At 33.2% G+C, this 72,089-nt stretch overlaps 4 protein-coding genes across 9 annotated transcripts in view; 2 read left to right on the plus strand and 2 right to left on the minus strand.

The window, feature by feature from the left end:
• Positions 1 to 4,975: 4,975 nt before the first annotated feature.
• On the plus strand, positions 4,976 to 20,494 carry DAW1 (Transducin/WD40 repeat-like superfamily protein). 3 transcript variants are annotated; one of them, XM_028253820.2, is made up of 24 exons: positions 4,976 to 5,234; positions 10,412 to 10,542; positions 10,915 to 10,999; positions 11,165 to 11,218; positions 11,429 to 11,520; positions 11,606 to 11,709; positions 12,085 to 12,157; positions 13,019 to 13,421; positions 13,818 to 14,141; positions 14,235 to 14,432; positions 14,757 to 14,852; positions 14,959 to 15,022; positions 15,277 to 15,404; positions 16,001 to 16,247; positions 16,391 to 16,545; positions 16,635 to 16,759; positions 17,468 to 17,591; positions 17,682 to 17,740; positions 17,931 to 18,024; positions 18,111 to 18,285; positions 18,532 to 18,633; positions 19,405 to 19,523; positions 19,976 to 20,035; positions 20,266 to 20,494. In XM_028253820.2, the coding sequence occupies exons 1-24, from the start codon at positions 5,196 to 5,198 to the stop codon at positions 20,368 to 20,370; spliced, it is 3,156 nt and encodes a 1,051-aa protein (XP_028109621.2). In that variant the 5' UTR covers positions 4,976 to 5,195; the 3' UTR covers positions 20,371 to 20,494. The 3 variants fall into 3 exon arrangements, with proteins under 3 accessions (XP_028109621.2, XP_082779890.1, XP_082779893.1); XM_082923764.1 differs by lacking the exon at positions 4,976 to 5,234 and adding an exon at positions 9,470 to 10,167; XM_082923767.1 differs by lacking the exon at positions 4,976 to 5,234 and adding an exon at positions 9,470 to 9,768.
• Positions 20,495 to 21,073: 579 nt separating this feature from the next.
• LOC114308266 (uncharacterized) lies at positions 21,074 to 26,379 on the minus strand. 4 transcript variants are annotated; one of them, XM_028253822.2, is made up of 6 exons: positions 26,065 to 26,250; positions 25,887 to 25,974; positions 25,412 to 25,502; positions 22,073 to 22,157; positions 21,561 to 21,717; positions 21,074 to 21,355 (listed from the first exon to the last, which is right to left on the minus strand). In XM_028253822.2, the coding sequence occupies exons 1-6, from the start codon at positions 26,104 to 26,106 to the stop codon at positions 21,240 to 21,242; spliced, it is 579 nt and encodes a 192-aa protein (XP_028109623.1). In that variant the 5' UTR covers positions 26,107 to 26,250; the 3' UTR covers positions 21,074 to 21,239. The 4 variants fall into 4 exon arrangements, with proteins under 4 accessions (XP_028109623.1, XP_028109625.1, XP_028109622.1 ...); XM_028253821.2 differs by lacking the exons at positions 21,074 to 21,355; positions 21,561 to 21,717; positions 22,073 to 22,157 and adding exons at positions 22,659 to 23,068; positions 23,275 to 23,431; positions 23,792 to 23,876 and having other exon boundaries at positions 26,065 to 26,379; XM_028253824.2 differs by lacking the exon at positions 25,887 to 25,974 and having other exon boundaries at positions 26,065 to 26,258.
• Positions 26,380 to 44,198: 17,819 nt separating this feature from the next.
• Positions 44,199 to 45,976, minus strand: LOC114308269 (high mobility group B protein 3). The gene is made up of 8 exons (XM_028253826.2): positions 45,715 to 45,976; positions 45,564 to 45,618; positions 45,334 to 45,453; positions 45,174 to 45,231; positions 45,033 to 45,077; positions 44,834 to 44,914; positions 44,595 to 44,675; positions 44,199 to 44,483 (listed from the first exon to the last, which is right to left on the minus strand). Exons 1-8 carry the CDS (start codon positions 45,887 to 45,889, stop codon positions 44,463 to 44,465), a joined length of 636 nt encoding a protein of 211 aa, XP_028109627.1. The 5' UTR covers positions 45,890 to 45,976; the 3' UTR covers positions 44,199 to 44,462.
• Positions 45,977 to 60,307: 14,331 nt separating this feature from the next.
• Positions 60,308 to 72,089, plus strand: part of LOC114308270 (tail-anchored protein insertion receptor WRB-like protein) — a 13,365-nt gene continuing 1,583 nt past the window's right edge. The window contains exons 1-4 of the mRNA XM_028253827.2: positions 60,308 to 60,657; positions 67,196 to 67,275; positions 67,829 to 67,899; positions 71,985 to 72,055. Coding sequence (XP_028109628.1) covers positions 60,550 to 60,657; positions 67,196 to 67,275; positions 67,829 to 67,899; positions 71,985 to 72,055 — 330 coding nt within the window. The 5' untranslated portion in view covers positions 60,308 to 60,549. The remainder of the gene's footprint in view (positions 60,658 to 67,195; positions 67,276 to 67,828; positions 67,900 to 71,984; positions 72,056 to 72,089) is intronic.

Genomic DNA, 72,089 nt, shown 5'->3' on the forward strand with positions numbered 1-72,089 from the left:
ATAAATCTTATTTGTATTTCTAACACTGTTTTACTCCTCTAATTATCACTCTTGCAAGATCATGTGTTATATAAAACACTTGTACAGACTGAACTCACAAAAGTACTTAGGTCATCAAATGGGGACCAAGGTTAGTTTGGACGACTTTGAACTTGGCCACCTACTACTGTGAAGAGATTTTTACGACTGCTACCTAATTGTCACAGGTAGGAGATTAAATTCAAGGCTTGTATATCTTTAGATAATTATTTCTTATCTTTGGATGCAGAACGAAAAGATAATTAGAAGGGGTATTATTCATTCTCAAAAATATTTAAGAGCACTAAAAGTAGAGTTCTAATGAGAGTTCTACTTATGTGACAGTAGGCTGCACTCATAAATGATTTGATATATGTGTCTTGTTTTTTTTTTGTTTTTTGTTTTTTGTTCCATGCCACATCATTACTACCATTGTTAGAGTTTCAAATTTAGAGTTATGAATCATTGCTCTATTCATACCAAAGGGGTTGGCATGGACGAGGGGAGGTGTTGTCACATCACCCCATTGTGATGGCTTGGTTGAGGTTTATATTCAGCTTGCTTGGTTGTGTTTTTCCAAAAATACTTTTTAAAAAATTCTACTTTCTTATTTTTCGTATTTTTTTTGTTTTTATTAAATTTTTTTAATATTTTAAGCAATTTTTTTTACTTTTTAGACATACCTAACATAAATATACTTAAAAAATAAAAAATTTGTGAAAAAAATCTTTTAAAAATTCACTAAATATCAAAAATATAAAAAAAAATACGACAATTCAATACATTTTTTGTATTTTTATGTATTTATTAAATTTTTAAAATATTTTTTCACAATTTTTTTACTTTTTAGATACATCTAAGTAAAGCGCATTTAAAAAGGTAAAAAAAAATATTTAAAATTTTAAGAATATTCACTAAAAACAAAAAAAACACAAAAATCAAAAAATGAGTTTTCAAAAAATTTAATCCAAAAAACTCAAACCAAACACACTGATTAATTTTATTTTGATAATTTAAACCATTCATATTATAATGTTCGTCAAGTTACAAGTATATTATCCCTATAAAAAATGAGATTAACCAGACATATGTAGCCCCATGATCGGGCTGTAATTGTTTTAAAAAATTTATCAAAATTATGCTAACTGATTTTTTGTTTTTTTTTTTAAAAAAAAATATGATCTTGTTATAGGTTATAGATGCTTAATTGACTTGAATTTTTTTCATAAATAATCTAGTTGACGAACGTTACTATATAAACGATTTGGATTATCAGAATAAATTCAAAAAATATCTCCACAAGATCACGACACAATGCTATGAAGGCACAACATCCTCCCAAGTTTCGATCGGCATGTTTTTGGAAATTAAAAATCTGGCCAAATATCTAATACCCCTTATTCAGCTAACCAAAGGTGAGATGAGAAAAGATATTTGGGAACTTAGGAAAAAAAAGAAAAAAAATAATTGTTTAAATTATAAGAAAAAAGAAAAAAAAAATGATTATGATTTCTTTCATTGTTTGGATAAGCAAGAAATAAAATAAAATAAATAATTAAGATTCTTTACCTTTTTGTTTGGGTAAATTTCATAAGAGAAAAGAAAATAAACTGTTTTATGTTATATTACCAAAATAATCTTTTATATTTTGTCAATCATTTTATTTCTTTTATTTTTATAGGAACAAATTTGGTATTATAAAAAGATAAGAAACTGTTGGTTTCTTTTCTCTCCGATTCTTTTCACTTTTAGAAAGATTGAAAATAAGAGTTATAAGATAAATGAGATTTTCTCCATTTCTCCTCATTTATCTTCACTTAAATTATTCAAACAAATAAAAAAAATACATATCCATTTATTTCTTTCATTTTTTTTCTGAATCACTCAATTCAAATATAATGTAAGGGATATGTTGTAAATATAATATTGACAAGTTTTTAAGGCCAATCTCTCTCTAATCTCCCGAAATAAATATAAGAAGTAAGCTGAATAAGTAATTTTGTTAAGCCCCATTATTGAGTAATTGGGCTATCAAATCAAATGGAGACCACTCTGAGTTAACCCAGTTGGTGAGCCTAGAAAGATAGTGCCAAGTGGTTAATGCTCTACATGCAGTGGTGGAGCCACATGAGGCCGGGGGTCTCCTTGGGTTTTGGATTTATTTATTTATTTATTGTAATATGTATATAAATAAAATTTTAAACAAAAATTTATATTAGAATAAAATGTTAATGGCATTTTTAAATTTATAAAAATAATAATAATTGTTTTATTAAAAATGAAGGGATTATTACAAATTATATTCTTATGTATAAAAAATTTATGAAAAAAATCTCAATATAAATGTAATATCAACCATTATTGACATGCAAATATAATTAATCTCGCTATATATATATATGTAAAAGTTACTAGAGTGTTAGTTATATTTGTATGTGTAGTTCACTTTTCTTATGTTGTTTTACTATTAATTGATGATATTTTATGTCAATGATAACGTGATATCGCTATTATACAAAAAATTTACTCAAATTTTGTAAAAATTTAATTTATCTTAACATTATATAATTTATTTTAAGACTTAAATATATGAATTTTTTACATTATCCGTGATATACTAATTATACGTAGTACTTTCTTTTCTATTTTACTCGAAATTAATTGTAAAATTTTATGTGAAATATTTTTGTAATAAATTATTTAAATTTTTATACTTAATATTAATTTAATTTTTTTTTTATTATTGATTATAAAAAAAATTAAAATTATAATTAATAAGTCTCTCCCCTGATTGACTGTCAGCATGGTATGTAAAGCCCCACATTTGACTGCTACGTCAAAGGCTCACAACAATATTGATCCAACTTTAAAGAACCCTCTGGGCCCATTATCAATGCGGCAACTAGCCTATGAGTTACTCTCATACAAATGTGTTGGGTCGTAATATGAATAAGCCCAAACTTTGTAGATTTTCCATAGCCTAAACGTGCCGTGTTCAAGTTACATGTACATTTTTTATTTATTTGTGTAACGAATTTTTAATAAAAGATTTACATGGATACAAATTGAAGGTTTAAGTGATAAAGTGTAACATTTTTTTTTAGTTAAAGAGAGATATTAAGTGATAGTTCAAGGTTACATATTTTAGTTATTAAAGTTCAGATTAAAAATAATAATAATAATAGACGAAGTGATTAATTTTATAATTTTTAGTAACACGGTACAATAATTATTTTTAAATTTTTAAAAATTATTCGAACTTCAAAAGGAGAAACTTATATAAAAACTAGAGCAAATTACATATATCCCGCTTGAGGTTTAGCAAAATTACAAATATTTCATTGAGGTTTGAGAAATTACAGATACTCCCTGAAGGTACTATTTGCATAATAAATTAGGAGACAAATTGCTATGAAAATATAAACCTCATGAGGCAATTTGTTATGAAAATATAAACTTCAGAAATGTATCTGTAATTTTTGAAACTTCAGGAGTATCTGTAATTTAGCTAAATCTCGAGGGAGGTATATGTAATTTGCTCAAAAACTATGTATATTTTTATTTTTATTTTTATTTCATCAAATTAATTTATATATTTTTTTTATAAAAGAACAAATTTAAAGAAAAAAATCAAAAATAACCCCCAAAAAAAAAGAAAGAAAGATGAAGAAAGCAAAATCAATTTGGAAAGAAAAATGTTATAGGTCCCAAATGTTCTAACAAATAAATGATCAAATGTTTCACGTGTGGATCCTACACCCATGTGAGACTTGTTTATTTGGTAGAAAATTTAGTGTATGTAGCATTATCCATTTGGAAAGAACAATACTATAACCACATCTATGTAAGACATTTGATTATTTGATAAAAAATTTAGTACATGTAGCATTATCTATTGGGAAAAAAATACTATAACCTCTAAATTTTCTATTAAATAAATAATCAAAGATCCCACGTAATCAAGACATTTGATAATTTATTTTGGTAAATTTACTAGCATAACATTACTTAGTTTGGAAATAGTGACGTGAACGTTTCAAAAATATCCGCGTGTGATTGTCGAATTTGATGAAGCAAAGTCGTCGCTTGTGGACTAAGATCAAGTGGTCCCGACAACACCTTAGTCAGTTCAGGCTAAAGTCTTGTTTGAAAATAAGTTATTTTAATAATTTTTTGATATTTTATAAAAAAAATAAAGAGAATAATGTGTTTATTTATAATAATTTTTTAACTTTTTAATTAAAATAAAAAGTTGATAAACAAGGCTTAAGCTCTTGTTTAGAATGATGATTTGGATTAAGTTAGTTTTAAAAAATAAAATAAAATAATAAAATAAAATATCACATTTAAATTATAATTATTTTACTTTTGTTTTCATAAAATTATAAATAAAAAAAATTATTCTAAACAAAAAAATAATAATCAAATTAAAATAATTTAAAAAACATTACTAAAAAAATTGTTCCAACACCAACCCAACCAAACCTAATCGTAACACTCAACTGGCTCACCTCCCTTGTTATTTTTCCATGCCTTTTGTTCTTTATTTATGTATGGGAAAGTCTTAGACCTGTGACCTGTCCACCTAAAATTTTTTGGGTACTGATTGTGCAATATAGATTAATTTATCTATTGTGAAATTCTATAATCCATATAGAATGGAATGGAGATTAATTTTCTGAATAATTTATGAGTTGGTAGAGATAAATTTGTAATATTTCTCTTTATTTATATTTATTATTTATGTATTATCTTAATCTGTATTTTTAGCCAATTAATTATCTGATCTGTCTATTGTCGTTTTCCAAACAGTTGGTATCAAATCAGACCGTCAAAATATTCTCTCTCTCTCTCCCTCACAATCTTCGCATCATATCCAAATTGACCGCCACGTATACCTACCCTTCAATCCCAACCGTCCAACCCTCCTTTAAAAAGCATACAAAACCGCTCATGTGTCCGCCTCTATTAAACCAAAAATACACAAACAAAGATACAAAAATAAAACTGTAATCAACCGTTCCACTCTCTCACTAAAACCCCTCTCTTTCCCCGGCGATTTTCTCCAAGCAGAGTTTCTTTCTTCTTCTTATTTTTCATCATCGTGATCGCCATTTCTGATCTCTTCGATCGCTTCGAAGCTTCTCTCGCTGCAGATCCGAAGATCTTCACTCTCCATGTTCGTCAAAAAGCTAGTTGAGAAGGCTTCCAAGAAGGTACTCATTAATTTACTCATCTCGCCATCTTCTCTCTTCTTCTTCTTTGATCTTTTTTTTTTTTTTTAATCGAACACTTCGAATCGCGTGATTTGGAAAATCTAATTTCTAGTTGTTTAGAAAATTAGAATACCCGTCAGTGAAACCGTTAAATTAATTTCCTCTGCCACTTTAGTCTTATATATATTCATATATATTTTTTAATTTTATTTTCTCTCATTGTGTTTTTTGGTTTGTGATCCGTCCATAGATTTTGATTTTTGCAATGTAGTAGTACTATCATTTTATATATTTTCGGGAGATATTTTCATAAATTATTATTTTATTCCATTACATTATCCTAGTTGCTTGGAAAGAAGCAAAGGAGGAAAGTATTTAAGACATAAATTTGGATTGTGAATTTACATTAATTTGATTGATTGGTGGGATAAGATTGATTTTCCATTTGATGACTTTATTTTGTTCTATCTATATATGTAGCAAGAATAATGTGCCTCTTCACATAATGCAAGAGGGGTTCTCTACAATATTTGAAGTTAATGACTTGGTACCTAAAGAGTGTAAGAGAAGATCATATATAATGCTAAGATCAACCAATTGAGTATAACCAAAAATTCGAATTGAGAACTATGTGGTGATAGTTTGGGGAAACTCGAAAAAATAGAGCTTTGTATTTTGAGATATTATTTTAAAAATAATTTTTTATAGAGGGTTTAGACAATTAGAAAATTTGTTTAGTTATATATTTTGAAAATAGTTTTGGAGTTTGGGATAATTTGATTTTTGTTATATGGGTGCGAGAGAAAAAGTAATTGAGAATGAGAGATGAAAGAGAAAAAAAGATTAATTGATTTTTAATAGAGAGAAAAGTGATTTTAGAATTTTGTTTTAAAATTTTTTTAACCAAACATATTTTTGAATTTTTTTTTTTTCTAAAAATATATTTTGAGAGACAAATCAAATATGCCTTTAATGTCTTGTATGTTCGAAGAAGAACCATAAAATTTTAAAATAAATAGATTTGAGATTCTCTGTCTTCAAAAGGTTCATATCCTCTGTCCTATGCACTTGCGTAGGTGCATGAGACAGTGAGGCAGGAACCTTTTGGAATAGAGCATCTAATCCAAAATGTGTAGTATGAACGTGGTACAGGATTGCTTAGAGAGAATTACGTGATGCTTTGTGCTAAAAAAACGTGAAAAATGGAGGAGTTGGTATAAGTATAGTAAATGGCATTGCATACTAGAATGTTGTCTGGAATTTTTGGTAAGTTGATATAATGGGTAATACTTGGGAGAAAATTGGCTGTTGGCCAGGTCATACAGAGGGTAGTGCGATGGTGGAATTTTTTCACAAAGATAAGCTAGAGGCAAGCAGAAAATTAATATATATATATATATATATATTGAAAAATTGAGGTTAATGTCGGTGAGTAAGAGCATCTTCAATGGTAGTAGGCATTTTACCTATCTAAATATTACTATAAAATATATATTTTATTTTGTCTATCAATTGTTTTATGTTTTTACTCCAACCATGCTCTTTATTTTAGCTATTAATCCAAATACTATTAATTTTATAGAATGCCACGTCAACAACAAAGATGGAGGGAAATGATCTTAATGATTGAATACATTTTGCCTAGCGTTGAAGGCTAGCTACATGTAGCTAGTGAATATGAGTTGAGCCAAAATGCCTAATCATATGCCTAGTGCGTTGGAATTGAAAAAAATGAATCACACTAGGTATTTTAACTAACAAATATTATATGCCTAGTGCATTAGAGATGCTCTAATAAGGAGTAAATTCAACTGTGAAACTGGGGTTGGGTGCACTTTTCGAAAAATTAGCGGTATGGTGTTTTGGGTAATTAGTAAAGGGATGTAATTAACTAATGTATATGTTTGGACGAAGATGGAATCAGAAAGTATAATCATGTTTCCTTTTCTCTTCATTTTTTTTTATTTATAAAATTTGATTGGTGAAAGAAAAAGTCGTTATCAATGTATGAATTGGCTTTACTCATGATTTTGACTCACCTAACCAAGCATATTAGTATCCTAAGGATTTCTAACAACTCTTTAATCTTTCTTCATTCATCCTCTTTAACTTTAATAAATGTTTGTAAAGATCACCTTCATAGCCTAGTTACCTGCCACGTGGTCTGAATAGTCAAAGCAATAGCTTTGATTAGTTTCTTTAAATTTTTTGTTTTTTTAGTTTGAAAAAACAAAGGAAAAAAAAAGTAATGTTAAAAGATTTCAAGTATATTATCAAGGAAAATGTTAGAGGTCCCAAATTTTCTATCAAATAAATGACTAAATATCTCACATGGGTGTGTGGTCTACAAAATTGCGGACCCCACACCCATGTGAGACATTTGGTCATTTGTTTGGTAGAAAATTTGGTGTTCCTAACATTACCCTATTATCAAATGTAGATTCACATGGTGTAGGTCTCACATGAGTGTGGGGTCCGCATTTTTTAAAGGTTAATCCGCCAATTAGATAGCTTGGACGGTGCGGTTGTTATGACCCAAGGGAGGAGGGACCATCTCAAAGGGCCCAGTATAATATTGGAACTTCTAAACAAAGATACACTTTAGGGGTAAAACTGTAATAAAATATAATTTTAAAATGAAAAATACAGTTTAGGGGTCAAACTATAATAAAACAATTTTAAAATGAATGTAAAGAGGTGAAAAAGAGATTTGGAAATAAAAGCTCCAAGTAGTATATATATAGTTTCCCACTTGGGTTATGATTGTTGTTTTTAATAGTAAATTTATTCGGAGGTAAAACTGTAATAAAATAATTTTAAAATGAATGAGTGTAAAGAGTTAAAAAAGAGATTTGTAAATAAAGGCTCCAAATAAGTTTCCCACTTCACTGATATTCCAAGATTACTCTGAGGATTTTTTATTTTTAAAATTTTGAATCCTTCTCTCTCAATATATTCTCAACAATTATAAGGGTTGTGTCAATGTTCTTCTTTTATCTTAAAATTCTTTTATAATTTGACAACTCGATATATTGAGATAAATAAATAAATAAAGAGAAAATAGATGACCTGAGCGATATGGTATCCATCATTAAATACTGTCCTTACCTATTTGAATTTGATTTTTTTTAAGAAAAATAATATTGCTTCCTTCTTAAAATAATGGTCCCTGTTGACGAATTTAACTTTTTTTTATAGTATAATTATTATATTTTAAAAATATTTATTTTTTAAAATTATCCTTTGATAGTATATATTTTTGAGAATATTAATTGTCATAATTGTACTTTTTGTATTATTAATCAATTTAAAAGGAGGACAAAATAGTAAATTCATATTATTTTATTCTTTGATTTTTGAAAAGGGACTGATATTTTGGGACAATAAAAAATAAAATAAGAGACTAATATTTTGAGACAAAATGAGTATATTAATTCACTTTTTAGACTCAATGATGTGTAAATAATATAATTGGTTAATGATTAGAAAAATATGAGAGGAAATGTTATCTTTAATACCCTAATCGATTGTTATCTTGAAACTTAGGTCTAATTTTTTTATCTTGAATAACATTACTCTTTTGTTTAAAGGAGAAGGATCCCTTTAGTCCAGATTTTAGATGGAAGGGCATTATTTGGGCCTATGGGGCTTACCATAATTTTTGTTTCAATAATCTGAATCATTCATTTTATCGAATGTTTTATATATTTTATCTACACAAAAAATTAAATCAATCTAATTATTGTATTTTACTCAATTTATCGTGGTTTTAACCAAAAAGAATGTATTTTTAAAATCACAATTTTTTTTTATTAAAAAATAAATTATACTTATAAAATTGATTTAATTTTTTATATGAATAAAATATATAATACTTGACAAAATAAATTATTTAAATTATTAAAACAGTAACCATAATAACTCTCATAAATCCAACCATCACTTTTCAATTCCAAATTTGGACTGAAAGAAGTCTTCTTCCGTTTTTAAATAACATGGACATGTGTTTAACCCAAAAAGGAAAACAACTTGTCCATGTGATGGGCGGTGATATCCACAACACAACCACCCACAATGAAAGACTTTGCAAATGACACGGCGTGGACCTAGGTGGCACCATGTCAGGGGAGGTGCCATCTGCCCAGGGATGGCCGGCCTTTGTCTGTGATGGGCCCTCTGGCCAGTGCGAAAGAAAGCAATAATGCTATAACTGAAGCTACTAGGTGAAATACCTTATAAAAATACATATATATATATATATATATATTCTTTTTATTTTACTTAATTATTTTAGTTAATGTTTACTCTGCTTATATATTTTATTTTAATTATTAATTAAATTAATAATTTTTACAAATTTATTTTAATTAATATAAAATATAAATATATTTTATTCACTTTACATTTTTTTTTTCTTTTTTCAAATTCATAAATCTTTTTTTTCTTTTCTTTTTTTTCTTTTTTAATCTATAAACCAAACACACGTAGTAGTGGCCTCGCAGTTTTACCATCGGAACCATCCTAGATCTTACAGGTTTGTTAATAGAGGTGTCATGCTTCGTTTTATGTGTTGACGGCGTCATCTTTTCCTTTGCAATGCGATCATGTCCTTGCTTCGCTCTAAGAATTATACACGTCGTGAAGATAAAAATTTCTCCCTCCAAAGACCTGACTTTTGTGACCGTGACCTTTGATTTTGCCATCGAACGCTGATAAACCCTCAAAACTTGTCAAAATTTCTAAAATCCCAAGTACTTTTGTTCTTCATTTTACTTGTAAAAATAAAAATGGCTTTTTTTTAATCTTCTTGTTTATATCGCACATTCTTCTCCTCTTTTTTTTTTTCGTTGGTCAGTGAAGCTATAAGCATTTGGTGAGAAGCCATACTTTTGGGTGGTGCGAATAGAATTAGAATTTTACTGTTGTTCTCAAGGTGGGTGACTTAATAGAGACTATAAACCTCATTACCCTTACTGTTAATTGATGGGTTATGATTTAGCCGCTTTGGTAATACCCTGTTGCCAATTTGTGATTGAAGTACTCTGCTTATCAAAAAAAATTTTTTTAAAAAAATAGTGATAGAAGTACCTAATCTTTTCTAGTTGCCCGCAATGGTATACATATATCGTCTCTATCTGGGTTTTTAATGATAACTATGGAATGCTTTTCTGTTGCAGCCTGGAGGAAATTCTGATGGTTTAAAATCTGAAGACATAGATCCACGTCTGGTTTTCCATTATGGCCTCCCGTCAGGATCCATCTTGCTGTCTTATGACTCCATTCAGCAGATTCTGGCCATCCCTACAAAGTAAGTTTCTGTCGCTACTGGAATAATTGCAATGTGCCTCTTCAATTTGGGGGAAGCTTCATGTCTTGCAATGTGATATTTAAGATTTATGTATGCTTACAAATACATAAATGATCTTCTTTCGGTACAATGTAATGGCTAGTGATACTATTTTTCTGTGAATTTGAACATTGTTATGGTTGGTTAAAAATTAAAATAAAATAAAAATCCTACCTCGGTCTTCTAATGTATTATATATTCTGATAATCAATGAGTTTAATCAAATTTGATATAAATGACACCACACTCCAAATTAAACACCCGGAGTTTGTTTGGTAAGTTTGGTGACTTAAAGTGTGGATTTTTGTTTCTGACACATGTTTATGTTCTCAGAGATGGCCAAGTTAAATTATATGGAAAAGATTCCACTCAAGCTATATTGGAATCTACCGAGACAGTACCAAGCAAGTTTTTGAAGGTATGTGTTTTGTGGTGTTTCCCATCCTTCTTTTAGATTCTGGTGCATGATGTGATTCTTAGTGATACATTGCATTGATAATTTCTGTTGGCATCTCCACGTAACATTTCTTCTTGCTTAAAATTGATTGATGAACTGATGCAATTCATGATTTTATTCTTACAGTTTTTCGAGAACCAAGGCATCCTTCTAAATGTAAATGCCAATAACCACATTGAGGCAAGTTATTCCATTGGCTAATTGCCGAAGGTCTTCCTTTTTATTAAGTTTTGGCTCTATTTCTTCTGATATTCAATGTGCGATAAGAGTTTTCTGTGGTATTGCATTGATTAATTTTAACTGTCACATTGTATTTGTTTTATATATATAATTATATATTTGCATCATCCTTTGAATTGAGTTCGTAAAGGAAATCATAGTGTAGTGTAGGTCTGGGACATGGACAAGAAGCTTTTATCTCATGTACATGTCTTTAAGGAAGAAATCACCTCTTTCACGGTCATGCAACTTAGTCTGTACATGTAAGTTTCTTATTTTCAAATGCATTGAAAATAAAACACAAGCATGCACTGCATTTATTAATGGGTATTTTGTATCCATCTACAGGTATGTTGGAGATTATGCCGGTAATGTTTCAGTTTTGAAACTTGATAAAGAATCATGTAATATAGTGCAAATGAAATACTGCATCCCTCTTTCAGCATCTCATGGTGAGAAATATTCGTAGCTTGTAAATTTTTGCTCCTGCTTATCCTATATTATTAGATGTTTGTGATTGTGAAGCGGAACCGAGTTGTACCAGTATTCTTTTGTCTAGTTTTTTTGTCGGTGTAATGACATCTTAACTTATTTTGTGACTCAGTATATTTTTTCACATGTATATCCAAACTGTGCATTATTACTTTTAACATTGAATACATATCATCTGTATCCGTGTGGGCTATAACAGTTCCTTCTCTTACTTGCAAGATGCAGTGATTATGAATGATTAGTTTTTAAGTATTTTCATACTGAGCAACGTTTATTTCTTCCATAATTTGTACTTCAATTTTTCACAAGCTCATGCAACTTGATCTTCAATTTAGGGAATACAGCGGAAATAGCAGGTGATACTTCTGTTACACACATACTGCCTCAACCAACAGCTGAAAGTAAGAGGTAGTATGTCTTCATTTTTTTCACTTTTCATTAGTCTTCAGATATTCCAAATTCAGTGCTTATTGGTTGTGATGATCTTTCGTGATGTTGACCCACCAAATCGGATGCACTTGTTTAATAGATTCATTTTTTTAGGTGTGCGTGCCCATTTCTCATGAGAGAAAGAGAGATGGACCTTGTAAAAATCAGAAGTTATCTTTAGTTGAATATACTGTTTGCCTTCTAAAAGGAAATCCTTTTCATTTTTTCAAGGATGTTAAACGTCATCTTGCCTAGATTACTTGATTTGCCTGTCAATTTTGGACTCCAATTGGCACAGACAATTTTAGGTGCATGGCCTTTTTTGGCAGGTCAAGTAAACCACTATCCTAGCTTAGTCCTTACACTAATCAAAACCATTATTTGCTTCCATGTTAAATTCTTGAAGTGATCACTTAATAAGGTACTGCCAGGGGTATGGACCATGCATCAGAAGTATATAATTTAATATGATGGGATCAACATCTCCTTCCTACTTCATTCATTTGATTTCTGGCCCATCAGCCAGTGAAGACATCACAGCTAGATCAGATAGGTCATTTTGCTCGAATGGAGCCATACTAATAGAATCTGGTTAGCCCGGACCAGTGGCTCAGATAAGAGTTACTGATGCCAGCAGAAATTTTCTGAAACAGCACTTGCTGGCCTTATTGCTCTCATTTTCTGAACAACTATGTTGGTGTAGTGTAATCTGCATTCTCATCTTGTTAAATAGCTCTTATGATTCAAGCACATATCAAGTTAGCCTTGCTATTACCTAGTCCATTAAATGTGTTCGTTTATGAATTCATACACTTTCTTGTGATTTTTGTTTGGATGCAGGGTCCTTATAATTTATAGAGACGGCTTTATTACATTATGGGAAATTCAAGAAAGCAAAGCCATTTTTACTACTGGTGGAACCATGTTGCCAACAGCGTCTCATGAGACAAAGAAAGTGACAGCGGCATGTTGGGCATGCCCCTTTGGAAGCAAAGTAGTTGTTGGATACAGCAATGGAGAGATTTTCATCTGGAGTGTTCCTCCTGCCTCAGCTTCTAAAACTGAACCACCACTAGATAAAGACTTGTGTGTCACTCAAAGTGCACCCATTTGTAAACTGAATCTGGGATATAAATTGGACAAAATCCCTATAGCATCTCTAAAATGGGCTTATGCAGATGGGAAAGCAAGTCGATTGTATGTTCTGGGCATATCGGATATTGTATCTGCAAACTTGTTGCAGGTATTTGGATGTTTTATTATCATTATACCATAAAGCTTAGATTCTTAGTTTTCAGTTTTCTACTTCTGGTGCAACAAATGGTTCTGCATCACAAACTTCACTCCTATTAAAACTCATTGCTTCGTGACTTTCTTGATAATGACCTAGTCTCTTCTCTTGGCTTGTCAGTTATAAATTGTCACCCAATTAATCTTCCTCTTTTGACAGTATGTCTTAGTCAATCAGGGGATAGGGATATTCAAAATACAACTATGACCTTTGATACTTCTCAAAATAAACAAATAAACCTTTATATAAATCATTCAATATCACGACCTTTGGAGACTAGAATTTTTTAGTCACAGTTCTAATTATTTGTTCATTTGTTTCATAAAAAATCTGTCTGTTACGTGACAGGTAGTTGTATTGAATGAGCATACTGAATCTCGTACAATTAAGTTGGGGCTTCATTTGCCAGAACCTTGTGTTGATATGGAAATCATTTCAAGCTCCAATGAGAAAAGCAAGCATAAACAAGATGCTTTCCTTCTGCTTGGGAAATCAGGTCATGTTTATGCCTATGATGATTGTGCAATTGAAAAATATTTATTACAGTGCCAATCTAGGAGCCCGCCATCACTCCCAAAAGAGATAATGGTAAAGCTTCCATTTGCTGATTCAAGCATCACTGTTGCAAAATTCATAACAGACAATCCATATTCATTATGTTCAAGTGATGAGGTAAAAGAGAAGTTTCATTATACATCACATTGGTGTCTCATTATATGATAATTCTTAAGAGTAATGATCTCTATGATATTTCTTGTCATGTAGGGCAATATTATGCTGGAAAAACTTATTCCACCACTATTTCCATTTGACATGAGGCAGAAAGATGCAACTCACTCAACGCACTTTAGTGGGTTTTCGAAGAGTAAGAACTTGTACATAACTGGACACAATAATGGAGCCATAAAATTTTGGGACGCATCATGTCCGGTTATGCTCCCTGTTGTATCAATATTTCAACAGGTAATCTTCTAGATTGCATTATTTAGTTTTTATTTACAAGTGGGATTGTATTTGGACAGAAATTAGCAAAATGATACTTTTCTCTTCTTTCTTTCTTTATTATTATTATATCTATTATTATTGTTGTTGTTTCCAAAAAAGTTGTTATGACCAAAATTTAGTTTTTGTTCATGGGATTGTATTTGGACAGAAATGACCAAAATGGCACTTCTCTCTTTTATTACTATTGTTGTTAATATGGTTGTTATTTTCAGTTTATTGTAAATAAGATTCAGTAGTTCATTTCGTGCTTGTGCTTATTCTATGGTACCTTTAATCTCGCAGAGTGAGGATGATATCTCTTTAAGTGGTGTACCGCTGACAGCATTGTATTTTGATAGCAACTCACGGCTCCTTATTTCTGGAGACCAAAGTGGGATGGTGAAGTTTCCTCTGTTGATTGATCTTGACCAAAAAAAATTTTGATAAAATGTTTTTGTGTACAGTTCTGGAAATGGAACAGTGAATTATTTTTAATGCTGTGCAGATTCGCATTTTTAGGATTAAACCTGAGTCATTCATGCCAGCGAGCAGTTTTATGTCTCTACAAGGTATTACTCATATAATTTAACCACTTTTTTTTTTTTTTTTCAGCTGAATGTAGCCTTGCACAACAGAATAGATTTTTTAATTATTGTAACTAAGAGTTTGAGGGTCTTATGGAGTATGACCTTAAAATGCATGACACTTAGCCCTGTCATTGTGTCAATTTTTGTACGTCTAGTGTAGAAATATAAATACTGCATAGGATACTATGATACTTCTACCACATTGAAATTTCTAATGGGAAAATTGTTATTGACAGGAAGTTTAAAGAAAGGAAGCAATCACATTGTCCAGAGTCTTAAACTTATGAAAGTTAATGGAGCTGTACTTTCTATTGACATACACTCCGTCTCAAGACATCTTGCTGTTGGGTCTGATCAAGGATATGTAAGCTTGTCTTCTTCCTTTTCTTGTGTGTTCTTCGCTCAGTTGCAATTCAATAGCGCTATATGGCTCTGATACTAAGTTTAATTTGTATAAAGAAGAAAAGAGAATGATGAAGATAAAAAGAAGAGAGAGAGAGAGAGATAGAGAGTATATGATATGAAAAGAGGGAAGAGACATTCGGGTCTCTCCCTTGTATTCTATTATTTATACTATTCCTAACAATATTCCAAAAATAACCTTCCGTTGTATAAAGACGTAAAGACATAAATAGAAGGAAGTTCATTCCAACATTAATTAACTAGCCAAGAGAAGCAATCCAAGTTTCTTTCAAACTACATATTTATCAACCTTTTAGACTATCTTCTTCCTTTTTTTTCCTTTCGTTTTTCACCCAGCTGGAACTTGGAAGGGATATAAGTTATAACACTATATTTTATCACTTAGTTAAAACATGGCAGCTTATCAGACTAAATTGTCTTTTCTTAATTAGAATAATGTTGGTTTTGACATTAATGTTAACAAGTTAATTGATTTAGGTCATATGAAGGCCATTAAATAAGAAAATACTGTATGTTAAACACTTTTTTGGCATACAGGTTTCATTGATTGATATGGAGGGGCCAATTCTGTTATATCAGAAGCATATTGCAAGTGAACTTTGCACAGGAATCATTTCTCTGCAGTTTGAAACCTGCAGCATCCATGGTTTTCAGAAGAATATTTTAGTCGTGGCAACAAAGGATTCATCAGTTTTGGCTGTTGAGAGTGATACAGGAAATACTCTCAGCTCTGCCTTGGTCCATCCTAAGAAACCCTCAAGAGCTTTATACATGCAGATTTTGGGTAATACACTGCTCATTTACTCGAGGTTTCTGTGCTGTCCTTTACTTGACTGGACAACTTCTGATGTATGACTTTTCATACATGTGGATAACATTGAAACATCTAATAATCAACTGAAGAAACTATACATTAATGTTGTACAGATGGGCAGGATGCTTCAGGTAGAGGATTGAATAAATTGGAGGGTCAAGATTTGAGTAAAGGGAACTCTATTGATGATGCAATACCAAAGCAATTATCAGTATTGCTATGTTCTGAGAAAGCCACTTATGTATATTCCTTAGTGCATGTAGTCCAGGTAATTGTGCATCACTTATGCAGGCACCTGTGATATGCAGAATCGCTATAGCTGTTACTTATTGTGTGTTTTCCTTTCTTTTCTCTCAGGGCATTAAGAAGGTTCTTTACAAAAAGAAGTTTAATTCTTCTTCTTGTTGCTGGGCATCAACATTTTACACTTCTGATGCTGCTGGCCTTATACTTCTCTTCTCCAACGGAAAAATTGAAATAAGGTGATAACCTTATTTTATGTATTTTCTGAATTTAATTCAATCAAGCTAACAATGTAAGTGAGAAAACAAAATATGTACCAGGAATTGGCTCATTTTTGCAGACCAATAGGGACTCCTCTTCCATTGCTGGAATTATTTTTTTTCCAGCAGAGAATTTAGATATGAAATGTAATTTTGCAAACTACGATATAGGACTCTGCCTCGTTGAAATTCTTTTATTTTGGGCAGAATGGGGTCGCCAAGTTACCCTGTCGGTGATCTTCTCATCATCACCCTTACCATCCTTTCTAGCATGTTTTACAATATGATTTTGTTACATAATGCTGTCATCCCCATATGAAGTGCATATGTTCAGCATGAGAGATGCAGTTTTTCACTTCCAGAAAGTAAGATGAAGCCTTGAATACATAAACAATTCCCAAAAAATAATTTTCTTCCATTTCATGTATTTTGGCTGAAGGAATCTAGTTATTTGAAATTGCTTTGTTTTAATCTCAAGTTGAATCAGTTGTGCAGTCATTCAGCCTTGTGCAAGATTGTTCCCAATATTCAATGAGAAAAATAAGGAAATTTAGGACAAGTGTCCTCCCTAATTCAATGATTAAAGCAAATAATGGAACTAGTCCTGCAGAATTTTCATTTTCAGTATTGCATCACAAAATTGATTTAGTGCATATCCACCTGAATGCTGCTTTTTTGAAATTATAGGTCCCTACCAGAACTGTCCCTTTTGAAGGAAACTTCGATTAGGGGTCTCTCATTATCTACTCCAAAGCTAAATTCAGTTTCTGAGAATGCAGTATGCTGTTCGTGGGATGGAGAACTTATAATCGTAAGAGAGTATATCTTAAATAAGTATATTTCTTGTTTAGATTTCTGCTTGGAATATTTACATGAACTTCTAGTTCTCACCCTTGTACAGGTGAATGGTGATCAGGAAATGTTTGTTGTCTCAGTTTTGCTCCAAAAGAAGATATATCGGTATGCACATTTGATGATGTTCCTTTTATTTTATGCATCAGGAGAACTATAGCATGTTGGCAGAACTATACTTTTCTGAATTTGAGATTCTTTTCGTTTGACATTTTTTTAAGGAATTCAGGATTTACTAATAAATGATTAAGTTGTATACTTAACTGTTATATCATTGTTACTGTACCCTTGATTATAGGCATCTGGACTCTGTTTCCCAAGTTTACAAGAAAGATCTTATAGTTGCACAAGGAGTTATTTCTGCACCTGTCATCCATAAAGAAAAGAAAAAGGTAAATATTGTGCTTACATTGTTTGAAGTTTCCCCCAACCTGGTATATGTGGCACAAAAGGATTCTAATGAACTGGAGCTATATAGGGTATATTTAGCTTGACAGGAAGTAAACCAAAGCATGTTCCTGAGGAAGATACTCAAGGCGCAAGAGAAGATATTGAAGAACTCTCAACAATCTTTTCAGTTGACAACTTTCCATCTATTGCTGAAAGCAGAGGAAACCTGGCCATGGATGAAAATGAAGTCGACTTGGACATAGGTATCCCCGTTCTGCATATCATGTTACCAAATATTTCCTCTCAGAATAAAAAAAAATAATAAGTTAAGAGTTTGTTTAATGCCTGCTTCAGAAGTAGAAAGCTTTGTCCCGTTTTGAGTCATGGATGGTGAAGAATCTAGTCATGAAACTTGATTAGTTATCATTTGGCTTTTCATTCTATTAAGCAGTTTTATGCTAGATTCTTTAGTTTCCAACCACATTACTCTCATGCTTTTGTTTTTTCAGACGACATTGACATTGAAGATCCAGCACAAAAACCAAAAGGACACCCAATAATGGCAGCACTAAACAAACAGAAATTCACAAGCAAATTCCAGGCAATTAAAGGTCAGTTGAAGATTATAATCACTATTGTCTGCAACCATGTGAAATTTCATTTATTTTCTTCTAAATCAACCTTAGCTCTTTGGTTTATGACTTTGTTTCTGATTCTACTCATTGCAATTAAATGTTTGTTGAAGATGATAGATCACCATTGTTTTCAACCTTGTGCAAGTTCATCTATCTTCTTTTTAATCAACCTTTGTTGTTTTGTTTTTTGTGTTTTTATTTTTGTGATTTTTTTTTCTTTCTCTTTTCATCATTTTGGCATAAATGTGTCTGACTGTTGTAGATGGAGATTATTAACTGTAATACTTCATCTGGATCCTAGAAGAAAGAAAATTTGATTTGTAATGCTTTTTTGAGATTTTTCTCCTTACCCTACTTTCCGAAATCCAAACGGAGTCTTAGCATAGATACTTCTTCAGAGGATCAGATACCAAAATTTCTTTGGCACTCCATGGACACATACACGATGAACCTTTGTTGTTTCCATAATAGCACCAATATAGACACCATCATTTTTGTGAAATTGATTTATCCTGACGACATGTAAATTTCCACTTCCTATTTGTCCCACTTTTTCAATGAAGTGTCCATGTGTTGGATGTTCCATATATTTGTACAGATATGTAAAGTTCTTGGATTACATAATTTCTTACATGGGCTTCCTCTAGCCAAGCTTTGCTGACTGAACCTTTTTCTCTTAATTGTTGCATAAGTTCTTTAATTACAATTTACATTGATAAATGTGGGTTGAATACTTTCACACAACAGGTAAACTGAAAGAGATGAAGGTCAAAAATGAAAAAGTGCTGTCAAAGGAAGAGCCACAAGAAGAGAAGGCTGGTGCAGTTGATCAAATTAAGAAAAAATATGGATTTACTATGTCTGGTGTAAGTATGCATCCAATAGATTTATGTCTTATCATCTGTTGTGCACTCCATCACGCAACATGTTGTTTGAGCTGGTTAATTAGTTATATATTTGAATGGGTTTAATACTGATCTGAACATTCAAAATCTGACCAAGACATCACCTTTTGTTTTGAACATTTAAAAAAATGAATTACAGTGAATAATTTTGGTCATGATTGTGGAAATGTGAGCCATATTGATTGTCATATGTTTAAGATGGTTGTAATGCATTGTGCTCCCCTCTTGCATTTTGTATCAGATACATGTTAACAAAAACATCATGAAAACTATTATTATGATTATGAAGTAATGAAAGGACTGGAATTCTTATTGGATATAAGATAAGATCCACTACTTTTAAGCTTTATATTTAGGTTTAATTTCACATATAATGTTCCAGTAGGAGGCATTATTTCCATCTTTGGGTGCAGGATCCTAGTGCTGCAAAGATGGCACAAAGCAAATTGGGCGAAAATGTGAAGAAGTTGCAGGTATCCATGAACATTTTAAGTTTCAAATTCCTACATCTAGTTTGTGAAAAAATTAATAATGAAAGAAAATAATAAATTTGAATACAACAGTGCATCGATAATATCACGTCACGCATGGTATCACCATTTTTAATGCTACATACCAATGGTCTTATTTAGCCTTGCGATAAGCATACAGTTTTGGGTGTTTATTATTGTTTGTGTGATGAGCTTTTGTATATTTTGGACAGGGCATTAGCCTCAGAACTACAGAGATGCAGGATACAGCCCGATCGTTTTCTTCAATGGCCAAAGAGGTCCTGCGAATAGCCGAACATGATAAACGAAGCTCATGATCCCTACGGAATGTATATAATTATTGGAATGTAATTACATCTGTTTTGTGATTATTTTTTCTTTGAATTTTTTTCATGTACATTTATTTGGGAAGCAAAAACAGATGCAGCAGTGTTTGGTAAATTGGTTTTTGAGTGTTGTGAATGCATTTTTGTGTGGATAATTACTGTGAGAATGTGTATTTCTCTTTTTAAGTGGAATTCCAGAGGACAAATTTCAGTATTTTATCCATGTAGGTTGACTCAAATTTCACTTCAGTTTTAATTTGAATAATATAGTCCTTACACTTTTAAGTCTGTTTTTAATTTGATCTTTCTGTCCAAGCAATCTAATTTTATAGTCTAAGAAATAACTTACTGCTCAACTCGACATGGTTATCTGCACTATAAAAAATAAAAAAATTCAAGTTCAATTCATGACTAGCTCAATTAAAATTTGTTTGAAATTGGCTTTCGCTCAAAAGGTAAACAAGTCAAGTTTGAATACATTTTGAAACTCATTAAGCTTGCTTAAACAATCTACTACTCAGCTAGGCTCAAATCGTTTGTAGCCCTACCTGCCCCTACCTGCATTCAGTGTGGAATGCCCTTGTCCTTGAATGTCTCTTGTTTTTATAGTTTGGATGCTTGTAATGGTCTTGCAGAAATATAACCAAATCAAATGATCAGCCAAAACCCCATGTTAAAAGCCCCACACAAAACATGAAAAAAGACCAGAAGTTGTAAATACCAAAAGAAACGGACACAAAATGTGCTGAGAGTTGATTAAACTTCTATCAAGCAAAGAAATTTTGTAGCAGTTACTTTTCTGGTACAAGAAGTTGTTTGTGCATAGCAAGAGATAACGGTGTGCTATGTAGGAGTAACATCTAATGATTTTGCAACAAGTTCACTAATTGGGAGTAAATTCGTTCTTTAACAGCATCCATGTTGCCAGTGTTCAGTGTGAAAATGGTTGCACCTGGATGATTTCTCAACCTCGCAACTGCAGAAATTCAAACATTACAGTCTTATATCACTAGAAATGAAAGAAAGCCTACGAATCATGTTGAACATATCCACTTAAGATCATCTAATTGCAATATTAAAGATTTTTCCATTTCAAGGTTTGAAGAAGTTTCTTTAACATACGGAGATGTGGGTAATCTTCAATGGAGAACATTTTAAAAATTGTTGCATAAAGAGATTACCTCCAGGTATATCTCGACCACCTTTTGGAATGGGAATGGAAGCTAAGAGCGGGATGTTAGATTCCAGAATGTTTAGTACTGCAGGAAAGAATGAAGAACTGTAGAGCTCCATCTTACCAATTTCATCAATGATGAAGAGATCGGTATCTTCCTTGACCTAATAACAAAACATATATCAACTAGTGTAGACTAAAGTATGCAAGTGATACCTTTTGTCATTTCAACCACTAAAATCTTTGAACGGCTCCAAGCCTCCAACCCAACAAGTAAATTCACATACAGTGATTGAATTGTTTGATTTTGGGTAAGCATTGAGTAAAACAAGTAGAATGGTGTAGACAAGTGAATTCTACTCATATCTACTTTTGGGGATTTCAGTGTCGAAAAAACACTCTTCGCCTCTCTAATCTCTGGTGAGGACAACAGAGACGTCATATCATATGAACAAAAAAAAATTCACATACAAATTATGATCCTTGCACCACAATCCAAAGATTGACAGGCTAACCCACCAGCAACTCAGGCAATGCTACTAGCTCAAATGATGATACATCCACTTTGTACCTCCCCACAGTGGGCCATTTAAAAGACTCAGGGCTGCATGGGAGAAGATGCTTTAGCTGACAATTGAAGAATGTCAATAGAAACATTGTAACAGAAGATGACTCATTGTTGATAAGTTAGAACTTTTCCACATTCTGAATATTCAGCAGTAAATGAACATTCGGATTCTCAAGTGATTTAAACTAAAAATTATAATGTCAAGTCATATGAAGGGAACAACCGAACAAGAGAACATTAAGTTATCTGGTGCATATCAGCAAAGTTTGGCACGTCCTGACTCTTGAACATATACTCCAGAAGATAAAACAGACTAACAGAGGTTAAAAAATTGCAGCTAAAGAGGCAAACCACCAGTTAGTTCTTAAATCATCAGAGGCACAAAACTCACGAGTTAAAGATTCATATTCCACTGTTTTCTTGAATAGTTTGCACCAGGTGTGTAAGAAATTCAAATTAAGATCAAACATAAGCAGAACCATCCAGATCAAATTTGAATTTGAGATCAGACATAATCAGCCAACTATCCAAATCCAATTTAAATTACAATCCATGATGCTTATTTATAGTGAAAAAAAATCAAATTTACTGGATATCCGTTAAAGGACAGTCCCAGTACATGATGTTCACACCAGTGCGGATTTCCACCCCCGCATACAAAACATGAGAAAAAGACCAGAAATTGTAAATACCAAAAGAAATGGACACAAAATGTGCTGAGAACTTATTAAACTTCTATCAAGCAAAGAAATTTTGTAGCAGTTACTTATCCAGTACAAGAACCTGTTTGTGCATAGCAAAAGACAACGGTGTGCTATGTAGAAGTAACATCTAATGTTTTTGCAACAAGTTCACTAATTGGGAGTAAATTTGTTCCTTAATAGCATCCCTGTTGCCGGTGTTCAGCGTGAAAATGGTTGCCCCTGGATGATTTCTCAACCTCGCAACTGCAGAAATTCAAACATTACAGTCTTATATCACTCTAGAAATGAAAGAAAGCCTACGAATCATGTTGAACATATCCACTTAAGATCATCTAATTGCAATATTAAAGATTTTCCATTTCAAGGCTTGAAGAAGTTTCTTTAACATACAGAGATGTGGAAAATCTTCAATGGAGAATATTTTTAAAATTGTTGCATAAAGAGATTACCTCCAGGTATATCTCGACCACCTTTTGGAATGGGAATGGAAGCTAAGAGCGGGATGTTAGATTCCAGAATGTCTAGTACTGCAGGAAAGAATGAAGAACTGTAGAGCTCCATCTTACCAATTTCATCAATGATGAAGAGATCGGTATCTTCCTTGACCTAATAATAAAACATAAATCAACTAGTGTAGACTAAAGTATGCAAGTGATACCTTTTGTCATTTCAACCACTAAAAACTTTGAACGGCTCCAAGCGTCCAACCCAAGAAGTAAATTCACATACGGTGATTGAATCATTTGATTTTGGCTAAGCATTGAGTAAAACACGTAGAATGGTGTAGACGAGTGAATTCTACTCGTATCTACTTTTTGGGATTTCAATGTCGAAAAAACACTCTTCCCCTCTCTAATCTCTGTTGAGGACAACAGAGACCTCATATCATTTGAACAAAAAAAAAAAAAATTCACTTACAAATTATGATCCTTGCACCTCAATCCAAAGATTGACAAGCTAACCCACCTGCAACTCAGGCAATGCTACTAACTCAAATGATGATACATCCACTTTGTACCTCCCCACAGTGGGCCATTTAAAAGACTCTGGGCTGCATGGGAGAAGATGCTTTAGCTGAAAATCGAAGAATGTCAATAGAAACATTGTAACAGAAGATGACTCATTGTTGATAAGTTAGAACTTGTTCCACATTCTGAATATTCGGCGGTAAATGAACATTCAGATTCTCAAGTGATTTAAACTAAAAATTATAACGTCAAGTCATATGAAGGGAACAACCAAACAAGAGAACATTAAGTTATCTGGTGCATATCAGCAAAGTTTGACACCTCCTGACTATACTCCAGAAGATAAAACAGACTAACAGAAGTTATAAAATTGCAGCTATTCAAAGAGGCAAACCACCAGTTAGTTCTTAAATCAACAGAGGCACAAAACTCACAAGTTAAAGATTCATATTCCACTGTTTTCTTGAATAGTTTGCACCAGGTGTGTAGAAATTCAAATTAAGATCTAACATAAGCAGTTAACCATCCAGATCAAATTTGAATTTGAGATCAGACATAATCAGCCAACTATCCAAATCCAATTTAAATTAAGATACATGATGCTTATTTATACTAAAAAAAATCAAATTTACTGGATATCTGTTAAAGGACAGTCCTAGTACATGATGTTCACACTCGTGCGGATTTCCACCCCCGCATACAAAGAGGTTGTTTCCATGGTTTGAACTTGTTAGATCACCAGTGCACCACTAATCCCAAAAAAGCTTAATCTACTAGGAAAGAAGCCCAACGATATATATCAAGCTATCCAAGAGAACTCATGACTCCTAGGTCACAATGGAGCAACCATACCACCGTACCCAGGCCCATCCCTTATACTAGACATGTGTTCCAATAGCTTATTGCTTCTGAAAGCATTAGTAATTGGGGTTTCATACATCTAACATTGAATACATAAGGCATCTAATTGATGGATCAAGCACGCACAAATGCACAAGCTCAATATTCCAGTTAAGTTTTCGAGCTAACGTGCGTAACACTTTAAAGTTAGTATTTGATTGTTTTGGGATGTGTTCAGGTCGATGACCTAACAATTTTTAAACATTGTACTAAACAGTATTTGATTGATCATATCATGCTGATGACCTAACAGTTTTTATAATCACTTTGCATAGAAAAAGTTCTTCATGCTTTCATGTTTCAGATCATGTCCATACCACTTAGAAATGTTGTCCATGTAAGAAGCAAAGTTCATGTTTCTTTTTTGATTGGCAAAAGTTCTTCATGCTTCAGCAAGTGAATGTAAGATCTGCCAAATAACCAATTATCCTAATATAACTGGAAACACCAGCAACCTAGTTTAAAGCCAAAAAAAAAGGTATTCCAAACTGCAACAGGTGACAGAAAAAGCACAGAAGCTCTAATAGTTGTGCTACAAATTTCACATTTAAACTAAATAACCATTTTTACTAGGAATTTTTTCCTTGAAAAGAATTTACTTAAAAGCAAGCCAAAAGACCACATACATGCCCATAATTGTAACAAGCAAAAGAGTACAAATTTGCTAAATTTTTAAGGGAAAACCCAAAAAAACTACAGCTCGGAGAAGAAGAGTTACCTTGAATTGGTGGTGGAAGCAAGGGGCCCTCTACGACCATCTAAAGTAACCACTTCAAACCCAACCCTCTCACTTCCTTGCCTAATCTCACCTATTCCATCATTGTTAAAAGACAATTAATTATATTTCCATACAAATATTCCTATTGTTTATAGACACAAAAAGATTCAAGAGCATTGATTACAAAATATAGAAAAATGAATTCCAACAATGAATGACAATGATTGAACTTCAAGACCATCCAATGTTTGATTCTTACTCATATATCAGAATACTTGTTTATATTAGCTTTCACCAATTTCTTCATATCGGCCTCACCCATAATTAGAATTAAATGTGAAATTTACAGATATTTAGGCTGTGTTTGGATTTTAGGTTTGGATAATGATTTGTGAATCTCCACAAATTCCTTCCGAAATCCAAGATTCAAACAAAACCTTAGTAGCTCAACCAGTGTTTAGAGAGAGAGCATTACGAGTGTAGAAACCCTGAACCTTGAAGTTAGGGTGAGAAGTTTTAAGGGTCTCCAGAACTTTAATGATCAGAGTTGTTTTACCCACAGCCTGAGAAACATGGGCACATAATACGATGAGAGACAGAGACAGAGACAGAGACAGAGACAGAGAGGAATTTGGAGACTTTGTTGTACTTACAGGAGGGCCTGTAACAAGGATGCATTTTCCGGCAGCTGCCATTCCCTTCTCTCTCTCTCTCTCTCTCTCTCTCCTCTCTCTGGTGCTATGTGATTGTGAAGCTTTTCGACCTTTAGTTGCACGAAGACGAAGCCGGAGCGGGAGCGGGAGCGAGCGTGAGCCGAAGTTTCTTACCCTCCGTTTGGAAAGTGGTTGGTTTTTTTTTTTTTTTTTTTTGATTTTTTTAATTTAGAACTAAAATATTTAGTTTGAAAATAATTTTTTTTTGACTTTTTTAACGAGGTATCTTCGTGATAAATGATCAAAGTGCCTTTTAAGCGATTTTTTCATGATCAAAGTGCCTTTTAAGCGATTTTTTCATGTCAACTTCTTGCTTTACCTCTTTCACGTCAGCATCATTGGAGCGGATTTTTATTTATTTTTTTTAAATTAGGCGGATTTTTATGAATTTTTTTTTAATTTATGTTTTTGTCATTTTTCTTTTTCTATATATTAATTTATTCTTTTTCTTTAATTTACGTTTTTGTCTTATTTATTTTTATTAGTATACAATAAGTTGTTTTTATTTTTCAAAAATAGATTTTCATGTGTTTTATTTAGAGTGCTGCTATTAGCACCTGTCAAAATTCTTTAGACCCCCCATTCTATAATTTTTTTTATTACAATTATACCCTATAATAGAACACCCACTTATCAATAAGAACTAATACTCTATAACATTGGACACCCACCCCCACCCCCACCCCCACCTCCACCTCCACCTCCACCTCCAACTATACGTATTCCATGTTTGTGAACCCTAAACCTATTATTTTTCATAACCAACTAACATAAACCCTAAATCTATTATTTTCATAATCATCTTAAATCATGAATATGTCATCTTCATCACCATTATCAACGCTATTGAACTTAAAAGTTTTGCTTCAAGAATAATGTATACTTCATCACTTATTTCACTGTGTAGAGCAATGGAAGACGAGGACAACAATTCTAGTGAGACCGGTGTTCTATTGATAAGTTTATCTGTCTTGTATTAACATTCTCAGTCATTTTCGATCGTTCTTGTTTCATTTGAACTGTTCGGTACTGGTTTGCTAACTGTTAGAATTATGTTCGGTAATACAGTACTGAACATAATCCTTTCGTTCAATACATAAGTTCCGAACATTAATGCAGATAGTCAGTTATGTAATTTTCTTTGTTAAACTAACTTAGAATGGAAAAGAGTGAATTGGAATGGATTTAAGTTATGTATTTTGAATGGAATTAATTCATGTTATTTTAAGTTGTGAATTAGAATGGATTCAAGTTACACAGTGCTGAAAAAATTTAGTTCGAACATACAGTGCTGACAGGATCATTATTGTTCGACAAAACAGTTCTGAACAAAATACATTTTTTCGGCTACACAGTGGTGAACAAATTGTTTTAGGCTACATTCGGAATTCTGATGACGATTCAGATGATAATTCTGATGGCGATTCAGACGATGATTCTGTTTTTCCTTATCTTGCAAATGGTTATGCAAATCCCGTAGAAATTGGAGTATCTTCGATCGATCTCCGCGATGACGAAGATACAAAAAGCAACGAAAAAGATGATGATGAGAGGACAAGAGAGGTTACTGATTCGGCGATACGGAGAGTGTCATGACCCGAACCTGCCCCCGTGGGTTAAGGACATAACCGGCCAATAATCAAGAGATTATCTACGGCCTTGAATCAAACCAAACGTATTTTAACAGAGTTAATGGGGGCCAAACGGAAGCAATTTAAAACTTTGTCTATAGAGCTGTGTTTACATGGCACATCATAACAAACCATACGCATGCATATTAATAACTCACAACAAAATATGTACTACATAAGGTTCTGTACATACAGGATCATATAAGTCTAAGTCAACCCATCACAACTATATACAACAGATGCAAAGTCTTCGCCAACATGACAGAATATAAATATATAACAAAAGGGCGAAGACAGGTCTTGTGCGTGAGACACAAGGGCTGACTCTCCCAAAACCTTTGTTGTTCCACCTAGACTTCACTGGAGCTGGGTTTGGACTTCTCTTGGCTCACCTACAAAACACACGAATGAGCCTGAGCGAAAGCCCAGTGAATAATATTAATTAAAGAAGCTATACAGACGATATGTAGAACAACATGCTTCAAACAGCCTTAAGCCCAATTCATATTTCTATTTAACATATATACACAATTTAGGTCAAGTGACTGCGGTTCCAAACAAACTGGCCTTTGGCCCATTCAAACTTTCATTTGTGTCAAAACGGCCTTTGGTCCATTCAGATGACAAAATGGCCTTTGGCCCATTCATTCGTTCATGTCGAAACGGCCTCTGGCCCATTCATTCATGTCAAAACGGCCTTCGGCCCATCCATTCATATCAAAACGGCCTCTGGCCCATCCATTCATATCCAAACGGCCTCTAGCTCATTCATTCTATTATTTAGATCAGACTAGCCTCTGGCCCACTCATTTGGTATAGCAAACATTGTCCACTAATCGAATCAATGAACTTATAAAACTTACATAGAAGTAAGCAATTGGACAATAACATATTTCAGATATCTCTGTTAAGATATTACTCACAGTGATCGGTTGATTGGTTGGTTGGTTTGCCCTGGAGCTCGACCCTACACATTCCATGAACACAAAAAGGTCACAAACAATTTGATCCAATCTAAATTCACATTTTCCTCTTTAGGCTTCATTCTTATCTCTTTAACTCAATTATAATGCTCAATGCATGTCTATGAGTACTTGGAAGTGAAAGAGAACAGAAAATGAAACAGAGAATGTCTTTTTAAAATTTCAGAAAACAGGGTCCCCGCTCAAGCGTGGACTTCTCCGCTCAAGCGGACCCTTGAGGCCTGCAAAAGTACTGGATACGTCAAATTTACGCTCGATCGCGAACTTTGGCGCTCGAGCGGAAGGCCTCTCTACATGGCTCCCCGCTTGAGCGGACACCATGTCTGCAGAAAATACTAGGAGCACGAAATTCACGCTCGAGTGGCGGTTTCCCCGCTCGAGCAGACATCAAATTTTCTGGGTTTTCCAGAACATGTTCTTGAGCTCAAATTCGACATTCAATGGTTCTAGATGCATGCTTTTGGCTCAAACTTCACATAATCATATACTAACATGGTACCAACACCAAATTACAACACAATAGAGCTCAATTTCACAAATTAATCACATGTATGTCCCAATCTACACCAAATTCACTTTCAACATAACAATTTCATGCACTCAAGCTCATACTTCTTATGAATGGTACATGCGTATGAGATATAACTTCCATTTCAACTCAAATTGTACAAATGGTGGTCACAACCATGGATTCTAGCCACAATTCTACATGGATCATATTTTTCATGCTCAACTATACAAATTCATGGCTATTATGCACATGCATGCATTCCATGACTTCAAATACAACAAAATCAACTCAATTTCCTTATAATGAAACTAATTCATGTTCTTGACCATCAATCAAACTTGAATTCACAATATTACACATTAAACTCATGAACTCCCTTACCTAAGAGCTCAATCTTCCAAACTATAGCAAATTCTTGAGTTTAATCTTCAAATTCCCCAAACCTTGAGCCAAGATTACACAATTCTCTCATTTTCTCTCTCTATAGCCGGCCCTCTCTCTTTCTAAGGCACAGGATCTGATTTTGAGCTCAGTGTGTGAATAGAGTGTATAGTGCCTCTCTTTACAAGTCCCACTAACCATAATTATTTAATATAAAATAATTTAAGTACTATGCCATTAATTAAATCAATTTAATCTGATCCAAATCAATTTTCAATCAAATTTTACCGTAGGCTCTAAAAATTATGCCAATCGCAATGGCGTAGTCAATTTTGGTTTATGTGGCCAATAAGGCCTTCAATTTAATTTCTAAAGCAGATAATCAAACAGATATTCCTACGGTGAACAGATAGAAATTCAAAACCACATATTTTCACATAATGGCACACAAAATCATATGAAACACATAATCACATTCATGTTAAGGACCAATTAACATATTACAGAACAAGGATATCACAGAGAGCGTTCAAAGAAGATGAGAGTCGTCGGAATGCTCCGTTGACGGCCGAGACGGCGACGAGAGTGATGGAGGGTTGGGGTCCAAGAACTCTATATTGGACCAAAGCTCCAAACTCTGAAGATTGAGTGAGTCAAGGAAGGAGATGGATGAAAAATTAGGTGGGTGTACATTTCATTGTGAAAATATTATGAACATTGGTAGATTTGGCAATAAGTGGGGTGTCCAAAAAAATATTATTAAAATTTAAGGTTTAGGGTTGGGGTCCAAAAAAATGGGAGGTGCAAAGAATTTTGGTAGGTGCTAATAGCAGCACTCTTTATTTATTTGTAAATTACGTGGCAAATGCTAATTTTTGTTTTTATGTTTTTATTTTTTATTTTTTTGGATGAGGCGTATTTTTGTGGTTCTTTTTTTTTAATTTACGGTTTTGTCATTTTTTTTTATTTCTATACATTAATTTGTTTTTATTTTTCAAAAATGAGTTTTCATGTATTTTATTTATTTGTAAATTACGTGACAAATGCTAATTTCTGTTTTTATGTTTTTATTTTTTATTTTTTCGGATGAGCCGTATTTTTGTGGTTCTATTTTTTAAATTTACAAAATTGTCATTTTTTATTATTTCTATACATTAATTTGTTTTTGTTTTTGAAAAATAGGTTTTCATGTGTTTTATAAAAATTCCAAATTACGTGGCAAACTCTAATTTCTGTTTGGATTTTTTTTTTTATGAGACTTATTTTTTTGGCAACTGCTAATTTATGTTTTTAGTTTTTAATTTTTAATTTTTTACTTTGTTTGTTTTTTTTGGAAAAACGTTTTTCAGATCCTTTATTTAAAATAATATGAAAAATCATATATTGTCGTGGCACATGATAAAAAATGATGGAAGCCTTGGCTTTTTGTTGTTTTAAACAAGTCTTTTTATGTTTTTAATTGACGTCGCATATAATAATTTTTGAATTTTTGTTTTTTTTTAAGTTTCTTATTTGTTTGACCTTGTGTTTTTTTTTCGAAAAGACTTTTTTCTATGGTTTTTGATTTTTCAAAGTTAGGCACGTCACGAACTGAAATGGATTATATTCCCGTGTAAACACATACATATTGTACATGATAATATAGTTGAATACAGGAGGGTCCACGTGTGTTACCAATGTTAGAACCCTAGGAATATTAGGTGGACTATTATATATTTCCTCACGTTCTATTATTACGCAAGGACACTAACTTGTCGCGTATGCGGAGTCGCACCAATGCCATATGCGGGTCCTCATCCCCAACCATTAAACCATCCTCGTCATGTTCAACTTCTGGTATGGCATTTACTATTGTCATTACCTCTTCCTCGTCGCATATTGGGTGAACAGTTGTTGGATTACCTATATTTCGCCGTATATAATTATGTAATGCCATTGACGTACCTACTAACTGAACTTGCACATTTGCAAAGTCATAACGAGGCATGTCTCTAATAAACCCCCATCGATTTTTTCAGGCACCGAAAGTGCATTCCACCACACTGCGTAACAACGAGTGCACTTTGTTAAATAATTCCCTTGGGGTATTTGTCGTCCTGTTCTGTTGACTACATCGGAATTGTTGTTGGTGGTAACGGCTGCCTCTGAAAGGTGCTAGGTAACCTACCCAGTTTGGATAGCCAGAATCGACAAGATGATATTTGACTGCATACGCAACAAGAATTTATGTTTGACACTAAAATCGACATTGTGCTTCATTTTCAAGTAACGATGTTTGTCGAAAAATTATAGCAGTGGTCGAATTTTCAATGCAATGTGTTACCTTCTTCAGGATGTAGAAATAGGACATTGTCATTTGTTAGTATCTCGTTGAAGATGCGACTATCGTGCATACTTCCTTTCCATCCGCATGAAATGAAGATGAAACACATATCAAAATCGCACGCGGACATGATATTTTGCGTGTGACAGTATTTCCTACCGAAATATGTTGCCGTGTCTGGCTTCGTAACCCATGCACTTATATGTGTTCCGTCTATGGCTCCAAAACAGTCCTGCCAACAACCCAATTGTATTGTTACTCCTACGGGTACATGTAATGGTTGCTTTCATATGTGACGTCCACTTAAAATTAAAAACAACATAACTGGACTTGGCACAAATAACTATTGAAGGTTTAGTCAATAGTACCTTGAACGGTAGGTATTTCCGTTTAGACCCCACGTATGGATGTATACACTACTGACTATATATGGGCCGGCAATGAACAACAGTGAACTCTTTCATGGAAGTTAATACGTTATGCACATGCCAAGACACAGTCTCCCCCGAATGTTGGAACCGTTCTTGGATTTCCTGATTTTGCTTTCTTTTCAACACGTGGATAAACATTGCAATACTTTCTTCAACAGCAAAGCCATGTAGACGTTGCGGTACTTGTAACCCAAAATCATTTACTAATGTCTCACACAATGCGACAAAAACTTCCTTCAGCATGCAAACATTTTCCTCAAATCGATCCATATGGCCCGCATATAGTTCGGATATCCATGCATACCCAGTTAATATAGAAGTTTGACATGGCGTTTTAGCCATGTGTTTTTCGTACCACTCTGTCACATACTAGCATGCTTGTAGAAATGTCCAGTTTTTTTTTTTTTTTTGCAGCTGTACGCCCATTTGATTAAGCATTTCCCTTAAATCGTTATTGTTGCTTCCATCCTAGGGATTCATCACATCTTCGTTGATGCAAAACCAACAAGAGTGGGATTGTTTCAATCAGTTTGCACGTGATTCAATGACTGAAATGTAATAACAGTTTGCAATTACAGAATGCCGACATCGTTTTTAATGTAAGTAATGTCGTCACCAATGTCATTACTAACGCATAATGATATGAATTAAACAAATAGTGAACCTGGTTGTTATTGTTTACAGGGGGACCATTACTAATACAACCACAAAAAATGATGTCAAACTAACATAATAGTTTCCCAAACAAAATAAACAAATACAAAAGCAGCATACGCAAGCTGTCGTTGCGCATTTCATTGCCATACATTTAATTCAAACACAAGCATCCTATTCCTTTCCCAAAAAATGCACAACCATGCTCTCATTCCGTCTACGACAAACATGCAAAAGTTTTGTTCACCATAGCTAGCAAGAAAAAAAAACAACAAGGAACAGTTTAAAACATGCAAACACAACCATCATGTTTTAGTACAGTGACAACAATAACATAACTAAAAGTTTTCCAATGCAAGAGAAGGGCAGGCATCTTCAACAATCCTAGCACCGCTATATCACATCCGGTAAGCCCCAAACAGGTTCACAAACGGCGCCGACACAGTACACTGGAGCTGTTTTTGTGTAAGCCATCCTATGATGTGGTCGTCATTAGGCTGGCACATCATCATCTCCCGGTAATCTGTGTTATCCATAAGTGTCGAGGCGAAATGAAATAGCGGCATACCAATCAGGGATGGAATCGTTGTCAGGCAATGCATGCACTCCGAAATAGTGTACAGCGATTTGTTGCCTGTGAGGTGCCTCACCGTAACCTGCTGATTCTTCGTACGCACCACATTTGTTAGATTGTTCATGCTTTCCGCAATAACTGACGCTCCACTTGCTGCCTTCTTCGACTTTGAAGCACTTGTTGATGGCGTCTTTCTCCTTTTTTCCTTTTCAATTGGAACAGGTTCCAGTGAAGAATCTGAATCCACGTCCTGTACTCCTACGGGTATCGGATCAGCAAATGGCTGCGCTCCCAAACTGTGCACAGAATCAGATGAGTCATCAGCATCTTGAAGAAGTTTCTCTCCCGGGGTCCAATGGTGCTTACCAGTAGCTGATGCCCCGATGAAAACCGTCTCTATCAAGTCGCGATATTCCAAAGTTTTTTTTCCTGAACTTGGCACACACCTTGTTTATCTGCACAAAGGGAGATATATGAAAAAGAAAGACGTTACATTTCATATAATTAATTAAAAGTTAACTAAAAAGGTTAAATGTACTGGTAACAGACAAATATGAAATGCAAGAAACATGTACTTACCAATTCCATCTTGTCCCACCACTCCTCAGGTGCGTGAAACATACCGGTGTCACAGTCAAACCCTATCCCTGACACTCCTTTGCTTGAATCCATCAACTTTGTCCACGCTTGCCACTCTTTTTTCAAACTCATGTATTTATTCTTCAACTGTTTGAGGCCATGTTTTTTTCCTATTTTTTTCTCAAATTTTCTAGCCAACGACTTGTACCCTGCTTGGTTGAGGACTAGGAATGGCCGATTTCCTTTTGTAATCTCATTTGTAATCAACTACAAGAAAACTCAGATTGAGTCACTGTCCCATGTAACCTTGTAGCTAAACTGATTCAGTGTCTCTTCAAGACTGCTTGACTTCTCTGTGACAATGCATTTGCTTTTGGATTGGGTACGCGATGAAGTACGTATGGAAGCCATTACTAATGTACGGTTACAAAAGATTACCATCACATATTTGGTTGTTACATACAAACGTATAAGCCCATAGTAGAATAATTTAAATTGGTTGCACGATGTACAATCTATGCCCATGAACAATAAACAGAGAAATAAGATGCTAAATTACACATCATATAACCATTGCACATTAGTAACATACATAAACAAACATGGAACTGAGCGGTGAACATAGTTATGATAGTCATTAATACGTCTACCCTTTTGTAGTAGAGGAACGCAAAGCAAGATTATAGTCATACTAAAACATACTACCAACATACTAACAACCTCGTAACGTGTTTGTACATACTAGCAACATCCTAACGTTGCTTACATATGCAATACCAAAATGACAACAACAATGCATAACACATACACAATGGTCTTAAGGACACACAAGGATTGTTGAATGTGTATGATATCATCCTGTAATTGCATGAAAATTTCATCTCTGGGTGACGCATAGTCCGTGCTCTCTCACATTGGTTCTTCGAACCAACCAATCCAACTGACACAGGGCTGATGAGTGCAAATGATGAAACTAGTAATCAATGGGTTCTTAATGTTCGTGCAGTTATGACCGGTAATGAATTGGGCACTCACCACAGGGCGGGGACATGTAAAGTAGAGACGTCCTGGATTTTTGGTGGACCTTGAAATCTTAACAATACAGGGGCCATGTCCACATGCACACATTCGACGTGGCCATATACTGGAAGTTGCACTAGAGGACATTCGAAAGTAACAATGTATCATAGCAGTAATTAGTTTATGATATCCATATTTCAGGTTAAACATGAACTGAACACGCTGATGCACAAATTTCATATGATGGGTATACAAACTCATTATTTTATTCATTTGATATCAAAGAAAAGCAGCCTACCAATTATGGTTTCACTATCAAAGTGTTAATAGAAAAGTAAATCTCTAATTTCCTTTTCAAACCTAACAGATAAAAAATGCATGAACACCGTGTGTTTACATGAATCAAATTAAGAATTCATGATCAAATTAAGCCAATTTGATGTAAATTGTAAATTCATAATCAAGTTACAATTCAATTTAATTTACATGCAACAAAATGATTATGTACAAATCTACTGTCGTAATTTGATTCCATTAATGAAATTGATTTTGTAAAAGTATTATTCATCCATAGCTTTGTATAGTGGTAAGCTTATTAACCCATATGGTTTTTTTCACACATGGGATATATACAACCCAAAAAAAACAATAATAATATATGGAACATAGTAATGAACACCGTGTGTTTACATTATCAAATTAAGAATTCATGTTATGGCAAAATCAATTAATTACAAATTATACATTCGTGATCAAAGTAAATCAATTACGATTACATGAATGAAAATGGTAACGTAGAAATACTAATGTTGCAAGTTACCATTAATAAAAGTTCTTGTTGAAAATTTTTATTCATCCACATGTATTACGGTGGTAAACTTCTTTTCAAATTAAATTTGTGAAATTAATTTTTTACGTCTCTTAATTAAGTTTTAAAAATCTATTTTGACTTTTTTCTATTTTATGTTCTTCATCCACATTCTTTTATCAATATGCACTTGCACACATTGGAGATATACAACCTCAAACTAATAATAATAATAAAAAGCCATGAACACCGTGTGTTTCCTATCAATTTGCGTCGAGTAAGTGCAAAGGCTTCGAAATGGATTAACATTTGCATAAACTGTTGGATACGTTTAACTTCCCACACAAGAAGTGCCAAAAAGAATAAACTACTTCATCTCGTATCCGATTTGTCAGCTTGTATCATAAATTGAGCATACATTTATCCCCCAAAACCAGTCATTCATTAAATAATTTTATGAATTAGACAGGCCTATTAAAATCAAGTAGAATTATGACGCATGAAATAAAAGATAAATACCATCATTTTAGAATGTCTATCTCTCAATGATTTACAATTGGCTTGGCTATGGAAAAATTTGCGATAATCTTCGGGTTCAAGGCAATTCCGGCAACAATATTATCTATTGAGACATTGAGAAGATATTTTTCTCAACAATACTATGCATGCTTTGTTTGGAGAAAAAGGGCTAGTACTTAAAAAAGTCACTTTATACTCAATCATGTTCAGCCACGTTAACCTTCAATTCCACTTTTTATCCTCCCTTGCTTCTGCATTATTCATTATTCTTCTAAACTACCGTATTGATTATCTTGTTAACTTTCCTACCCTTTTTTTTCTCTTTTTATGAGAATAATCACAAGACCACTATGCTATGCACTTCCAAGTTTTTCCAATTAAAAAAAAATCCCAAGTAATTCAAGATCTCAGATTGAGAATGGAGATAAATCCATCTTTTAATTCAGAAGTTAAAACCTTCCTTTGCTTATATTAACACTCAAAGAACATACAAATACTGAGGTCCTCTATAAAAAATAAAAAAGGTATGCAACACAGAGAGAAGGATAGCTTCTGAAAATTTTCAAAACAACAAAGTTAGATAGTTTGAATTTGAGTTTGCTGAAATAGCCCAAGTTTAAACTTACCAATCGTCCAGACGGTCATTCGTCCAACCAATTGACTAGCAACAAAGTGACAACCACAGTAGACAAGTGTTACACCGTCCGAACAATCAACCAACATGTACAAATTCAAACGATTCGAACAAATTCAAATTCAAACTACCAAACAATTTTCTTTTCAAAAACACTAAACAATTTTTTTTCTTATTCTCAAAAAAAAAAAAAACATTTTTTTTCTTATAATACCCATATGTACAAATATATCTTAAAATATAAAATCAATGATGTATATAGAGGAAAATTTGAATTAAGTGCATTTAGAATTCCCCTATCCACCTCCAACTAATCAAAATCCAATCACATTGGTTTACCGAAATTACATTTAAAAATAAAATAAAATAAAAAAAGATCTCAGATTTTAAAATTGCATAACAGCACGTGGCTAAGATGACGCCAAAGTGTCAGCTGAGGTGCCACATGGCCTGATTGTGTTGCCGAGATGATCTCGAATAGGCCAAGGTTATCTGCTGAAATACTGGAATCCGAGATAAACAGATAAAAGGCAAGAGTCCTAGAACAGGAGAGGATCTCAATCTGGATAGTGATAAGGTTCAAAAAGAGTTTATCTTTATCTAGATGAGAGTCCAAGATGAACATGGAGCCTGAGTCCATTGAAGTAAGACTTCTTAAGCACAATTTGCTATCTTTGAGAGATCGGCGGTGTGTCCCTGGGTGGATGAACTACCGTCGGATTCTCATTTTCTTGTACAAATTGTCGGGCTTAATCTACTCTGTCGGTATTCTTCAACTGAGTTCCTTGTTTGATTGTGTGCTCGAAAATTAACACCCGCAGAGACATTGATTAAATCTTTTTAGCCAATTTCATATGACAATTTTTTTTTTCCACTAAGCATGAGGTGTATCATAAATATTAATTGAGAACTTCCATTACAATTTACATTCGGTTGAAAAACAAAAAAAAATAAATAAATAATAAAATCACCCATTCATGAAATAATTTTCTGAATTAGACAGGCTTATTAAAATCAAATAGAATTATAAGGCATGAAATAAAAAGCAAATATCATTATTTTAGTATATGTTTATCTCTCAATGATTAACAATTGGCTTGGCTATGGAAAAATTTGCATTAATCTTCGAGCCCAAGGCAATTCCGGCAGCAAAATTATCTATTGAGACATTGAGAAGATATTTTTGCTCAACAATACTATGCATGATTTGTTTGGAGAAAAAGGGCTAATGATTACTGATGACATGCCGAAATATACTCTTTTATTCATTAACTGCTATGTGATAAAAAAGAGACTTAAAAAAGTCACTTTGATCAAGTTTGGCATGTGTTAAAAAAGTTAAAAAGTTAAAAAGTTAATATTATTCACCAAAAGTCAAAAAGTACGGCTGTACAATTCTTAATCTTAATTTTTTCCTATACACTAATTTATATAATTTTTTAATACACATTTTTTTATAAAAAGTCAAAAAGTTAACCCAAATAACCATATTTTTTTCCTCAACTCTTTAGTCTAAAAAGTCAAAAAGTACACTTATTTAGGACATCCCAAACAACCCTTTTATACTCAATCATGTTCATCCACGGTAAACTTCAATTCCACTTTTTATCCTCCCTAATGCATTATTCATGATTATTCTAAATTACCGTATTGATTATCGAGTCTGGATGCTCTCTCGCTTTTTTTTTTAAGACTTTTTGTAATATCTTAAAACGACATTATTTTAAAAAAAAAATTCAATAATAATAAAAAAAAAAAACAGAGCAGAACCTTCCCTTCCTCATCTTCTTTTTTTGGCTCAAACCAACTCAAACTCAGCTTCAAGAACACGAACTGCAAAATTAAGTTTGAAGAAACCATCTTTAGATTATCATGAAAAATATCTCTGAATCGAAAGCCAATCCCCCACCAGCTTCGGCGACCCCCAATCTCTTCGACGACCCTCCCTCAGTCGCTCATCTTCCTTTCTTTCTTTCTTTTCCTTCTAGATGCAGACAAAATATAGAGAGGATATATATATATACATATATTTATAAATCAAAATAAACAAATATACAAACGATTTTACCAAAAAAAAATTTCGAAATCACAGATGTGGGTTGCTTGAATGAATGCTTTGTTTGCTTGAATGAGTTTCAAGAAAATGACTCTTAGATTATTGCCCAAATGTAATTAACCCTTCACGTACACTACTTGAATAGAGGTGCCTCTTTCTCTTCTTCTCTCTTCGTGCCTCGCTAGAGATCTCACCCAGGGTGAAAAGACTACCGCTCGATTTGGTGACACACTCTCTCTCTCTTTTCGTTCGATCAGAATGATTTGGTTTTCACTCTCGACTTCATTTGATCCATAGCAGGCAAACAAAGATTTGTTTCATTAGATTTGTTCCATGAATATGTTCTAGCCGATGTGGGTTTTGCTTAGAGAGAGAAAGAGAGAGATGATGACAGTGGTGTGTTATGCTCTGCTACTTTTTTTGTTTTTATTTTTTTGAAATTTTGCCCCAAAATGTCATTTTGGGGCACCGCGGGACCAACCGCAAGAGAACATGAGAGAGGATCCGGACTCATTTATTATCTTGTTAACTTTCCAAACCACCTTTTTTTTTTTTCTCTCCTTTTATGAGAATAATGCCAATAAATTCACAAGGCCACTATACTATGCACTTCCAAGTTTTTCCAATTAATTGAGAATGGAGATAAATCATCTTTTAATTCAAAAGTTAATGTTGGAAATAATGATTTTTATAGGCTTATTTTGGACCAACTTTGAGCCCAATTTTGAGTGAGCCACAAACGTCTTTTGGGGTGGGTCCGAAGAGCTGACATGTTCCTTGCCACATGGTAAGTCACGCGGTGAAGACGGTTTGTCAAAACCATTTATGAGTGAATGGAAACTTGACGTCGTTTTTAAGTTCATGAAATGAACATTTAAAGAATTAAATGTGGGTTTCCTTGTAAGACTTGTCTTACATTGAAACTTTAAGAGAGCTTGTGTTAGGCATGGCAACGGGGCGGGGCGAGGCCGGGGATGACCCTCCCCATCCCCAATCCCCGACAGTAACAAAATCCTCGGCACCGCCCCCGATCCCCAGCGAGGAACCCTTCACCTCCCCCATCCCCTAACGGGGACCGGGTTTTCCCGACCTTGAAATATCCCCGACCTTTTTTTTTTTTTCTTAATTTTGTTCAACACAAGAAAAAAAAATTAATATATTTTTAGTATGTTTCATCATCATCAACAATCATCAACAACTTTAAAAAAAAAAAAATCTGAAATTAAAAAGAAGTATAGAAAGATTTGAAAAAAAATCTGAAATCATCAACATCACTAAAAAATCTGAAATCATCAACAATAATCATCAAATCATCAACAGATTTGGTTCATTTTATTTCACCATATGGTTCAGATCTGAGAAATGGAGAAGACAAACGCCTTAGATTTAAAACTAAAATAAAGAGAGAGAAGATAGGGAGAGAGAGAGAGTCGTCTTACCAAACCCCATTCTTCATCACCAGCGACGATGGCAGGGTATGCAGCGGAGCTGCCCCATTCTTCTTCGCCAGCGCCAATGGCAGGGTATGCGACAGAGCTGCCGCAGCAAACGACGAGCACGACAGTGCAAACAACGAGCGACCACAGTGAAGAAAGAGAAAGGAAGAGAGGAGAGAGAGTGTGGAATGGCAGAGGCGGTGAGAGAGGAGAGGCAGTCGTCGTTGTGTGTGTATGTGAGAGAGAGAGAGAGAGGGGAGGCGAAACCTAGTGGCTTTGTGTGAGAGAGAGAGAGAGAGAGAGAGAAAGAAAGAGAGCAGCGTTTGTGTGATATGAGTGTGGCAACAAAACCCTAAACACACACTTATATATAAACAAGGGTATAATGGTAATCTTACATTGGGGCTGAACCGAGTGGGGCCGGCGCTGGGCCAGGCCGAGTTCGGGGCTACGACATGTATCCTCATCCTCGTCCCCAGCCCGAATATCATCGGGGATTCCTTTTTGAATACCATTCCCGGCCCGTTGAAGGTATTTTTCAGGGAATAACCACACAATTCGGGTCGGAGGGTCAGGTCCCCATCAGACCAGGTTTAGATTGCCATCCTTAGCTTGTGTATGTATATAAACTCAAGTTGGTGACACTTGGATTGGGCCCCAAAAAGCCCCCCAAGTTTGTAGAAAGAAAAAGTTATGGACAAAGTGAACTTTAGGCCAAATTAGAGCTGCAAATGAACCGAACTGTTCATGAACAAGTTCGACTCGACTCGGTTCATTTAGGGTTGGTTTGGGATGTCTTAAAAAAATGCACTTTTTGACTTATTGGTGGATTTGGATTGGGTTTGGGTTGGGTTTGATGTGATGTGTTAGAGAGGTGATGTAATTTAAATAAGATGATGTGACTTAAATAAGATAGTGACTTTTTGACTTTTTGACTTATTTAGTACATGCCAAACTAGCCCTTAGTAAACGAGTCGAACTTCGACTATTTGGCTTATTTAGTAAACAACCCAACTAGTATAAAAACTATTTATATATTAATAGTATACTTATATATTAAATATTATTTATAATATAATAAATACATTATTTATATATTAAATAATACAAATAATATTTTTTATTTAAATAATATTAAAAAAAATATCAAGCCAAGCTTTAGTTTCATTTATGTTAACAAACCGAGCCGAACTCAAGCTCAAGCTCAATAAACGAACTTGATAAATAAGCGAGCCGAGCTCGAGCTCAGCTCGGTTAAGTTCGTGCACGTCGTCCGTTCGGCCCAGCCGTACCGAGCGCGGTTGTAGGTTATGGGTCAGGTCGGTTCTAATATTAATTTTTTGAACAAAATTCATTTGAATTTAAATTTGAATTTAAAATTCACACCAAATTTGAATTTAAATTAATTCAAAATTCACACCAATTTTGAATTTAAATTTTCTGTCTAATATTACCTCCTCCAGTCCAATTTTTCCAAACAGATTAAACTATTCAAACAGTTTTTCAAATTCGTTGGAACTCAAACAGATTCAAAACTGCCAAACAGGTTTTTAACTACTGCAATTTCAAATAGATAAAAACTGCCTAGCAATTATCTGTATCTGTTCAGTTTAATTTTGCATCTGCTCATTCAAAAACAACACATGTTCGGCAGATTGGTTTGTTTATAAATACCAGCCATTTCAAAAGTCTTTGGCATCCAAAAACAATTTGAAAAATTCATTTTGCAATCCATTTTTGCTCTTGTATAATTTATTCTTCATATTATTTTAAGAAAAAAATTCAAAAAGTTTAGAACACAGATTATATTCACCGAACAAATTATTTAGAGTATTACTACAAATTATGAAGATCATTGTATCCTACAAGATAGACATCATTAGTCCATAAACGCCAAAGCAAAGTAAATCAGTCTTAAAAATAGAGTATCGCATACTCGACTTAATTTTTTAAATACTTTATCAATTTGGTAAAATAAATTTAATAAGTAATTATTTTATTTATTTAATTTGCTTCAATTTACAAATACTGAGATCCTCTATAAAAAAACATAAAAAATAAATTAGGTATACACCTCAGAAGGATAGCTTTTGAAAATTTTCAAAACAATAATTTGAATTTAAATTTAAATTTGCTCAAATGGCTCAAATTTTAATTTGCCAATCGTTGGGCCAATAATCATAAGAGTCGTCCAACCGATTAACCAATAACAGTGACAACCTCAATCAACAATAATAACAACAGTAAACAAGTATTGCACCATCCAAACAGCCAACCCATATACACTAATTGAGACAATTCAAACAAATTTAAATTCAAACTACCAAACAAATCCAATTTTTTTCTTGTTCTAAAAAAAAATACATTTTTTTTCTTATAATACCATATGTACAAATATATCTTAAAATATAAAATCAACTATGCATACAGAGGAAAATTTTAATTAAGTGCATTTAGAAAACCCCTTTCCATCTCCAAATAATCAAAATCCAATCACAATGGTTTACCGAAATTATCATTTTAAAAAAATAAAAATAATTAATAATAAAATCTCTCAGATTTCAGATATGCATATAAGTTTTCAACCTAAAATGTATTAATCAAATTTATTTTCAAGGTAACTAACATCACATCAAAATTAAATTCTAGCCCAGAATACAAAACATGAACAATTTTGAAGAATATTTTCAACATTTTTAAAATTCAATTTACATACATTATTTAGCCATCACCAAAAAACCCAGCTTTACTACTTATAATGTTTATATTTTGAAAATGTGTTAAAAATGCCTAAAACAAATTATATTTATAACTAACGAGCCAAACACAACTTAAACAAACAATAAAAAATTATTATTATTATTATTAAAATACAAGGGATATGCCCTTTAAATCAAATTTACTCCTCTAATTATCAACTTTTAACTTGCAACAAATTAAACCAAACTGCAGACTGGGGCAGAATAAGGGTAAGTACTGGATCATTGATGGTGTAAGCAGTGTTGGACAAGTTGGGCTTGGAGAATTTTTGGCTAAAAATCACAACAAAAAAAATAAATAAACTAAAATAATCAACACCACAAATATCATATCAAACTCATTAATTATTTCACTTTTTATGGCACAAAAATCCTATCCAATTATAAAAATTCCAACCATCTTCTTAAATACACAAATTTTAACTACTCAAATGACTAAAAAAACCTATTAAAATAACAAACTTCCCAGACTAAGCCATTGACAATACAGACCAAGTCGTTTCAATCTCTACAAAACATCATGACAGCTTCAATTCATTAGTAATAAATAAACATGTAAAAACAATCAACTTTGACCAAAAACCAAGATATTTAGGCATTAGATATTTTCTTATGGTCAAAAGATTAGTAAAATTAATTTATTTCTTCTACAATAAAGGTGTACCTTCCAACCTTAGTAACCAGTCTACAAATCACAAACAAGCAATTAAAATCAACCACCATGGTATTGACAAAACAATGAGACACTTTCAATATGGATGGCAGAAGCAAAGAATTCTAACAATATAAAAACCCTAGTTTAATCATTGAAGATTGAAGAACATCAAGTACATAGCCATATATAAGTGAGCTTCAGGACTTCCTGAAACTTCTTTCATCACCTACCACCACCACCATCATCCAACAAGCACAAAAAGAGAAAAACTGACTATTTATCAAGATGGACTAACCCCAAAATGACTAGTCTTCATGTTATAGAAATCCTACACAACCTGCCCCAATCTTCACCGCAAATCCCCACCCACCTCCTGCATTTCGCCTACTCGTCGTCATCTTCTTCCTGCAATGAATGCAAAAACAAACAACTCTCATAATCATCGCTAATAATTAATCAAATCAACACAAAGGCATATAAAAATTTAACAGTAATCAATTAAAATCTCATTGGAACCTCTCCACTCTCATCATCGTCGTCGTCGTGCACCTCGGACATCGATTTGTCAGACTCCTCATCCTCAGCTGGTCCGTCAGCCTATCATTGAATTTAAGCCAGTAAGAAATGATCAAAAAGCTTCTTTTTTCTTTTTTTTTTCGCCTAAATAATAGTTCTATGACTACAAAAAGAAAACAAAAAATTGAAATAAAATAATCATGTAATAAGCAAATTGCAGTTAGGGGAAAGAATAATACTATTCTCTTATTGTAAGCCTCGATGTTCTTGTTGTATTCAGTCTTCCTTTTCTCTGCCCTCGAGACAAATGGGGCTTTTTCCTAATTTTCGAAAGAAAAAAGAAAAAAAACAATCAGTATGAATAAATGCATTTACTTTGGAGTAGTTACAATTAGAAGTAAATTATTAGCTCGAATCGTTTTCTACAAAATCACTCACAGCTTCTGACATGGATTTCCATTTGTCTCCACCAGCCTTACCAACCTGGACCAAATTCGATACAAAAATGCTAAAAATTAAATCAAATTTTAACAAAAATTAGACAAAATTCTGGAAAGAGGATGATTCAAAAACGCTTACAGCAGCAACGGACTTGTTGTTTGGATGCTTCTCCTTGTACGTCTTCCTGAAATCCTCCCTAAGATATATACACACAAACGCCAAGCAAGCAAATAAGCCCTAAATCAATTGAAAATTTTTATTTACAGGGAAAGCACAAATCAATCAACGATGATTATACATGAAAACGAAGAAGGCACTGGCAGGCCTCTTAGGCTTGTTAGGATCCTTGGCAGCAGCCTTCCCCTTTTTCGCAGGCTGTTTAGCAGGTTTCTCGGCACCTTTCTTCTTCACAGAAAGCCTAACAACAAAGCACAAACAACAATCGATCCTCATCATCATCAACACACAAAAACAAAACAAAAAACAGATCTAAAAATGCCATAAACACACCCAAAAAAAAAAACTCACTTGGAATCAGCTTTCTTGGGCTCCGCCTTCGATCTACCTCCTTTCATGGTAAAACCTGCGAAAAAAACGATCAGAACCGGTGAGAATCGTTCGGAATCGGCCAAAAACGAGGCGACACGGACTGAGTTAGCGCCGCGGTGAGACGAGTTACCTCTAGGGTTAGGGTTATAGAGAGAGAGTGAGTGAAACGATTGCTTTGCTTCGGTGTGGTGAGGAGGACAGATAAGAAGAGAGGAGTTTGTGAAGGAAAAATTAAAATTGGAATCACGAATGAATTGAAGTCCGGGTTTGGGCGGGATTTCAAAAAAAATCTTGTGCCACGTCATCGATCCGTGTGAGGGAACCTCATTGGTTGGCTCTATGTCTCTGTGCGTTTTGCATGTTGTTGGTTTGTCTATTGCCTCTAGGTTTGTGCTTTCAGTTGTGCTTCTTCAGCACTTGCTGGATGAATAGTAAGGACACCTGTCCGTATTCCATTGATATTTTTACTCACACGTGTTATTCGATATTGTGCTGATTGACGAAACTGACCTTTTTAGGAATTTATTATTGTTTGTTGAAGGTTTTTCAAAGCACTTGGAAAATGAATGAATTGCTATTTGGCCATTGTATTATTGATGATGTTGTATAATTACATCCTTACCCCAGGTTCTCAAGGCTAATTTAGCACATTTTTTTATATCTAGTTAGGTTATTTGGTGGTCTTTAAACTTATGAGATGGGATTTGACCTTTTTTAAAAAAAATCTTTAAAAAAATTGGGTTCAATAATTATCAAAAAAAAATTGTTTCCAATCTTTTATCAAATTTTAGATCATTTCCAATCTTTTATCAAATTTTAATTTGATGAAAATGGTGTTTCAATCGTTCATCAGTTTAATATCAAATAAAAAATATTGTATTTTTTTTTATCAAATGAATGAGCGTTTATCTCGACATCAATTTTGTAAATGCTTATTGGGTTGAACGTTCTTCTAGATATCCTTCAAAAAAATTGAATTTGGGATGAATTTGATAAAAATTTAGACTAAGTTTGACATCTTAAAAAAAGGTCAAAAAGTTAAAAAGTAACTATACTATTTAAGTCACATCATCTTATTTCAGTCACATCACTTCAAACTCAATCCATATTTCATAAAAAGTCAAAAAGTGCATTTATTTAGAACATTCCAAACAACCCCCTACTTTAGAAGGACGACTGGCCAGTCAATCAGCTAGATTTAATGAAAGGGTCGGAATGCATCATATCAGATCAAACTTTTATTCAAATTTGATAAAATATCTAATTAATGATTAGAGATACTTTTGTGAAAAAAATTTTGTAGATTTTTTTAACTTTTGATTTTTAGTGGTGTTGGATTATCCTTGTTAACATTATCAATTACTAAGATAAAATTATCCTTGTATAAATATATGAAAAAATATATTTTAAAATATATGAAGAAAGTTATTTATTTAATCAAATTACTTTTGAATATAACAAAAAAACTATTTAAATACAAAAAAAAAAAAAAATTGAACATGAAAAAAGGGCTCTGTTGTGTCATCATGGCCCCGTAGGGCGCTGACCCCGTGGTAACCGGTTGTCAGCCAAGAATTAACCCTTACCAAGTGAGGGACCCACCACTAGGGCACCAGTAGAGCGCAAACGACACGCCGCAACGGAGGACAGGTGTCGAGGGGAGTACAGAGCGTGTTCTCCGGAGAGACTTTAAACGCCTCCTTCCAAGAATCGACCCTAGCTCTCGAATGGGAAATGCCCTGCATTCTCCACCAAGCCACCAACCCTAATGGTAAAAAAAAAAAAACTTGGTAACACAACATTAGTATTAAATATTATTAAATGTAAAAAATATATATTGAGATTGTATGTTTTTTACATTTTTTACTTTTTATTAATAGCCAAGCGTTTTAAAGATAGCCAAACAAGCACTCAATCTTTCTATTTTGCGTTTCTGTTTACTTTTTTGCATTGTTGATAACTACGGGGTAGAGATCTCATCTCATCTTACCAACAAACAGTTTTGAAGATAAAAAAAAACAAAGTTGAAAAAAATGATCAAAAACATGTCATGTCATTAATTATCACTTTTGGGGGCAAAATGAAAGGGTAAATTTATTTTTTTTTAGTTTAATTTAAACAGCATATTCAATTTATTATTTAAGGATTGTTTGAAATAGTCTAAATATGTTTGATTCACAATACTAATAGTGAGGTATTAATAATCCAATCAAATTAGTGTGGTATTAACTATCCCACCCCTACCCCATTACTAATAATCCTACAAATTTGTTGGATTAATTATCCATTGGATTAATAGTCCTAAACCAAAATGTCAAAACAAACATAGGATGATTGGGCCCACGGATTAATAATCCTAATCCCATCCTTTAATCCTTCCAATCAAACATACTCTAAGTGTATTATTTGACTTTTTATAAAAAAATGTATAAAAAAATAAAAAAAAAAAATTGTTAATTAATATAACCTTAAAAAGATAAAAAAATAAAAAATATAAACTTATTTAGTTTTTCCAAACAAAGTCTTAAATTTCAAATGATTATATACGTGCATGTATGCACGTACATGATTAATTCCATCATTCAGCAACTACCCATTGCTCGATCCAATTCTAACCCAGGCATTAACTCATTCACATTCATAGTCAGAAAGATGAAATCATCATGTTGACTTTAAATTTACTTAATCCCATATTGTTTTTACGCTCAATATAACAAAAGTCTTAATCGATTTAGAATAATGAAATCTATAATTTTATTTGGAGTTAAAACCCTTTGCTCGATCCAATTCTAACCAAATGTTCATTTGCTAATTTTTAATATAACTTTCAAACATTTTTAAAATTCAATTAAACTTTTATATATATATATATATATAATTTAATCTCACAATTTCATGATTCTACTTTTAATTTAGACAAAATTATCAATTATCATCATAAATCAACTTAGGATTTTCAAGAAAATCAAGACTTTCAAGAAAAATTTAAACTTCTCAAACCACTACTTTTTATTCTAATTTTCTCATTGATTATACTCGTAAGATTTATAATCTACAATCTTAACCCAACAATCGAACCCCCAGCACTTCAAACCTTAAACCCTAAGCTAAAAAATGTAGACTCCGTTTGGTTAGGGTTTCAAAATATAGTTTCACACATTAATTTGAGTATATTGTTTGTTTTAAACTTTCAAATTATAATTATACACCCATTTCTCAAAACTCAATTCAAAACATAATCATTACTTTTCAAAACACATAACCAAACACATAATTCAAAACTCTTTTTAAAACTCAATTCAAATCAACATTTTAATTTTTTAAATATTTTAATATTTAAATATGTTACGATTTTTTTAATTTTTTAATTTTTTGAATATTTTTAAATATTTTAATTTCAAAATATTACGATTTTAGTTTTTAAAATTTTAAAATATTTTATAAAAATAAATTCAAACTCTATTTTATAAAAATATTTTTAAATATTTTATTTTTTTTGTTATGTATTTGGTTACGATTTTAGTATAGAGTTGTGGAAGTAGTAAGGAGTTTCGAGTTATGTGTTTAGTTATGAGTTTTAAAAATAATTTCTTAATTGAGTTTTGTTTTATGTGTTTGGTTACGATTTGAGTGTAGAATTGTTTTTAAATTTAAAATATTAACATTTGAAATTATTTAAATTTTTTGAATATTTAAATTTTTACGATTTAAATTTTTTAAATATTTTATTTTAATTTTTTACTTATTAAATTTTTTAGATTATTTAAATTATTTAAATATTTATGATTTAAATTTTTTGGATATTTATTTTGAAAAAAAAATATTTCCTTTGTAGTATTTTCAATTAAAAAATTGATTAATGCTATTTTCTGTTAATAAAAAAAAAAAAATTAATTGAATTTTAAAAAGAATTGGTTATGAGTGTTGATCAGAATTTTCAATAGTGTGAAAGTAGTGTGTTTTGTTATAAGTTATAACAATTTGAATTAAATTTTGAAATTTTTTTCCAAAACTCATAACCAAACAAATTTTCTTACTTCACATGTCAAATCAAACTCAATTCAAAACTGAATTCAACACTCTCTTCAAAAACCATAAGCAAACAAATTTTCTACACTCAAATCATAATTCCACAACTCTCAAACTCAAAATACAACTCATACTCTCAAATCATATTTACAAAACTCTACCAAACGCAACCGTAGATTTTGTATTTTTATAATCAAAATACCACAAATCTATCTATTAATGCAAGTATTGAAAGATAACTAGGACCCCTACCTCAAGAATCAAGCAAAAGAGCAAAGCTTTGATGAGATTCCTTCACAAATCCGAATTCCAATCAGTAGAAAAGTAAGATCTTCAAGGCTTCTTCACTTTTTGGTTAGAGATCTTGGCAAAATCTTTGAGGAATGGAAGATATTTGGGTAAAAAATCTAGGGTTTTTTAGATCTAGGGTGAGAGAAAGGAAGAAGGAAAAGGAAAGTGTAAAGAATAATCTAGAAAATCATTTTTTAAGTTGCTAAATTCGTATAGTCCGCTCGTGCGTCACTTTTTCCGCTTGAACGTACATGTTTCCAGCACAGATGCTAAAACTTCAAACGGGTATAACTCTCTCATCCGGACTCCGTTTTAGATCGTTCTTGTATCCAAATTGAAGTCTCGGAAACAATTTTTCCAATGGTTCTAGCCTTACGCCAAAATTCAAAGTGTGGAAAAAGTAAAGGGCAAAAGAGCAACGGTTGTTCGTAGGAAAAATTATCTGAATTAAATTTTTGGTTCACTCTTACTTTACCATTATGTTACCACTTCGATCAATGTCCCAAAATAAAATAAGGAGTCTCCAAACACAACAATAAAAATGTCAAGAGCCAACCCACTAGTCCCATAAATTCAAACTTAACCAGGCAGATCGTTCGAGCGCCTAATCTTGCGCTCGAACGTGCAGACCAACAAAGCCGTCCGCTCGAGCGACCACTTCTATGCTCGAGCGGGAATTCACAACTCTTAGAATCTCAGACAGACTGCAAAAGTATTGGGAGCCTCACAAGTCCACTCAAGCATCAACTCTCTCGTTCGAGCGGAGGGAAAAATTATGAATCGTTACATTTCATATGATATCACGAGCTCTAATAGAGGATTATGAACTTTCATCAAAACACCGGACGATTGGATGGACGACCGGGTAGATGTTCGGCCAGTCGGCCGGAAAGTGTAATTTTTTCACAATTTTTTACAAGGAGGTGGTCATCCAATGAGACAACCAACCAAACATCAGGCCAGTCGTCCGGTGGTAAAAACGAACTGCAGCTCAAACGACTATGAATAATGAATTGATAAAAGTTTCTAACCATCAAATTTGGTGAAAGATTTAACATATGCTCGTTTTGATATTTATTTGATGGAACGATTGGAGCAGCAAAATATACTTTTTTTTATCAAATTTAAATTTGATGAAAGAATAGATGCAATGTTAGAAATGGTCATAGAGGTTAAGAATTCAAGTTGATAATTATTACCCTTTCGTTATAACGTAACTTACCAATCTTTTACCATCCATTGTATAACAAATAAAAAAAATATAATAAATCTATCTATCTATTGTTGGAAATGGTAGAAAAATTCTGGGTAAAACCAGAATTTTTTCTCAAATTTGGTCTATTTTTTAGGTGGGCCCCGAGTGTCGATTTACTCGGGTCAAAGTGGTAACGCGTTCTATGCCGCGTTGTGATTCACGTGGTATATTTGGTTGCTCAAAACCATTACCGAGTGAATGAGAAATTGAAGCCAAAGTGTGCTCCATGGAAATGGAGTTTTTGTGGAAATTCCTTAAGGTTGTAAATTGGCTTGTCCCACATTGATTTGGTGGGAAGTTTTGAAAGGGTTTATAAGGCTTGGGTGAGATACTTGGGGTGTGCCCCAAGAGGTACCCAAGTGTTTTAGAGGGAGAGGTTATGGGCAAAATTGGCTAGACCCATTGGACCCAAAAATCACCACATACGCGCGCGCCGTCCGGTCGAGCGGGCTGGGCTGGGCTTGGGCGCGGGTGCGTGGTTTGTGGTTGGGCTTGTTCGGCCCAATACTAATCTTTTTGGGCCAAAAACATTTGAATTTAATTTTATTTTTGGTAAAATAAAATCCATAATTCAAATTAAACTGATTTGGATTTTCTGTACATCCAAACAGGGCCCTTCCCGTTTTCAAACAGAAATAAACTAGTTTGGAATTAGTGCACACCCAAACAGGGCCCTTCCCGTTTTTTGCTATCTGTTTGAATTATTAACAGATTCAAATCTGTTTGAATTCAAAAACAGATTCAAATCTGTTTGAATTCAAAACCAACAGGTATCATACCTGTTCAATTTAAAATCAAGAGCCACCTTTACATCTATAAATAGGACCACCCTTATTTGATGTTTTTCATTCAGAAATTTCGTATTTCACCTCTGCTTATTCTATTCTTCATTTTGTTGCATTTTAATTCTGAAAGAAAGAGTATAAACACTTAGTGTGTTCGTAAGGCAAACAATTTGCAGTGCTGCTATTGTTTGTGGTAGATCATTTCTTCCTGGGAGATAGACGTCCAAATTCTGAAAGTACCGTGGAGAGGACGAATCTGTCTTAAGGACACAGTGTCAAACACTGGACTTGATCAGAAACTAATTCGAAGAAACTAAATCAAGTTAGTTATTTAATTTATTTTCAGTGTTGTTTTTTATTTATTAAAATCAGATTTAAATTTTGTTTTTGTAACAAAATAAAATCTGTTTTTATTTATTTATTTTTATTTCGAGTTTGATTTTTGTAATCAAACAAATTCTCTCATTTTCTTTATTTCTTTAAATTCGAATTGTTGTTGTGTACATAATAGAATTAAATCTTTTAAATACAATGAAGATTGTCCAACAATCTTAAGACAGATTCCTTTTTTGGTATATTCGTTGTATTTAATTTTATGTGTTTTCAAAGTAATATTCTGGTTGGAAAAATAAATAGTGATTTATGCTATTTGACAGATAGTAATAATATACTGTCTCTTTTCTTTGACAACTAGTAGTAATATACTGGTGTCATTAACAATTGCAGAATATTATTTGGTATTACAGAAAATTATTGTGATATTTTATTTTTCTAATTTTAGTAACAAGGAAAATAAAATTATTTTGTTGTTATAATTTATTTTCTGGTTTTAGTAACTAGAAAATTAATTTGTGTTTTAATTTTTTATGATTTTTGTAATTAGAGATTATGGCTACTACAACTGAAACTGCATCTAGCAGTGGTACTCCTATTGTTACACCTACATCGGTCCCTATTCAGAACCATGTTCATGTACCAATCAATCATGGAGAAAAATCGGAAAAATTTAACGGTACCGAGTTTAAGAGATGGCAGCAAAAGATGCTGTTCTATCTTACGACTCTTAATTTGGCTCGGTTTCTCCATGAAGAGGCTCCAGCACTTAAAGAGGGTGAAAGTGATCGGCAAGTTGTTGCCGCTGTAGATGCTTGGAAACATTCAGATTTCCTGTGCAGAAACTACATCCTAAATGGCCTTGACAATATGCTGTATAATGTATACAGTCCTCTGAAAACAGCAAAAGAATTGTGGGATTCTTTGGAGAAGAAATACAAGACAGAAGATGCCGGCACGAAGAAATTTGTCGTCGGTAAATTTATGAATTTTGTTATGGTAGACTCTCAAACGGTAATATCTCAAGTTCAAAGTTTTCAAATAATTTTGCATGATATTCATTCAGAAGGTATGTCTCTTAGCGAGTCATTCCAAGTCGCTGCTTTAGTGGAAAAGTTACCACCGGCTTGGAAAGATTTCAAAAATTATTTAAAACATAAACGCAAAGAGATGACTATGGATGAATTGATTGTAAGATTAAGAATTGAAGAAGATAACCGAAAGGCTGAAAAGAGGAATGGGAAAAATCCTATTGAGTCCAAGGCTAATGTGGTTGAACAAGTTCATAAACCACATAATAAGAATAACACATCTTTTGTTTATATTCTTTAGTCAAATTTATGGCATGGTAGATTAGGACATGTGAATTTTGATGCTTTGCGTAGATTAATTGGTTTAGATCATGCACCAAAGTTTGAAATTAATCCTAATCATAAATGTGAAATTTGTGTAGAAGCGAAACTAACTAAGGCTCCATTTAAATCGGTTGAAAGAAAAACCAAACCTCTATAATTAATTCATACTGATGTATGTGATTTAAAATTTATTCAAACTAGAGGAGGCAAAAAGTATTTCATAACATTTATCGATGATTGCACAAGATATTGTTATGTTTATTTACTTAGAAGTAAAGATGAAGCCTTAGAAATGTTTAAACTCTACAAAACAGAAGTTGAAAATCAACTTGATAAAACCATTAAAATTGTTAGAAGTGATAGGGGTGGTGAATATGATGCACCATTAAATGAATTTTGTGCACAATATGGCATTATTCACCAAACTACAGCCCCTTATTCTCCACAGCAAAATGGAATTGCTGAAAGGAAGAATAGAACCCTTAAAGAAATGATGAATGCCATGTTACTAAGTTCAGGTTTACCACAAAACTTGTGGGGGGAAGCAGTATTGTCTGCTAATTATGTTCTTAATAGAATACCCCACAAGAAAACCAACAGCACTCCTTATGAATTGTGGAAAGGTCGACCACCTTCCTACAAATACTTAAAAGTGTGGGGGTGTTTGGCAAAAGTCGAAGTTCCTGTTCCTAAAAAGACTAAGATTGGACCAAAAACAGTAGACTGTGTGTTTATTGGTTATGCTCAGAATAGTAGTGCATATCGGTTTCTGACTTATAAATCATAAATACCTGATATAAATGTGAACACTATTATAGAGTCAAGGAATGCTGTGTTTTTTGAACATGTCTTTCCTTACAAGAAAGGACAGGAATTAAGTTCACAGAAAAGAACTTGTAATTGTACACAAAGTCAAGAGACTAATGACAATCAAACACAAGAGACTAGTAATAGTCTCGACCAACAGGATTTAACTAATGATGAGCCAATACGAAGTAAGAGAGCGAGAACATCAAAATCCTTTGGTCCAGATTTTCTGACATACTTGTTAGAAAATGAACCTCAAAGCTTTAAGGCAGCAATGATAGGTCCTGAAGCACTTTTGTGGAAAAAGGCTGTTAATAATGAAATTGAATCCATTATGCAAAATCATACTTGGGAATTGGTGGATCTTCCACCAGGTTTTAAACCTCTTGGATATAAATGGATATTCGAGAGAAAAATGAAAGCAGATGGTCTAATTGACAAGTATAAAGCAAGACTTGTTGTTAAAGGTTACAGACAAAAGGAAGGTCTGGACTATTTTGACACATATTCTCCTGTGACAAGAATAACATCCATTCGCATGCTTATTTCTATAGCAGCGTTGTTTAATTTAGAAATACATCAAATGGATGTTAAGACAGCTTTCTTAAATGGTGATCTAAATGAAGAGATCTATATGGAATAACCCGAAGGGTTTGTAGTATCAGGGCAAGAAAAGAAAGTTTGTTGACTTGTAAAATCCCTTTATGGATTAAAACAAGCACCTAAGCAATGGCATGAAAAATTTGATCATGCAATGCTTACTAATGGGTTTAAGATAAACGAATGTGACAAATGCGTCTATGTTAAAAACACTGACCAAGGATATGTCATAATTTGTCTTTATGTGGATGACATGCTTATCATTGGAAGCAGTCAAAACATGATCAAATCAACTAAGCAGATACTTAACAAAAGATTTGATATAAAAGATATGGGGGTCGCAGATGTTATATTAGGAATGAAAATTACTAAAACATCTGACGGATATGCATTATCTCAATCTCATTATATTGAGAAAATTTTTGATAAATTTATCAAGGATGATTTGAATTTAGCTAGAACACCTGTAGACATCAGTCTTTATTTATCGAAAAATAAAGGTGATGTAGTGTCTCAATTAAAATACTCCCAAATCATTGGAAGCCTAATGTACCTAATGAATTGTACTCGTCCTGATATAGCTTATGCTATCAGTAAATTGAGTAGGTACACTAGTAACCCTGGAGAAGACCATTGGAAAGCGATCATTCGGATTCTTAGATATCTAAGATTTACTCGTGATCATGGTTTGAACTTTACTCGATATCTAGTAGTACTCGAAGGTTATTGTGATGCCAATTGGATATCGGATACTAAAGATTCAAAATCCACTAGTGGATATGTCTTTACTCTAGGAGGCGCTGCTGTTTCTTGGAAGTCCACGAAATAAACTTGCATCGCACGATCCACAATGGAATCTGAGTTCATTGCTTTAGACAAAGCAGGTGAAGAAGCAGAATGGCTTCGTCACTTCTTAGAAGACATTCCAATGTGGCCAAAACGTATGCCAGCTATTTGCATTCATTGTAATAGTCAATCTGCAATAGGCAGAGCACAGAATCATATGTATAATGGTAAGTCACGACATATTCGTCGTCGACATAATACCGTAAGGCAATTGTTGTCAAACGGAATAATCTCAATAGATTATATAAAATCTAAAGAGAATATTGCGGATCCGTTAACAAAAGGTTTGACAAAAGAGCTAGTGTATAGTTCATCGAAGAGGATGGGATTAAAGCCTATTACATAAGAGTCGTCATAATGGTAACCCTACTTATATGACTGGAGATCCCAATAACTAAATTCAAAGGGACAACTAAGTTATGTATGACTCACCAGAAATCACCAAGGGATTAAAAATTCCCTACCCATTCCTATGGTGAGAGTGATATCTGCAACATATGTTGTATGCAGGGGTATAAGGATAAGTTTTGCTTTTAATGATTACTTATATCTTGATTAAGGTATAAAATCAAGACGAGTATAAGGAGATACTCACAATAAGAATCACCTATATGAGTGTTGAACTGGGGCCGGTTCTATGAGAATGAAAAGGCTAAATTCTCTAGAAACACTTATGAAAACCAGGCGCGTTCAAGGCCAAAATGAACATAACAGTGAGAACCACGATGTGTTAGAAGATATTTTGTGTGAAATCTATTGTCTTGGCTTACACAAACGGCTGAACAATTCAAGGCATCGCGTCCATTGGTTAGCCAGTAAGTCCGATAGGTTATCACTAGGGAAGGTTCAAGGCCGAAAACTACCTATCCTTATGCAAGATATTTTCGACTTATACTCTTTCGTTAAAGTCTGCATATTGTTGCATTTCCGTTGTCATCAAATTCCATTCATGTGGGGGATTGTTGGAAATGGTAGAAAAATTCTGGGTAAAACCTGAATTTTTTCTCAAGTTTGGTCTATTTTTTAGGTGGGCCCCGAGTGTCGATTTACTCAGGTCAAAGTGGTAACGCGTTCTATGCCGCATTGTAATTCACGTGGTATATTTGGTTGCTCAAAACCATTACCGAGTGAATGGGAAATTGAAGCCAAAGTGTGCTCCATGGAAATGGAGTTTTGGTGGAAATTCCTTAAGGTTGTAAATTGACTTGTCCCACATTGATTTGGTGGGAAGTTTTGAAAGGATTTATAAGGCTTGGGTGAGATACTTGGGGTGTGCCCCAAGGGGTACCCAAGTGTTTTAGAGGGAGAGGTTATGGGCAAAATGGGATAGACCCATTGGACCAAAAAATCACCACACACGCGCGCGCGCTGCCGCCGTCCATCCGTCCGTCCGGTCAGGCGGGCTGGGCTGGGCCTGGGCCTGGGCCTGGGTCTGGGCGCGGGTACATGGTGTGTGGTTGGGCTTGTTCGGCCCAATACTAATCTTTTTGGGCCAAAAATATTTGAATTTAATTTTATTTTTGGTAAAATAAAATCCATAATTCAAATTAAACTGATTTGGATTTTCTGTACATCCAAAGAGGGCCCTTCCCGTTTTCAAACAGAAATAAACTAGTTTGGAATTAGTGCACACCCAAACAGGGCCCTTCCCGTTTTTTGCTATCTGTTTGAATTATTAACAGATTCAAATCTGTTTGAATTCAAAATCAACAGGTATCATACCTGTTCAATTTAAAACCAAGAGCCACCTTTACATCTATAAATAGGACCACCCTCGTTTGATGTTTTTCATTCAGAAATTTCGTATTTCATCTCTGCTTATTCTATTATTCATTTTGTTGCATTTTATTTCTAAAAGAAATAGTGTAAACACTTAGTGTGTTCGTAAGGCAAACAATTTGCAGTGCTGCTATTGTTTGTGGTAGATCATTTCATCATGGGAGATAGACGTCCAAATTCTGAAAGTACCGTGGAGAGGACGAATCTGTCTTAAGGACACAGTGTCAAACACTAGACTTGATCAGAAACTAATTCGAAGAAACTAAATCAAGTAAGTTATTTAATTTATTTTCAGTGTTGTTTTTTATTTATTAAAATCAGATTTAAATTTTGTTTTTGTAACAAAATAAAATCTATTTTTATTTAGTTATTTTTATTTCGAGTTTGATTTTTGTAATCAAACAAATTCTCTTATTTTCTTTATTTCTTTAAATTCTAATTGTTGTTGTGTACACAATAGAATTAAATCTTTTAAATACAGTGAAGATTGTCCAACATCTATATCTATATCTATATATCTATATATCTGTATCTATATATAAGCAAATAAGCAAATGTAATGTATTCTTAAAATTTTTCAAAATCTCAATACTAATATCTCAAAGGTCTCTCTCCTACGTGGCAGTTTCTGAAGTCTCCCCACCTCATTTCCCTAATTTCTAATTTTTTAATATAACAAAAATTCAAATAAAAATTTCAAAAATTGAAATAATGAAATTTGGATATAAATAAGAATATGATTTGTTAATCTATATCTACCAAAAGATTATCTAAATCTTTATTTGGATTTACTCCTATTTTTTTTCTCCCTCTATCACATATATTAAAAATTTAAAAAATTGAAATAAAGAAATTTAAATAAGGATATGATTTGTTCTTATTTATAACTTCGTATCTCCTTCTAAATTCTTAATCTTTTGCTCATAATTTTTATTATTTGTTATCATTGATTAAGTGATAAAGATAATTTCCCCCCCCCCCCCAATCAATACGTAGCCCTTTTGTTTGGTTTTTTTCTCCTTTATCTTTAACTTCCCATAGTTTAATTTCTTAAGATGAAGAAGCACAAAACGCACAAGAACACCTTGAATGTCCATATTTTCAAAGGATTTAGGATTTTATTGATATGTGCCTTTATGTTCAAATCATTCCATGCTTTGAATAAATTGTACTTAGATTTGGTTAGATTATCTATATTTTAGTTGTTGATTGCATACTTTTGGGTGCAAAGCAATTATATTAGTAGAATGTAATTCCATATTGTTAGAAAATTATTTAAGAATTTGTTATGAATTTATATAGATGAATAGGAATACTATGTTGGCTTAGAATAAGAAGAGTATTAATAATTGGATGAGGAAGGCTATATGAGAGGTGGCAGTACAAAAATCTTACAAAATAAATTTTCATCACTATATTTATTCAAGATAATAATTTGATATTTTTTCTTTTGACTGTTGAAATAGTTTGCATTGGATCATTGCTATGTGTGTGTGTGTTTATGTTTTTTTTTTTTTTTTTTTTAATAGTATTTCTTCAATCCCATCTCAATTTAGTCTCTCTTTACAAATTTTGTTTTTCTAATAATGGAGTTTAGAATTAATTTCATAACAAATTTGTTTTCTTGATACTTATTTTATTCAAAGATTCATACGAGTAATACTTTCATATAACATGAAATTAATGAATAGAACATAGAGATGGTAGGGACGTACTACATATTTGTTGATCTCTCTTTATTATTATTAGTTGATTTTCTAGATTATACTATCAATTTAGAGCTCATATGATTTAGTTTAATGTCCATGACTTTAGTTGCATTCGACCATTGTTTTGTTGAGTATCCAATATAATTTATTTGTTAGTATATAATGATTAAAGCTATCATTTACTATATTTCTTCAAATACAATTTAAATCGTTTGTCATCATTTGTTTTCATAAATAAAATGGATTAAAACTATAAATTTTATAATCCTACTAAGTTCTTATTTTGATTTTTTTCCCCCCTTAAATATTGCTAGAACTATGCAATTATTATTCAAGCAATGAAGAAAATGATTATGGAGAATGAATTATACTCATATGATATGTATGTGTCATTGATAGAGGAGATCAAAAATGGGGAGTTACTAACAGGATCAATTGATAATTTATTCATTTGTTTGAGAAGTTTTTTTTCTATGAGCAAGGTAGCAAACTCATATTAAAAAATTCAAAAAACTACTTACAAATTATAATTAAAGGTTGAGATTTATTTATAATTTGGTCCCACAACAATAAGGTTAAATACATACCATTGATTTAAAAGTCTAAGTAAATTTATGATCACTATTTTGAGTTTATAGAGTTTATTTCTTTCAATGTTTTTTATTTTAATTTTATATATTCACTTAACGCTATAGTTTGATACAAATTATTTATGCTATCAAGTGATTGTGATATTATTATCCCAAACAATTTTCATAATTAACAATTTTTTATACATATTAAATTTTATTATGAAATTTTATGAGTTAATTATTATTATTATCTACCAAACATAATTTAAAATTAAAATAATTGATTTATCATAAAAAATATATATTATATTTTTTTCGTGCATAGCGGGTTAACACAAGTAATAATGACAAACATGATGCCATTTCAATTAATAAAAAAAATTGAGAGTGATACAAGTCCATCAAATTCTGAAACAAAATATAAAAGAAAAAATAATAGAGGGAAAAAAAATAAAAATAAAAATAAAATAAAAATAAAAATAAAGAAACCCTACCTTAACCACACCGGTAAAAACATCCGCAAAAGAAGCAATAGAGAGATTTGGGGATGCGAAAGCATCAAATTTGCATCAGAAACACGTAATCGAACAAGACCAAAGGAGTAATGGATGAAACCATTGAAGAACATGGAAGATCTCTAGCTGCTCCAATAATCTTCACCATCGTTGTCGCATTCCAATTCATTTCCAGATTTATAGAACAGAAGAAAAAGGTTCCTTTATCTTTGCTCTTGCCTTTTTCCTATTCGTTCATTCAGTAATTTAGGGCTTCGCCACTACTCGTTGTTTTTCAATATATTTTGGGTATGCAATCACGTTGTTATATAAAATTTGGCTAATTTCCATTTCAATTTACTATAAATGCCACCATGTAATTCATACAGAACCAGTAGCTGAACGCTAAGCTATCTAACATGCCTTGCGATGCTACAGCAACTGGTATAGTAAGCAAAATCATACGACAAATAAAGGGGGATACGAAATAACCAAAGCAAATGCATCGAATGGACGCCAAGGGATTGATAAAACACATCATAGCATGGTGATAGGGAATCTTGATATCCAGAAATTGTCCATGCCATCTCACTTTAACAAGATTTGGGCCAAGTTAATAAGCCAAACCAAATGGCCTCAAATCAAATGATCATGCAACTTTCATTAATCACGTTCCAGGTTGGTTCATTTGCTGTTGGGGGCAGCTAATGAATTATTCGAAAGCCCCATAGCTAGAAAGCATTTTGATGAAAAAAAATAAAAGAAATTAATCAGCATATAACCAACTGCAACCTATATAACAATAATTACCACATGTTTGTGCGGTTCACCATTCTATATAGTGTTTAGTTATTGGACAATGATACCACCGTTGCATTGAGGTTCATGTAAATGGGTTTCAATCTTCACAGTTTCTATAAATATTGTAACCCTTGTTTAATAGAAATATATCCCACCGAACAAAAATTAATAGTAGAAGACTAAAAATTCTTCATTATCTAAGATTCCAACAAACGAAAGCCAAACCTTTATCTGAAGTGATCACTTGACATTGTAATAAGCATCGCAATCATTGCAAAATTACAATGAAAATTCTACTTACATTTGGTCAAAAAATAATATCATGCTGGTCTAAGTGCAAAAGAGATCACCCCATTTTGAGAGTTAACTGAAAACATCAGGCTTTCGGTCATAATCAACATGATGACCAGAAGATGTATCCTTCCATCTTGGAGCTGAGGTAGACAACAGTTAGAACTTAAACTCCAAATTTAAAACCACAAAACTACAAAAGCATGTTTCAATTTTATGAATCCTGTGTATCTGAAACTTATTTCTGAAAAAGAAGACATACCCAAACCAAGATCAATCAAGTACAACTCGTTTGCATCAGGCGTTCCAGGCTGACCAAGCAAAAAGGTTTATGGCTTTACACCTCCATGCACAAAACTGAGAAAAAAAATCTATGAAAATGTTTGTAATACATGTATATGTAATATTCATAAAAGAAAGAGAGATAAGTACCCCTTAAAGTGAAGCTATTGTAGGATTGATATTGCCTCTACTGCTATACAAGAAACCGTCTCTTCAGACAACCTGTACAAAGAGAAAAAACAATAAGAAATAACAAAAATCAACACACAAACAAAAAATTATGAGGAAGGACATTATAGGGCATGGCTCCCTTCCATACTGTTATTCTCTATACTTCTTCATACTTTATTTTTTGGGTTCCATTTTAGGCTCACAATGATAACTTAAACCGTTCATCTCGTAATCCCAACAATTTAGATGTATCATGCAAAAAATTAGTTTTTTCGGATATCACTAGATACATGAATAAATTGCATATTGTTTTCTAAAATGGACTGTAAGGCCTCGTTTGGCATGCAACACTTTTAGCCAAAAAGTCAAAAAGTCAAAAAGTTTCTAAAAAAATCAAAAAGTCTATAACCTATACAAAAAAGTGTAAGATTATATTTTCTCTCTACTTTTTATGCATCTTTTCGTAAAAAATCAAAAAGTCATTCGAAACATATTAATTTTTTTATCTCATATTTTAGCCAAAAAATAAGAAGTTACTAAAATAGTTTGTTCTCAAACGAGGCATAATTGTGAGTTTAAACTTAAACCTTTTATTTTATAAAATAAAAAGTGATTTGTTCATGTATTCATCGATATCCGACGAAAGCTGATCTTTTGCATAGATGGTCTTTATTGTGAGATTTGTAAGACAAACGGTTTAGATTATCATTGTGTACCTAAAATGGAGCCCAAAAAATGGAGTATGGAGGGAAGCCATTCCCGGCATTATATTCATACATTTCCTTGTTAGAGTTCCAAACATCCCATAAAATTGGTTCTAGCTTATCCATAACCCGGCTTTCACAAAACCCAATATAACAAGCACAAATGTTATCATGAATGATTTCCACAACAGCAGCAATAAGTAAAAAAAATAAAATCCAACCACACACTTCGGAAAGAAAAATATATGAAAACTCACAAGGATATAATAGTCTCCTTGGCGACCTTTGTAATGGACCAAATGAATTCCATACCAACCATTAAGAGTGCTTCATGAAGAGATGAAAATCAAATTATAAGATTGTTAAACCAGTCATTCCCAAATAATAAGGCATGCAAAATGAAGTTTGATTGACAGTGCAGATGAATCTTGCATACCTGTAAAATTGCCACTCAGAAGGACCATAAATAACTGCATCCTTTACTCTTTCGATGCTCAAGTTTGAAAGCAAACTATTGCCAACCCCCAACCCATAAGAAAGAAAAGAACTCAAAAAAGGGGAGTCCATCATTATCAACAGAATAAATTTCAAAGAAGTTTTCCAGATATCCAATGGACCCATGAGAAGAAAAAACATACCTCAACAGCATCCGAGCCAGTGCACCCTGAGCCAACAGTCCAAATTAAAAAGTGGAAGGTGCGTACAAAGCTGCCAAATTAGGATTATCATTATGGTTGGACGCTAGCTTATGAAATTTCCAATACGAGACCAGTAATCCACAAATCCAAACACATTCCACTTATAGAAAAGGAAAAAGCATATTAAAAATTTTAAACGTACATTGTTCAAGCAAATTGTCAACAGAACACCCAGAAGAAGAGATTTTTTTGTTTTTGATAAATTAGAAGAAGATATATTTTTACCTGTTTGGTCTTGTAGAAGTATGGGAAAGTTAGCATTGGAAGTTACCCGCAAGGTTTGAGCTGGATGGTTACGGTGTTGCTTTTGTAGAGTGTTTGAATATTTGTATAATTGTTCTTTGCTTTGTTTGAGATTATGACATATCAGACATTTCAGAGACTTGATATCATTCTAATATTACACCTTTGAGTCTCCATGTCACTCTTAAAGCAATTCTGTTTGTGTCTGCATACCTAGCTCTCTCTTTCATCAACATGACAAATTGACCATATCTAAGCAAAAGGAATGTTGATGAAACTAAGCAATGTTGTTGTTGTTTGGGGGTGTTACAACTGGAATAGTTTCCCTTTTCATGAGAAAGAAATCTATTAATTTATGTTTTCTTTGAGATACGAAACTTCGTAATGGCAGGAAAAGTACAGAAGCTCCAATCCAAACACACCACAATTTCAACATTTTAAAATTATATTTTGTCTTGTTCCATGTTTTCTTCCATTCTACTACTATTTTTATACACTATATCCTCCCATCAACCCATAGAATGGTAGAGGCAAATAAAGCTTTTGGTGCAGAAATGGTCAATGAGAATTTGATTGGGAGTTTGAGAAGACAATGTGCATGTGCAACTGGAGGAGGAAGACACCAAATCAATATTGATATGCAATATTGTCAAAATTAGTTCTTAATGAAGATTGTAAATTGGAATGTGAGAGTTCTTGGTCCAAAAGTACGAGGGAATTCTGCTCAGAAATAGTGTTGATATCCTAATCTTTCAAGAAACTAAGGGTATGTTTGGTTTGGTTTTGGAAGAGTAGTTTTTAAAAATTGTTTTGGGGAGAGAGTTTAGAAACTTTTTTGGTTTGTTTGGTTGTGTATTTTGAAAGTAGTTTTGGAGTTTGGAATGATTTGATATTTTGTTATAATTGAGTAGATGTGTGTGAGAGAAAAAGTGATTGAGAAGGAGAGAGGAGAGAGAAAAAGTGATTGATTGATAGGTACGAGAGAGAAAGTGATTTTGGAAATTGTTTTGGAAAATTTAGAAACCAAACAAATTTTTTAGAAATTTTTTCTCAAAATCACTCTACAAATCCAAACCAAACATACCCTAAATTTTGTAAATTTGATAATAAATTCATAAAGAGCATTTGGAGGCCTAGACATAGGAACTGGGCTACTTTATCTTCATCTGGTAGATCATGGGGTGTTGTTATAGTTTGGGATGAGAGAGTTGTCAGTGAAATCAAAGTGGTAGTGGAGTTCTATCTGAATGCAACTCTTTTCGATGTCTCATGTTGTAGGAAATTCTATCTACAGACAATGTACTTCTAAATGTTGTTAAACTGTGGCCAACCACATTCAAGGCAATCAGATTTTGCAGGCCACTTATAGTACAAGGCAGAACTCATATTTAACAGAACTTAACCAGCCAAATACTGAATTTACTTTGTTTTTATTAACATGCTCTTCCCAACAAACGGCGTGAAAGCTTAGGGAATGAGCTTATTTATGCAAAATTTCGAACTGACAGAATAGCAATAGTTTAACAAGTAAACATTGACCCAAAAACCAACAAAAGCATACACTAAGCATCATAGATTATACAACCCTTCAATTAAAGCATAGACGTGTATCCAAACACCATATTAGGCAGATCAACCACAAACAGTAGATTTCAAGAAAACAATAATACCATTAAATTAAATTTCTGGCATACTTATTGGTATTTCTCAAACATGCCAACAGTGATGCTGAAAAACGAAGACAGGCACAGTGTAATATAGAAATTCCCAAACCTGGTTGTCTGATTGTGCACAAATGATAAGGGTGTATGTGTTATGTTGTGAGAAACCCAACACTTGTTGCAGATGAATTTCTCACTTGAAAATAGAATCAAACACTTGGTGTGCAGAAATTTTAACAAATGTAAAAAAAGAAGAAGTTTATCCTAATTCACAAACTCATGAACAGTCAATTTGAGCAAGAAGAAATTAAATTCAATACAGGCACTAAATAAGCTCATAACAGATATCTAAAAATGAGCAAACATAGGACAATAGAAGAAAGAAATGGATTTCACAGCAACTCAAAAATGGAAATTGAAGAATCTCATACTCTTCTGTTTCGTTCACAAAACACAGAGTAATTTGCACCAACGCAAGGAAACAGTTTACACCTCTTAAGACCGCAGAACTTGTGGAACCCAGGGTGAGAAGCTGCAGCAACACAAGTGGCAAGAGGTGATGAACAACTTGCTGGAGAAGCTGAAATCAACTCAGAGCTTGTTGGAGAAGCCCCAACTGGTGGAGAGCGTGCTCAGCAATCTTCAAAGAGGGTGAATTGGCCATTTCATCTGAGTTAGACACACTAGTGTTAGGCACAGGTTTTCTTGCTTTTATAGATAGGTATAGATATACACACACACACACACAAACATATGTATACATGTTTACAATCCCACATGGGTTAACAATGGGCTTAGAGTATTTTTTCAAGGGTGAGTTCTATCGAAGTAGATTGTATCATTTGGTATCAGAGCCAGCCACCAAATTGGGTATATGATTGGATGCAACCTATGCAAGTATGTGATTGTAAGAGATGTGGCTTTGTGGTTTGAGCCAGGGAGGGGGTGACCTATAGGTTGGATTGAGACACCTTAGTATTGTGTATGGGTATAGTTCAATAGATTGGGCTACCGTGGATGTCGGCTTCGGGTGTATGGGTACAGTTCGATAGAGTGGGCTATCATGAGTGTCGGCCACAGAGCGTGGTGGTATGTTACGATCATCCCATATTGGATAAAAATAGGCTTGGGTGTTTGAATTATACTTGCAGACCATTATTTTTTGGGTATGGTGTGTTTTACATGTGTCCATGGTTTTTGTTGGGTGGATCCACGGAGGAGCCATGAGGTGAAAATAACAAATGAAATTTATCGTAACGGATTGCTAAGAATGTTACTAATAATAAATTATTGGGGTTTTTACCTTTCTCTCTCTCTCTCTCTATATATATATATGTATATATTTGACATAATCTCAATTCTCATTTACAATGCAATTATGAGAATACAACAACATCTATTCACAAAAGTGCAATGATTCTATATTATCACTTATCAGGTTATTTAGAGGGTGTTTAGGATAATCTAAATCAGTATTCTTTTCGATTTTTTATGAAAAGATGTGTAAAAAAGGATAAAAAGATAAAAAAGTACATTTTTGTAGGAGATGCCAAACAGTGCCTTATTCAAAGGGAAATGCTAACACCACCAATGGGTGTCCATTAAGATTGGTATGTGTGGAAAAAGTGTATTGAAATATGTGAAAAGTGTATAGGAAGTAGAAACATATAAAAATGTATGGGAATATGTGAATTGTGTATTGGAGTTCTAACCTTTTAGCATTATTTGATCCTTAACAAGCGCCTATTGGTTAGTGGTTGGCAGGACCCCTCTTCAAATACTGTTTTATTATTTTTATTTTCATTATTCTTATTTAAAATCTTTACTGGTTATTTATGCTTCACTGGCACCATAATGGAAGCTATGTTAAAATGGTTTGTATTTTGGTTATCTGTTTTTTCTCAGAAAGGATCAAAGTCTGGTGTGGAGGCCCAATTGCGCACAGAAATTAAGCAATTGTGTAAGGAGGCGAGCTCCATGTCACAGTGAGTGATTCTGATGTTCTGATTGACTTCTTTTGCTCCTAATTAAAATGCATCACATGGAAGTTTTGCATTTGGTCTCATTAGATTTTGGAGTTGTAAGCTGTCTTATACCAAGGGGTAGCACATAGAATATTGAACATGTTTTCATCTCACAATCATTAGGTGATTTCCCAGCCACCTTATCCCTCATCAATTTTTGATTGTTCCCCGGTTCTTGTAAAACCTTTGGCATGAATGTTAAAGCAACTGCTTGTTACTTAAAGCTTTGAAGAATGTTGGATAGACAAATAAGTTCATGATTGTATAGTTAATTTTCATCCATGTAAAGGAATTTTGGATTGAAACATTGCTTTGCTTTCAAAATTTAACTCTTTATAGAATGGAATGATAAATTGTCGTGATTTTGAATTTATGATGCACTATGTTGTGTTCAAACTTTTATTGCTCAAGGACACAAGCAAGAGAGGGGTATTTTTTGGTGTTTATGATGAATGGAATGCACCTTGTATGGAACATGTGATCTTAAAGGGTTTCATGTACTTTCTAATCACAGGCCTTCAACATTTGCACAAGCGGCTAAACTTAAGAGGATGGCACTAGCTAAGGAGAAGGACCTTGCAAAAAGTATGGCATTTTTTTAATGAGTGTTTTACAATGCTCTATAGGAAACCTTTCCTTTTCTTTTCTTTTTATTTTGTTCTGTTTTATTTTGTGTGTAATTTATGTAGCACGTAGAAAGTTGTTTGGGAAGATAAGACTCATTAGACAATCTAAATGATCTTCTTCAATTTTATAGTTTTAGAATCTAGATTTGAGGGCATTTGAAGATTGGCAATGAATGATAATGGAATGGAATTGTAGATTGATATAGGATTTAGTTTTAGGATTTGTAGAATTAGGTTTTGAAACATGAATTTGTTGAAGTCATATGGACTATAAAAGGATTCAGTTGTTAGGTAAAGCAGGTGTATATTAAACCTAAAAAATGTTTAGATTATTTTGTTTTGAATGCTGGGTGTCATTGTGAAAAACAAATATAATCCAAGGGGAAATTTTCAACTCGCTTGACAAGGCATTATCCTGACTAGTTGGGCTTTTTTCTATTATTCTTCCTATTATTGGTAAATCGTTATGACGTGGTATTCCATGCATCTTCTCATAAAAATGTAGGCGTTTCTTTTTTTTTTTTGGGACCTTCCTCTTCTTCCATTGAAGGCTTAGTGAGTTCTCCTGGTAAGCCTACAGACAACCTATGAAGCACGGACGCCTCTCCGGAGACAACATATGGGTGTCAGACACGTGTCGGACATGGACACGCGGTGGACACATGTCCGACACTCTACCAAAGGTGTCCCTTTTTTTTTTTTTGAATTTTTCTAGCCGGACACTCTTGGGACACTCTCTTGGACACGTTATGGACAGAGAGGGAGAGAAACCGTAACCTGTTGAAGAGAGAGAGAGAGAGAGAGAGAGAGAGAGAGAGGGGAGGGTGAAGAAAAACCTGTTGAAATGAAGTCCTAAATCAGGCATGTTCTTCGTTTCTTCAAATCTCTTCTTTGATCTTTTGTTTTTCTTCATTTTTCTTCTTCTTTCTTCGTTACTTCTATTCATCCGTGTTTGTCTCTCTCTCTCTCTCGCTATGGTGTTCCAACTCTCTCTCTTCTAGTGTATGACTCTCGCTATCTTTTTTCTACTCTATTAATTTTTTTTTTCTAATAATATGTATAGATGTATATTATATACTAATATATATACATATATTTATATACTAATTACTAATATATATATATATATTTGAACAAAAACCTTTTTTTTCCCTCTTTTCCTTTTTCCTATTTTTTTAGTTATTATTATTTGCTTAAATAAATTATTTTTATTTATAGAAAAAATTTAATTTATGAATGATATTTGATATTTAAATAAATAAATAAATAAATAAATAATATTTATAATTTTTAATATAATAAATAAAATTATATATATTGAGCGTGTACCCAGCGTGTCGTATCTCTCATTTTTTGAAAATTTGCATGTTCGCTTGTCCGTGTCATGTCCCGTGTCCGTGCATCATAGCAGACAAGTGTCCAAATTGTGCTTGGTATCCAGATAAGATGATTTCAACGGGGGACCAAAACAAAGTGATAAAGAAATGTGACAGAATTAGCTATTTCAAACGAATATTGGTATGAATTTTTTGATGTAAAGTAATGATATTTAGCATTAGTCAAAATAGAAACTTGAATTAAAATTAAAACAAAGAGAGGACTCCTAAATTTTAACTCAGTATTTATTTGAAGATTTGAATTTCTTCAAGATAGATTATGACCTAAAATTTCATTCTCAGTCTTAATGTAAAGATATTAAGTACTATGCAAGAACCTCCAAACCCCCCCCCCCCCCCCAAAAAAAAAAAAAAAAAAAAAAAGAGAAAAGAAAAAAAAAAAAAAATAGGCTTCTCTCAATGTTATACCTAAATGTAATATATTGCATTAGTCTAAAGGTTTGAAAAAGGTAAAAGAACTTTCTTTTTGAAGAAAAAAGATAAAAATAAAAAATACTCCAATAGTCAAATGCCCTTATTTAGAGCATCCACAATGGACACACTAAGGATGCTGTTAGTGTCAAATGTCAAGTTTTGGCCAGCCAAGTGTGTTGTTTGGTGCTGCAATGGAACTGCTAAGGGCAATGTTAGTGCTCAATGTTAGTGTCAGATGCTAAAATATGTGTTAACTGCAGCCAACGTTCTAGCCAGCAAGGGAGAGAGGGAAGTGCCGTGGGTCATCAGGCCGATTGTCCCCCCGAATGTCTGGACCTTCAGGGGGAAAAAAAAAAATGCAGAGTTTCTTTTGGCCGGTCAGATGATTTTATGGCCGGCCGGCTTATTACCACACATCTTACCAAAGGTGCACTGACAGGAAGAGAAAGAGGTGCACTGACAGTGCAGTGGGGTGGGGCCCACTGCACTTTTCAATTATTTTATATTTTATTTATTATTTATATATATATATATATTTAACACACATTTTAACACACACCTTAACACATCCATTGTATCACCATTCACTCACTATTCAATCACTAAATTAGCGAACCCTTAACACACATTTTTGGATAATTATGCAGGTCTCTTGCTTCTGAATCACTCTTATCACTTTTTGTCATATAATACACACTTCAACATACATTTTTGACACATCCATTGTGGATGCTCTTAGTTCCCTATAAGAACTTTGCATAATTATGCAGGTCTCTTGCTTCTCAATTTTATCCTTATTTTTATTACAATATATATGTATATGTATATATATATTAATCAACTATCAAGGTATGACTATTGAAGCAGGCTAGCTGTTGTTTAGACAAAAGTTTAGAGAAAGTGTGCTATTATTTATAGTTTTCCTTGAAAATGAAGGGAAGACTTATTTACTAATAAAAGAAAGAAAGGCATATTTCGCAAAAGTGAAGAATACCCAGTAAGGGTTTCGCTACTGGTCAAACTCACCACACACCCCAAGAGGGCTAGTGTAACCTTCAGGGTGGTGGACCTTATCCGCTCTCGCATTACACACCCAATGTGAAGATCAGAGCTAGTTAAATGCTACTATATTCGATTCTTGGTGAGATGAACTAATATTACTAGTTAAATTTTTGGGGGCTATCTTATTCCTTGTGAGTGCATCATATTCTACTTGGAGTTTCACTCTTTATTTTTTACTAGTGTGGAGATTAGAAACAAAATGACATGCTATCGAAAATTGCAAATTTGTTTTCCATATCTAACTAATAACATTAAAAATTGAAATTTTTTTTTTTTTTTGGGGGGGGGGGGGGGGGTTCCCTTTTAGTTTGTGAAAACATTTAGCCCTTTGGGGTTCTTCACCATTTTGTTTGGTGGTGGTGGTTATGCAAGGCAACCTCTGCCAATGCATAGAGTGTACACTGTCCTTGTCATAATGGGTTGACGGGTTCTCATTGAGTGTTTTGAGTGTGTAAATAGTTTAGGTCTGGCTTACGTGGTCTATTAACTGGTATTAGTTTTGATGAACTGATATGATTTGTAATGCCCTGACCCTGTATTGTTCAATATTGTCTGCTCAATGAAGGTCCAAAGCTCAAACTTTAAGACACTTCACACACATTTTACCACATGATCTGGGACAAAAATCAAAATATATGGATTTTGTACCTTCATCTCACCTCATCCATCTTGGCCCCAAGCCTCAAGAGGAGTCTTGGCTCTTGGATCTGGGGCACCACAAAATCAATGGGTTTAGCAGTTTTTTGAGTGTGTCTCAGTTCATTAATATGTTGCATTGAAACTTGACTTCTTGCTTCTGACAGGTACCCTTATTGGCTGATTCTTAGTTTTTATGTTTCTCATATGCCAAGCTTTAATTGTGTCATAAGTTGCTGCCTTTTAAAAGTTTATCATCCTTCAAATGTATCTAGATTTTAAGCTGACTTATCTTATATCAGCTTATCAGCTTGAAAGATAGGTACCATATGAGATGTACATGTTTATGCTTCAAAATGGTTAGGCTTTGCATGCTATGTTGAAGTTATTAGCCTTTCTGTCTGTGCCTTGATCTTTCTGTGTTTTCTTCCTGTTGTATTTTGTATTTACTGCTGTTTTGTAATTGCTTTCGCAATTTGGATTTGTTTTGCCTCATATGGATGGAAGCTAACACACACCATTAAGTAACTTGCAGTTCAAGAATTGCACAAGAAGGAGATGAAATTGTCATATGATGCCTATTTGAAGGGTCTCACAATATTAAAGGTGATCTTGGGAACAACTTGATGTGTAAATATTT

Source organism: Camellia sinensis, chromosome 1 (genome assembly GCF_055761805.1).
Source record: "Camellia sinensis isolate YWXY chromosome 1, ASM5576180v1, whole genome shotgun sequence".
Lineage (NCBI taxonomy): Eukaryota > Viridiplantae > Streptophyta > Magnoliopsida > Ericales > Theaceae > Camellia > Camellia sinensis.

What these genes read in the sequence shown, in the direction of transcription:
- DAW1 (XM_028253820.2), top strand. Translation starts at nt 5,196, where the DNA reads ATGTTCGTCAAAAAGCTAGTTGAGAAGGCTTCCAAGAAG. An exon ending in TATCTGCAAACTTGTTGCAG is followed by an intron (nt 13,422 to 13,817) that starts GTATTTGGATGT and finishes GTTACGTGACAG; the next exon opens with GTAGTTGTATTGAATGAGCA. An exon ending in CTCCAAAAGAAGATATATCG is followed by an intron (nt 17,741 to 17,930) that starts GTATGCACATTT and finishes CCTTGATTATAG; the next exon opens with GCATCTGGACTCTGTTTCCC.
- LOC114308269 (XM_028253826.2), bottom strand. Translation starts at nt 45,889, where the DNA reads ATGACGTGGCACAAGATTTTTTTTGAAATCCCGCCCAAACCCGGACTT. An exon ending in CTATAACCCTAACCCTAGAG is followed by an intron (nt 45,619 to 45,714) that starts GTAACTCGTCTC and finishes TTTTTTTCGCAG; the next exon opens with GTTTTACCATGAAAGGAGGT. An exon ending in ACAACAAGTCCGTTGCTGCT is followed by an intron (nt 45,078 to 45,173) that starts GTAAGCGTTTTT and finishes AATTTGGTCCAG; the next exon opens with GTTGGTAAGGCTGGTGGAGA.
- LOC114308266 (XM_028253822.2), bottom strand. Translation starts at nt 26,106, where the DNA reads ATGGCAGCTGCCGGAAAATGCATCCTTGTTACAGGCCCTCCT. An exon ending in TCCTTGTTACAGGCCCTCCT is followed by an intron (nt 25,975 to 26,064) that starts GTAAGTACAACA and finishes CATGTTTCTCAG; the next exon opens with GCTGTGGGTAAAACAACTCT. An exon ending in GCTTCCACCACCAATTCAAG is followed by an intron (nt 22,158 to 25,411) that starts GTAACTCTTCTT and finishes TCTCCCATGCAG; the next exon opens with CCCTGAGTCTTTTAAATGGC.